Source organism: Lycium barbarum, chromosome 4 (genome assembly GCF_019175385.1).
Source record: "Lycium barbarum isolate Lr01 chromosome 4, ASM1917538v2, whole genome shotgun sequence".
Classification (NCBI taxonomy): domain Eukaryota; kingdom Viridiplantae; phylum Streptophyta; class Magnoliopsida; order Solanales; family Solanaceae; genus Lycium; species Lycium barbarum.
This window is the reverse complement of record NC_083340.1, coordinates 37,462,683-37,534,771: the sequence shown is the minus strand read 5'-3', so window position 1 is coordinate 37,534,771 and position 72,089 is coordinate 37,462,683. Positions and strand designations below refer to the sequence as shown.

The window sequence follows — 72,089 nt, the reverse complement described above, 5'->3', positions numbered from 1 at the left end:
GAACAGTGGTCGTAAACTGCAGTTTACGGACCGTATTTTGATTTACGGGTCGTCCACTGTGGTCGTATTTAAGCATTCCAAAAACAGAGAGTTTGGCTGGTGGACATGGCAGTTTACGACCTGGTTTACGGTCCGTAAACCAGTTTACGGGCCGTAAACTGGGTCGTATTTAACCATATTCAACATTTACAGAAAGTCTAGGCTGAGGGACCTGGTGGTTTACGACCTGGTTTACGGTCCGTAAACCAGTTTACGGGCTGTATTCAGGGTCGTCTTTAACCATTTCAACACTTAACAGAATCTTGAGATTTTTGACGCAATGAAAGACGATTGCACTATACGGTCCGTAAATCACTTTACGGGCCGTATAGTGCCATATACGACCACTGGGTGAAAAATTTTCTGCAACTTTATTATTTCCAAAAATGCAAAATTAGTCATTCTCGACTTAGTAAAACACCATACACTCAAGTCCTTCATTGTTCTACTCATCACACAAGTACGGAAAAATTTCCGAGGTGTAACAAGAAGCTCTTGCAGATGTTGTCACAGGTACACTCACGGTCTTCACTTTTGACGTATATGCCCTTATTGACCCAGGATCCACCTTATTATATGTAACCCCTTTTGTTGCTAACAAATTTGGGTTTGAACCAGAAAAGTTGCATGAGCCCTTTGAGATATCCACCCCAGTGGGTGAGTCAGTCATAGCTAGGCGTATTTATAGGGGTTGCACAGTGTTAGTCCATCACCGTATGACCATAGCTGACTTAGCAGAGTTAGAGATGGTAGATTTTGATGTGATCTTGGGTATGGACTGGTTAGCTTCATGTTATGCCACAATATGTTGTAGAACCAAGGTTGTAAGATTTGAGTTTCCTAATGAGCCAGTCATAGAATGGGAGGGAAATTCAGTAGAACCCAAGGGTAGATTTATCTCCTATCTTAAAGCCAGAAAAATGATTTCCAAGGGTTATATCTACCACTTAGTTCGAGTTAGGGGTTCAGATACCCAAACTCCAACTCTTCAATCCGTCCCAGTTGTAAATGAATTTCCCAAGGTCTTTCCCGAAGATCTTCCAGGAATCCCTCATGATAGGGAGATTGAATTTGGAATTGACCTACTTCCGACACTCAACCGATATCTATTCTGCCGTACAGAATGGCTCCAGCAGAGTTAAAAGAGTTAAAAGCCCAGTTGAAAGACCTTCTTGATAAGGGATTTATTAGGCCTAGTGTTTCACCTTGGAGTGCACCAGCCTTGTTTTTCCGAAAGAAGGATGGTACCTTAAGCATGTGTATTGACAACCGCCAGTTGAACAAAGTCACCATCAAGAACAGGTATCCTCTTCCCATAATAGATATCACGACCCAGCCCCGTGGGCCATGACTAGTGCCCGAACTGTACACTCGTGTACGTACCTGTTAGACATAGTCAGACTGACACTATAGACAATATGGGAATTGACAAAGACCCAGAGGTTCACAACGTCACATATCATGATAATCTGTCTCCTAAGGAGTCACAACTAATCACAACGTAATAAAATACGCAAGCCGACAAGGCTGCCACTATATATCATTATGATACGCAAGCCGACAAGGCTGCCACTACATGTCAATATACTACGCAAGCCGACAAGGCTGCCACTACATATCGAAACCATATGCAAGCTGGCAAGGCTGCCACAACAAACAGAAATATCCATAACAAACCGTATAGACACAGCTGATCAAAATCTATATACAACCCATACACATGTATACAGACCTCTAAGAGTATCAACGGTGAAATATGACGGGACAGGGCCCCGCCATACCCCTGGACCAACATATATATATACATCAAAAGATATGTACCAAAAGTCTAGGCTCCGGAACAATGGAGCTCTCCAAGACAGCTGACTGGAAATCCTAAGCTGGGGGGTCACCGAATCGAGTGTCTGTACCTGCGGGCATGAAACGCAGCCCCCCGAAGAAAGGGGGGTCAGTACCAGATATGTACTGAGTATGCAAAGCATGAAATACAATAAAGAGGATCATGACTGAAATAGGGATTAGAGGAGACAAGTATAATATCCAGAATACCAAAACACTTGCCTTATGAAACATAAATCATGCATGTTAATATCATATATCATACCCGGCCCATTACGGGACTCGGTAAATCAAGTCATCATATGTCATTCTTGGCGCCATAATCACATCATCATATCATCATATCATCCTATCATATATATATATATATACCGTACCCGGCACTCTAGTGAGGGACTCGGTGAACAATGCAGTGAAACTATGCACGATAACATACCCGGACTCGGTGAAAGACATATTGAGGCATGCACGAGCAAAGTAGTGAGCAACCATATACAAACTAAATCATATCTGAGACTCAATAGAGTAATCAAAATGAACTACCATTTGGAAATCAAGACAATAGTCACATCAAGTACCTTTCGAATGTCACTATGGATTATATCAAAATAGAACTTCTGGAATCATATACACGTATCAAGACATAATGAAATAGCTTCTGGAAATCAAGAACATTAGCTATCCTAGTGGCTCTAAGAATAGGAACTTCTTTGGAATCATATACACATCATCTGTTTGTTTCATAAAGATCATGCCAAAAGAAAGAAAGGATAACTTTACATACCTGTTATAGGTTAACCGTAACCAAGTTCGCTTCGTCGCCCCTTTAGCCTATTTAATATGACAGTAACGCTATCGTTAGTAAACTATACTTTCTAGTTTATAAATCTACAACCAATCACTTATAGGAATCATTCTTTAGTTCATACTTTCTTGATTAGGATTTTGTTAGTTAAGAACTTAACGGAAATCGGGCAGCATTTCCCCTATATAACTCGCCTAACCCGAACTTCCAATTAATCTCCTGTTATCACAGCAATACCAACAATGACAGTAATAGAAATATTCATATCAAATCCTTACAATCCAGCCCATATACAACTCAAACAACCCAATAACCTTTCTTAATCCTTCTCCAATCCAAATCATTAACATTTAAGATTATACACCAAACAGACCAACATACGCTTTGTATACGATACGTTATACACTTATTTCTTCCAAACTTAGAAGCCATATCAACGACAACATGACAGCAACACCAACAACAACATATGAACATAAACCACACTTTTAATCTTTCAACTCAACAATTCCATATAACAACCACAACTCCTACTATCAACGAATTCATGCAATTTCTTACTTCCAATTTCATCTAATACAATTTTAATATTTCCATTACAACACCATTAATCCAATTATACCATAAAATGAGAAAATCTTGCCTTAATTTAATCGGAGCAAATTCTACACCCACTTGCACCAATTGCACTATTTCTTATCCCTCAATTCAATACCCAATGTTGCTATCACCTCCTTGGACTTGCAAATTACCTTAGAATTAATCTAAATAAGAACAAAAAGTTTTTTTTTAAAGACCATGGCTGGCCGAGAGCATGGCAGCCATGGCTATGCTTCTTTTCCTTTCTTTTAGCTAAAACTTACAAAATGAAAATGAATTGCTCAAATTGGTCTTTGACATACATATATATATATATATATATATATATATATATATATATATATATATATATATAGTGTCCCTCCATTGGACACGTGCCACCCCTAATGACTCATCAATTTTGTTGTTTCGATTTATATTATTTTTTTTAATTAAAGAATCGGGTGGGGCCCACCTTAATTATATAATTAGCTAACTTAATTAATCTTAATTAATCACTAATCTCCACTTGATAATCTAATCATATTTAATTAATCCCTAATCTCCATTAATATTTCTATACTAATTGAAATTTATAAACAAATCGTGTACTAATTAAAATCGAGAATTAAAGGCACTTATTTCATATTCCAAAAATAATCTCGTCCTTAACTTATATCGATTAGCTTACGAATAATTCGACGTACAAAAATATGGGATATAACAATAGATTATTTATTTGATCAACTTCAGGTGCCCAATGTTATTCCAAGATTGACCTCAGAGCAGGGTACTATCAGTTAAAGGTTAAGGAAGTCGATATTCGAAAGACCGTTTTCAGAAACCATTATGGTCACTTTGAATATCTTGTTATGTTATTTGGGTTGACAAATGCGCCAGCTGCTTTCATGGATCTTATGAACACAGTCTTCAAGCCTTATCACGATCTATTCGTCATTGTCTTCATTAATGACATTTTGGTGTATTCCCGTAGTGAGACTGAATATGCAGAGCATCTCAGAATAGTGTTGAAGACTCTTCAGGATCGCGAACTTTTTGCAAAATTCTCAAAGTGTGAATTTTGGCTTAAGTCAGTGGCATTCTTAGGCCATGTGATCGAACGTGAAGGCGTTAAGGTTGATTCTCAGAAGATTAATGTCGTAAGGAGTTGGCCCAGACCCACTTCAGTTTTTGATATAAGAAGTTTCTTGGATCTAGCAGGCTATTATAGGTGTTTCGTAGAAGGATTTTCTTCTATTTCTGCTCCGTTGACTAAGTTGACTCAGAAAAAGGTTAAGTTTCAATGGTCGGATGCTTGAGAGCGAAGCTTTGAAGAGTTGAAAAAGAGACTAACTTCTGCTCAAGTTTTGACGCTACCCGAAGGAACCGAAGGGTTCATGGTTTATTGTGATGCTTCAGGAGTTAGTCTCGGATGTGTCTTAATGCAGCATGGTAAGGTTGTAGCTTATGCATCTCGTCAGCTCAAGGTTCACGAAAAGAATTACCCGACTCATGATTTAGAGTTGGCAGCCGTGATTTTTGCCCTTAAGATATGGCGTCATTATTTGTATGGAATGAACATTGAGATTTTCACAGACCATAAAATCCTGCACTATATCTTCAAGCAAAGGGAGTTGAATCTTAGGCAGGGGAGATGGCTCGAGTTGCTTAAGGATTATGATGTGGATATCCTTTACCATTCGGGGAAAGCAAATGTCGTGGCTGATGGCCTTAGTCGGCGTTCCATGGGGAGTTTGGCCCACGTTGACGAAGATAAGAAAGTTATGACCAAGGAAGTTCACTGTTTGGCCAGTCTTAGAGATCGACTTTTGAACTCCAAGGATGGTGGTGTGGTTGTTCATAATAGAGATCTTTCCTCTTTAGTCGTTAAAGTCAAGGAGAAACAGTTTAGTGATCCCTATTTGTTGCAGCTAAAAGAGGGGATTCATAAGCATAAGGCGACGACTTTTGAACAAGGTAGAGATGATGGTACCTTGAGGTACCGAGGCAAGTTATGTTTTCCAATGTGGATGGACTCAGAGAGCGAATCATGTCAGAAGCTCATAACTCCAAGTATTCCATTCACCCAGGTTCCACTAAGATGTACCATGATCTTAAGGAGATTTATTGGTGGAATGATATGAAGAAGAATGTGGCAGATTTTATAGCTAAGTGTCCAAATTGTCGGCGAGTGAAAGCCGAACACCAGAGGCCTAGTGGCTTGGCTCAGAATATTGATGTTCCTGTATGGAAATGGGAAATGATCTGTTATAGCCCGTATTTTGTACGTTCGGATATCTCGAGATAGTCGTGGTAAGTTAAGGGCTAGACCATTTTCCAAAATTATTTTAATGTACAAGTTGTTTGTTAGTATGGAAATATTGAGAAAGGCTAAGGGTAAAAAGGGAAATTCACAAAATAGTTCATGGTAATATTGAGGAAGGCTAGGGGCAAGAAGGACATTTCACAAAAATTCAAGAAAGATCAAGAATAATCTACCATGGTCGTGTGGTGTATATGGTTCCCACCCATGGCCATGTGTTCATATTTTAATTGTAGGGCTTAATTATATATATAGACAAGTGGTGGAAAAAAATAATAAATTCATCTTAAAGTTAAGAAGCTTGGAGAAGAAGAGAAAGAAAGAAAAAGAAAGAGGAGTTATTCGGCCATGGCTCCCAAAATTGAGCCATGGAAAATTGATCAAGAAAAATTATTTCTTCTAGCAATTCAACCAATTGGAACGTCCTCTTTAACGTGGAGTGATTGTTGGAGTAAGTAAAGCATTTGTTGTGCAAGTGGTGAACCTAGCCGAGCAAGAAGAGATAAGTGAAGAAAGGTATGTGTTCAATCTTCTTTTACATGTGTTATGGATAATTTATGTATGTTGTAGAGAGAAGAAATGAATGAAATTCATGAAAGTATGTGTGTGGAAGTTGTGGCCGAATATAGAGGTGGTGTTGATAAGATGCGATGAAGTGATTTTATTTAGTATTTTGATTGTTGTCGTTGTGAATTCCATGATGAAAATGAAGGTTGGATGAATTGAAATGAAGTTGTAATTGTTGAGAAATTATTGGAGGAATTAATGTGATTCTAATATGGTTTCTTGTAATTATAAGAATAATGTTGTTAGTGTGTGAATTATTGGTATAGTTCATAAATTGAAGGAAGGAAATGTGTTGTCCTTGTTCTTGTTAAATTTGGAAGGTTTCGGGTGAAGTAATATGTTGATTGGGTTGTTTGGAATATTATGTGAATTATTTGAAGTATTCTTGAACCATGTTAGAATGATTTCGGATTAATACTTGAATGTGGGATCATTGGTGTTAACTTGACTATATGTGATTGAATTGGATATAAGTGAAAGGTCGTTGAATTGTGTGACGAAGGTTGTTAGTGTTAGAATATATCTTGGATTGATTGTTGAAGTTGTGAGTATGATTGTCGGTATTGTTGATGATAATTTGGCCGAGTTGAATTCTCGGATTGTTGTTGATAAATTGGCCGAGTTAGATTCTCGGGGATGGTGTATTTACAGGGGAAATGCTGCCGAAATTTCGGCAGATTATAAATGACTTTATTTGAAAGACTAAGGCAAGTGTATGACGACAAATCTAATGATTATGTGAATTCTTTTGAATGTAGACTAGCAAGCTAGGATAAATAAGCGTAGCTAATAGAACGTGAAACAGGTATGTAAGGCTTACCCTTTCTTTCTTTTGGCATGATCTTTATGAAACGAACAAATGACGTGTATGTATGATTTCAAAGAAACTCCTATTCTTAGAGCCACTAGGATGGCTAATATCCTTGATTTCCATGAGCCGTTTCATATGGTTTTGATGCGTATCTATGATGGCCGAAGTTCTGTTTGATACGTTTCCGAATGGCATTCGAAAGATAATTGATATGACTAAAGTTTTGATCTTCAAATGCTAACACGTTCGATTATTCCATTGAGTCTTTGATATATTTTGATACGTATATATGGTTCCAAAAGCTCTATTTGATTTGATCCATAACGATATCCGAAAGGTACTTGATATGATTGTTGCTTTGATTTTCTAAAAATGGCTTCTGAAACGTTCGTAGAAGGTTCTGTACTTCAAACGCTCATAACTTTCTTATACTAAGTCGGATTGACCCGAAACTTGTTTCTGAGCCTTCAAGTGTCGATAAGTATACTTGTCTATCGAATCTTGATTTATATACATATAGTTTCTCACTACTCTGCTCGTGCATGCCTCAATGCATCGTTCACCGAGTCCCGGGCCGGGTATGTTATCGTGCGCACTTCACTGCATTGTTCATCGAGTCCCTCATTAGAGGGCCGGGTACGGTACATGTATATGATGATATGATGATATGTTATGGTGACCAGGAGGGCATATGATGATTTGATTCATTGAGTCCCTCACTAGAGGGTCGGGTACGGTATGTATATGATATATGATGTTCACATGCATGATTCTATCCACCGAGTCCCTTAATGGGCCGGGTACGGTATGTATATGATATATGATGTTCACATGCATGATTCTATCCACCGAGTCCCTTAATGGGCCGGGTACGGTATGACTTCATTCACCGAGTCCCTCACTAGAGGGCCGGGTACGGTATATATATATATATATATATATATATATATATATATATATATATATATATATATGTATGTATGTATGTATGTATGTATATATATATATGTATATGTAAGTGTATGCATGATGATATGAAAGTATGATGACATGATCTTATCCACCGAGTCCCATAACGGGCCGAGTACGTTATATGATAATGATATGCATGATCAATGCTTTAAAGGCAAGAGTTTTGGTATTCTGGACATTGTATATGTTTCTGCACCCCTTATGTCAATTATGATTCTTTTACTGTGATTCTTGCCTTACATGCTCAGTACATTTTCCGTACTGACCCTTTCTTCGGGGGCTGCGTTTCATGCCACGCAGGTATACCCAGATGAGTGGAAAGTGTTACTAGAATATGTTCCAGCGGGATTGGCGAGCTCCACCTCCTCCTGGAGTGTTGCCAAGTCAGAGTATATGTGCTATGATTCTGATTGACGTTAGAGACTTTGCAGACAGAGTCGTGGGTATAGAATGCCAGTTCTGTAAGCGGCTCCATCAGCCGATGTGTCATTTTATGTTATGATATGAAGTCCATATGATTATAGATTTTGTTTGATTTGAGAACAGTGAAAAAGAATATTTCTAAAAGTTGTACTATGTATTTCATCTTTACTTGATTTAAAAGTCCAAAAAGATTATGTGTGCACTAAGGGTCAGTGGGTTCGCTCGGCCCTAAGTAAGGGTCGGGTGCCCATCACACCCTACGGAGATTAGGGTGTGACATGATCAGCATGGACTTTGTATCAGGTCTACCTCGTTCAGCTAGAAGGCATGACTCTATATGGGTAATCATTGACCGGCTTACTAAGTCGGCACACTTTCTACCAGTCAAGACCACAGATTCAGAAGAGGATTACGCCAAGTTATATGTTAAGGAAATTGTCAGATTGCATGGGACCCCAGTGTCTATTATTTCGGATCGTGGTGCTCAGTTCACATTGAACTTCTGGAAATCCTTTCAGAAAGGATTGGGTACCAAGGTGAATCTCAGCACAACTTTTCATCCGCAGGCAGATGGCCAGGCAGAGCGTACTATTCAGACTCTTGAGGACATATTGAGAGCATGTGTCCTAGATTTCAAAGGTAATTGGGACGATCACTTACCTCTCATTGAGTTCTCCTATAATAACAGTTATCATGCTAGCATCGGGACGGCACCATTCGAAGCTCTGTATGGGCGAAGGTGTAGGTCACTAATTGGTTGGTTTGAAGTTGGTGAAGCAGAATTGTTAGGACCAGATTTGGTTTATCAGTCCATGGAAAAAGTCAAGTTGATTCAAGAGCGTTTGAAAAAGGCTCAGAGTCACCAGAAGTCTTCCATAGATGTGAGGCAAAGCTATTTAGAATTTTAAGTTAATGATTGGGTGTTTCTTACGAAGGGTATCATGAGATTTGGTAAGAAAGGAAAGCTCAACCCCAGATATATTGGACCTTATAGAATCCTACGAAAGTTGTCCTGGTAGCTTATGAACTTGGGTTACCACAAGAGTTGGCAACCTAAGTTGAGGAAGTATGTAGGAGACCCGTCGTTGGTTGTTCCTCTTGACATTGTAACAGTTAAGGATGGTCTGACCTACGAGGAGATCCCCGTAGCCATTCTAGATCTTCAGGTTTGCAAGTTAAAAACAAAGGGGGTAGCCTCAGTAAAAGTCATGTGGAGGAGCCAGAAAGTTGAAGAGGCTACATGGGAAGCAGAAGAGGATATGAAATCCAGATACCCTCATTTGTTCGAAAAGCGAGCAGAGAACGCTCAAGGTAAACTTCCATAGTCCTTGTCACGTCATGGCTCATGTTTCACGCTCATGTCACGCATCACAGCACTCATGTATCATATCTCAAGCTTCGGTATTCATGTTTCCATGTAATCACATCATTTCATGTCCCATGTTTCATGTCATGTTTCCTTCACGTTCATATATTCAAGCCATGTCCAGTCCCAATCTTAACCACGACCCATCATTCGAGGACGAATGATCCCAAGGGGGAGATATTGTAACACCTCGTAAAATCCGTACTAAACCATATCCATGACTCAGGAGGTTAGAAACCCAAGAAGGAGAGTGTTGGAATCGAAAATATGTTTAAGTTCAGAAAATCATGTGTTACGCTCCAAGGGACGGCCCGTAACATGTGTTACGGCCCGTCTCTCATACCGTAACAGGCACGCTTGGAAAATCACCGTCTTGTAACTTTTGGACCAAAGGAAGGTTCATCGTTACGAACCGTAACACACGTTATAGCCCGTAACGTGGCAGCGTATCATAACCTCAGAAAATCAGACATCACTGGAATTTTCACTTATGTTACGGTCCAGTGTTACGGACCGTAACACGTGTTACGACCCGTAACAGGTGACCGTAACCTGACCTCCAAGCTAAGTTGTTCACTGGAATTTTGGCCCATGTTAGGTTCCAGTAACACGGTCCATAACGGTGCCGCGACTGAAACGTTAAAAGAATGGGAATTCAGTTTTATTTCATTATTTCCATTCCTCTCAAGCCCTAACATGAAAACCCTCTCCTATCTACTTCTCCAAGCATCAAGGTAAGCCTCTTAACACTATCCTAAGTGAATTCCATTAATTTCCCTTGAACCCTAAGTAGAATCTCATCCTCTTAACATAGGGTTTTCAAGAAAACCCAATTGTAGGAATTCAAGACCAAGGGTTACGATTCTCCTTCCAAGGTCAGATTTTTGTTGCAAATTGAAACATTACCAGGTATGTAGACGCTATCCACGTCTGCGAACATCCTTGTTCTTCCCCATGTTTAACTATTCCATGATTACACACTAGGTTTTAGGATTCTAGGTATATTCACGATAAACCCTAGACACTTGAACCATGATATATATTATATTGTCAGTTTCAATTCCGTTTAATTATTCTTAATTTACAGTTTTGGTGATTGAGACTCAGTCCATAATCTATGAAAACCCATAATTTGCATCCCATGGGTTCTATAATACAGGATATGAGATATTATGCTTATTTCCATGAAAAGCTTGCATATATGTATCTATTTTCATGTATCCATGTTCATGTTAAAAATCAAAAATCATGTTTTCAGTCATTTTCATGTCCGGGAGTTGTATTAATACCGAGAAGGCTCAAGTAGTCTGAAACTACGTATGCCAACGTAGGATAAGAATCGCTCCGCCCAGTTAGGACGATTCCTTTATATTTTCCCTATTGAGGGATTTTTGATCTATTCATGTCATGTTCATGTCTTGTACCCTGGCAAGGTACAAGATGGCTTAGCTGATCGGGCCGAAATCAGACTCCACGTTTCTCCCCGTGGTGGTTCATGTCGGTATTATAGTTATTATCATGTTTTCATCTCAGTTACAGATTATTTCATGTTTTCAGTATTCATGTTCATGTTCAGTTTCAGTTTCATGTCTATATATTATGTGCCTGCTTATTTCTCTCATTTGTTTACATACCAGTACATTCAAAGTACTGACGTCCCCTTTTATTGCCTTGCGGGCCTGCATTTCACGATGTAGGTACTAATTTACAAGACGACGCCTCTGCTCATTAGGATCTACGCATACCAGCTTATTGGTGAGCCCCATCTCATTCGGGGTTTAGATATTGTCCTTCTTTATTTGATTTTGCATCTAAAGGTATGCTGGGGGCCTTGTCTCAGCAAGTATGTTCTCATGTTCAGACTCATGTTAGAGGTTTCATAGACTAGACAAGCCAGTATGTCATGTCAGGCTTTCAGAGTCGGTTAGCCATTTTGACTCAGTTATGATATTATCCGCCTTTATGTTTTAAACAAGTACTTTACAGATCATTATGACTTAATCTATTTTCGTCAAGCCCATCATGTTTCATGTTATATTTCCGCTCATGTATACCTCATGATGATTCAGCAAGCCATGTGGTTCGCTCGGTCATATGATGTCAGGCACCGAGTGTCATGTTACGCCCAAGCCATGGTTCGGGGCGTGATATTACCATCGAGAGTTCAGGATAAGCCACCATGGGATTCGTTTCACCGAATTCTCTTCTATCCAGTTTATCTGTCTACTCGTTTCTAGATATTTCAACTACATTTCAGACTTGTATTATTCTATCTTAGTGATTTCCTGTACTGTGACACTACATTTGGGAGTTTGATGTACTTTTAATTAGACACTTATGATTTATAAATATTTCAAGACTTAAAAATGACTTGTATGCTTATATCGCTTTATTGTTATTCCCTAAACTTTTAAAATGAATTATCAGCTGACTTACTAACTTGAGGGAGTTAGTGCCTTCACGACTATTCAAATTGGGTTGTGTCATAAGATGAGTTCAAGACGTGGAAACATTATCTTAGTTGAACATATGAAATTAGATTGGAAGAAGGAGAAGTTGGCAGTATAAGTGTGAAGTACAAATCTTAGTCTTATAAGTATTGGTTTGGAGTAATTAATTGAAACAAGTCTTGATTGGATTAGAAGAACTACAAGCGGATATTCTACTCCTGTATAAAACATTGCGTTGATGTTTTGGAGATTCATCATAAAGAGAGAGACTTGAGAGGTAGAGTAAGATTTGTACGAGAGTCTATCAGAGAATACAACAACATCAGAGAACTTGTTCCTATCAAGATTTATCAATATTGTTCTTGAGCTGTAATAGTTCTATTCACAACAACAACATACCTAGTGTTAGCTCACAAAGTAGGGTCTGAGGAGGGTGGAGTGTACGCAGACCTTACCCCTACCATAAGAGGTCGAGAGGATGTTTCTAATAGACCCTCTGTTTGTTGTAATAATTGGATTCCTGCAATCTAAAACGAGTCTTGATTACATTCATAGTGAATTGCAGTAGGAGTTGTTTTGTATGGTAAAGGGAATTCATTGACTGGTCAGAGTCACCGAACAAGTTGAAGAGAGCACCAACAATTAAGAAAATTATCGACGAATGTAATAGGGGCTGTAGAGTCAATTCCTATGTGGTAGGGGCTGTAGAGTCAGTTCCTATGTGTACAAGTCATTATAACCTTAAAAGTTGCTTGTGTTTCAGTGGAGCGTTTGGGAAAATCCTACAAGAGGTAGGTCATGGTTTTTCCTCCCTGATCAAGGAGTTTTTCAGGTGAAAATACTTGTATTAGTTTACAGTTTCGCACTTTATCTTCCTGGTTAGTTGTTGAAAGAACCTAGTTCTTTTAATACATAGGTCGCATCAAAACTAACAAGTAATAATTATTCTACAAAAATAAAAAAGATTTGCAAATATTTCCAAGAAATACTGATATAGAAATAATATCATTTAAACTCTAAGAGTGTGGAACTTCTCTTTTAAAAGTGGTTTTGTAAATATGTCTGCTAATTGAAAATTAGTGCCAATAAATTCAAGTGAAACATTACCACTTTGAACATGATCATTGATGAGATAATGTCTCACTTCAATATACTTTGCCCTTAAAAGGTGAACTGGTCTTTTAGTGAAGCTAATTGCACTGGTATTATCACAATAAATTGGAACATATTTGAAATCAAAAGTCATAATCTTCTAATTTATGCGACATCCATAGAAGTTGCATGCAACAACTTCCCATAGATATATACTTTACTTTAGTGGTTGATAATAACACTAAACTTTGCCTTTTGCTGCGCCAGGAGATGATGGACTTCCCAAGAACTAATACATGTGCTTTTCTTTCAGACTTATGACCTGCAAAGTCTGCATTTGAGTAACCTGTTAGAGTAAACTTACCATTTTTGTCATACCTTAACCCAAATTTAGTGGTTCAGATGAGTTATTTGATGATTCTTTTGATAACTATTAAATGAAATTTCTTGGGATCCGATTAAAATCCTACACACTTTCACACACTAACATTATATATAGTCGACTAGCAGGGAGATATAAAAATAAACCAATTATTCCGTGGTAAAATTCTGGTTGTCCGTGTTTCCTTCTCTGTAACAGTCAAGTGACATAGCAAGACTCATATGAGATCTTACAGCTTTAGTGTCACGACCCGCCTAGGTGCCATGACGGGTACCCGAGTCTAACCACCGAGCACCACTCATTCTATTACTTATCGCACCCATCCTGCTTTCATTTGTTAATCTCATGCGCATGATCATAGGAAAACCATTTTCACTTTGAACATAATTACCTTTATATACATAAGCCCTTCGGCTATCAAAACATTACATATATACACGTAGGAAAAATCATGAGACCATACTACCCACACATGCGTATCTACGAGCCTCTACTAAAGTACTAGACATATGGATGGGACAGGACCCCGTCATGCCCAAAACATATACATAAAAGAATAAGTCAATGGCACCTCCGGAACAACGGAGTGCTCTCAAGCCCTGCTAATAGCTCCTATGAGTCTGGATCACCTCCCTGTCTACCTGTGGGCATGAACACAGCGTCCAAAGAAAAAGGACGTCAGTACGAACATTGTACTGAGTATGTAAGACATGAATGAAATGAACATAATATAGAAATCATAAGATGAAGATATAACCTGCTTAATCTTTAAGAGTGGACGCATTTCATACATATATCATATATAATTGTATTACATGTATCATCATAGCACATACATCCTCATATCATATATACCATCATCGTTAACCCACGTCCGGGTAATCATCATACACCGCCCACTAGTGGTGTCATGCCCGGCCCTCTAGGCTCAGTGTAAACATATCAGCCCGTCTTAGCGGTGACATGCCCGGCCATCTAGGCACGATGGAATCGTATGTAGCCCGCCTTCGCGGTGACATGCCCGACCATCTACGCAAGGTGGAATCGTATTGTCATATACTCATCATAAACTTAGCATCGTCATACATTTATCTTTAAAACATACATTAGAACTTGGAGGCAACAATGGCTATGTCGGGGTGACATGAGGTCGTGAACCCCCGACTACATTATGGAGTGATCATAATCGTCATAACTCACCTTGAATGAGCTAACATTTTAAGGAGAGTACACACAAAGAAAAGCATCAATGGAATCATACTTAGGATCATTAACCTCATGGACATCGTACCTCACTTTAAGATTTCTTTGTACTTAACTCATCATCATCATTATCATGCTCGTATCGTATCTCTTTTCTTTATCTTATACATATATAGCTCGTTACAGTCATGGACTCATAGTTTTCTTTATTTAGGAAGATCATGGGAAAATAGGAGGATTCATGTCATAGGAGTCATGCCACAGAAGGAAAGGATTAGCCTTACATACCTCTTTCGTTTAGCTATTTTATCGTTTGATCGTTCTTCTTCGATGCTCGCATTTCTACCTAAAAAAGAGTTCGTATTAACATTAGCTAATCGATTACATCAACATGCCCAACTAAAGCTAGAGAAAATTGGGCAGCATTTCCTTTGTTTATACAACTTTCCCCATATTCCCTATCAACTCCCAAACGTCTATAACAACATTCACAATATTATTAGCCACAATCATCATTCATCTACATTATCCACATTTCACAATTTCACTTCAATTCCTCCATAATCATGGTCATAGTTCACTATTACGTTTTCTCACAAATAATTCTTATCCCATGTTCTTAATGTCATTTATAACATACTTACAATCACAACATATCAATATTTATGACTTATTCCAAACTACTACTCAAAATCTCATTATTCTCATCTTTGTGACCCATTTTCTATCTCCTTTCATAATCTAAGTCTTTCGACCTCTCATTACCTTAAAAAATATGGAAAGATCATAAAACTTACCTTAGCAAATGTACGAATAAGCCTTGAGTGGAAATACTCCTTTTGCACCAAAACCCTAGTTCACTTCCATTAGAATTCCTTGGATTGGATGAACTTCAATGAATTTCTGACACTTGATTTTGTCGGTTTGATGAAGTTGATCACAAATCTCTCTTGAGTTCTTATGGATGAAGAGTGGAGAGCTCTCTAGAATGTTCTTGAAGTATGGAGAGGAGAAATGAAATGAATTAAATGGGATAGGGTCCTTTTATTAATTTTAGAAGTTGTCCCGACCAGATTCTACGGACCAACATACGATCCGTATAAATTATACTGGCCGTATGCATGGCCGTAGATCTAGTCCAGTGAAAGACCCATTCTGGTCACAACATACGGCCAGTATGTTTTATACGGCCAGTATGTTGGGCCGTATAATGCCCAGTCTTTCCGAACTCTTTCTCGTCGACTCGTTTGATCTCCAATCCTTATGGAACCTTCTTAACACTTGTTTAACACTTCATTAACAATATAAGGGATATTATAACCCTCCTCCAAGGCATCATTAAGCCATCATTAACTCATTACTCGTAAATCGTCTTCCGATACATAGCATATACCTTGCCTTTCTTGGCAACTTCTGTCTCCTACCTCGAATGTCTTTGAAATCTCATTTAGAATCATCAAATGTTATTTCTTACTTACCAACACATCATATACTTCGTGCCCTTCGTTAGCCTAATCATTGTACATTAACGGAAAATTTTCCAAGGTGTAACATTCTTCCCCCTTTTGGAACATTCGTCCTCGAATGTTAAGCACTCGGGAATTCTACGAAAATTTCGCCAGTGTTTCCCCTATAATATTGCACTACTATCCTGTCACAACAGCCCATAATAATAATGCCTCACAGGGCCACAACATAATAGCAATATAGTTTGGCCACACATGACCCATATGTATAAAAAGAAAACATTCATACCTCATAATCTTGATGTTTCGTCTTGGATCTCTTCCGGGGGCTGAAATAAGTGCGGGTACTTGGATTTCATATTTTTTTCCGCTTCCCAAGTCACTTCTCCTCGGTTTTTATTTCTCCATAAGACCTTAACTGAGGCGACTTCTTTATTTCTAAGTCTCCGTACTTGCCTATCTAGTATGGCAATGGGTACTTCTTCATAAGACATCCTTTCTATCATTTGAACATCATCCATCGGAACAATCCTCATAGGATCTCCAACGCACTTGCGGAGCATTGAGACATGAAAAACCGAATGGACTGATTCTAGCTCTGAGGGTAAGTCCAATTCATAAGCTACTTGACCCACGTTGCGGATAATTTTGTAAGGTCCAATGTATCGAGGACTTAAATTTTCTTTCTTACCAAATCTCATCACTCCCTTCATTGGCGACACCTTCAAGAATACCCAATCATGAACTTGAAATTCTAAGTCTTGCCGGCGGTTGTCCGCATAAGATTTTTGGCGACTTTAGGCTATCAACAATCGATCTCGGATCACCTTGACTTTCTCCACTGCTTGTTGAATCAACTCAGGACCTATTAGCTGTGCTTCCCCTACTTCAAACCATCCAATTAGGGATCTACACTTCCTTCCATATAAAGCTTCATACGGAGCCATTTGAATATTGGAATAGTAGTTGTTGTTGTATGCAAACTCAATGAGGGATAAATGGTCATCCCAACTACCACTGAAATCTAGAACACATTCTCTTAGCATATCTTCCAAGGTTTGAATGGTACGTTCGGCTTGCCATCAGTCTGCAGATGAAATGTCGTGCTAAGCTTTACTTGAGTACCTAAACCTTCTTGGAAAGATTTCCAGAACTTGGCTGTAAATTGCGCTCCTCTATCTGTGATAATAGACATCGAGATACCATGAAGTCGCACAATCTCTTTGAGATATAACCTGGCATAATCTTCTGTTGAGTACGCAGTTTTGACTAGAAGAAAATGAGCTGCTTTCGTGAGTCTGTCCACGATCACCCATATGGAGTCATACTTGCCTCGGGAATGGGGCAACCCTACAATAAAATCTATGTTGATCACTTCCCATTTCCAAGTTAGGATCTCTATGGCGTGCAGTAGTCCCCCTGGCTTTTGATGCTCGATTTTCACTTGTTGACGATTTGGACATTGAGCTACAAATTCTGCTATGTCTTTCTTCATTCCATCCCACCAATACATTAACTTGAGATCATGATACATCTTTGTTGCACCTGGATGAATAGAATACCGAGAATAATTGGCTTCTTCTAGAATTCGACGATGCAATTCTACAACATTCGGAACACATAACCTACCTCGGTATATGAGAACTCCCTCTATAGAAGTTTCAAATTGAGACTTCTCTTTTTCGTGAAATGTGTCTCTATAGTGGCTCCATTGGGTATCTTCATATTGACGCTATTTACCCCCCCCCCCCCCCTGTCCAAGGATGAAATAGTGGGATTATTGACATCAATTCCTGTACTACCTGAATCAATTAAACGAATTCCCAGATTAGCTAGTTAGTGGAGCTCATGAATTAATTCTTTCTTCTCCGGAGGAGCTTCACATAGGTTGCCTATTGATCTAGGGCTAAGCGCATCAGCTACTACATTTGCCTTTCCGAGGTGGTATAAAATACTCACATCATAGTCTTTCAATAATTCTAACCACCGCCTCTGCCGCAGATTTAACTCCTTCTGTTTGAAAATGTATTAAAGACTCTTGTGATCTGTATAGATATCAACATGAACACCATACCAGTAATGTTTTCACATTTTCAATGCATGAATAATCGCAGCCAATTCAAGGTCATGAGTCGGGTAGTTCTTTTCATGTTTCCACAGCTGTCTTGAAGCATAAGCAATGACTTTACCGTGCTGCATCAATACACATCCTAGCCCAAACGCCAGAAGCATCACAATATACAATATAACCATCTGGCCCTTCTGGGAGTGTCAAGACTAGAGCTGAGATTAATCTGTCCTTCAACTCTTGGAAGTTGCGTTCACAAGCATCATTCCATTGAAATTTAGCTGATTTCTGGGTTAGCTTTGTCAATGGGGCTGAAATGGAGGAAAACCCTTCCACAAACCTTCTATAATAACCTGCCAAGCCCAGAAAACTACGGACTTCTGTAGGCGTTGTAGGCCTTGGCCAGGTCTTCACAGCTTCTATTTTCTGAGTATCAACTCGAATGTCATCATCTGAAATAACATGGCCCAAAACTGTCACGGAATTCAGCCAAAACTCGCACTTTAAAATTTTTGCATACAATTCTCGAGTTCGAAGAATTCTAAGAACAATACGTAAATGATCTGCATGTTCTGATTCTGTGCGAGAGTATACCAGAATATCATCAATGAACACTATTACGAATAGATCCAAGAGAGGCCTGAATACATTATTCATCAAATTCATGAACACTGCCAGGGCATTAGTTAACCCAAATGACATCACTCGAAACTCATAATGGCCGTATCTCGTTCGGAAAGCTATTTTGGGAATATCTTCTTCTTTGACTCTCACTTGGTGATAACCTGACCTTAGGTCTATTTTAGAAAACCACTTGGCACCTTGTAATTGATCAAACAAATCATCAATCCTCGGAAGAGGATATTTATTCTTTATCGTCACTTTATTCAACTGCCTATAATCGATACACATCCGTAAGGAACCATCTTTATTCCTCACAAATAGGACTGGTGCTCCCCACGGTGATGAACTAGGTCTAATAAACCCCTTATCAAGCAAATCTTTCAGTTGTGCCTTTAGTTCTTTCAATTCTGTAGGAGTCATTCGGTAAGAAGGAATAGAAATAGGCTTAGTATCCGGAAACACATCAATGGAAAAATCAATCTCTCTTTCCGGTGGAAGACCTGGAAGGTCATCTGGAAATATATCCAGAAATTCATTCACTATCGGAACGGATTGAAAAGTTGGCGACTTTGCTTCGGTATCATGAATTCGAACTAAGTGATAAATATAGCCCTTAGCTATCATCTTTCTTGCCTTAAGGTAGGAAATAAACCTACCCTTGGAGATGCTGCATTTCCCTTCCATTCAAGTACGGGCTCTCCCGGAAATTGAAATAGAACTACTTTCATTCGGCAATCAACATTAGCATAGCATGAGGCCAACCAATCCATGCCCATAATTACATCTAAATCTAGCATTTCCAACTCAACTAAATCGACTTTAGTCTGGCGGTCACATATACACTTGTCTAGCTATCACGGGATCACCAACCGGAGTAGACACCTCAAAAGGTTTAATTGGCTCGGGTTTCACCCCAATACGACCAGCAACATACGGAGTAATATAAGATAGTGTGGAGCCCGGATCTATCAATGCATATACATCATGAGAAAATACGGATAATGTACCTGTAACCACATCCGGGAAGGACTCAAGATCCTGTCGTCCGGCTAAAGCATAGATACGGAGCTGAGTGGCACCTGAAGTAGATGCTCCCCCTCTGCCTCTACCTCGGCTAGCTAGAATCTAGAGAGTCTGCCCTACCGGGCACTCTGAAGAGGAACCAGCTGTTGATCATGTGGGTTAAACCCCAACTCTACCATACCTTGAAGGACAATCACGCATCACGTGCCCAGTCTGTCCACAAACATAGCAAGCATTTGTGCCTTGGCGATATAGCCCCGAATGTAATTTTCTGCCCTGACTACATCGTGGGGCTGGTGGTCTCCGCTGGCTATAATCACCCCCAAACTGGGAACCCGAAGCTCTCGAGCTCTGACCCTGCCCTGAATGAATAGAGTGGTCAAATCCCCTACCTGCGAATCGTAGAGGCGCACTAGTCACCGACTGGCCTGAGTGTCTAGAATATGACAGCCTCGATCCCCCTCTATAGTCACTACCGGCACCCATAGATCTGGCCCTCTTACTTTGCCCCCTATCAATATCACGCTCGCCCCTTTGTGGGTGTTGTTGCTCTTCCAAGTTCTGGGCATGGGCCTGAATGCGGGAAATATCAATCCCGTCTTGCAATGAAGCCATTAAATAATCTTTGAACAAATGTGGCCCTAGGCCACTCACAAATCGGTGCACTCTATCTCCCATGTCGACCACAGTAGTCGGAGCATATCTAGCCAATGAATTAAACTGAAGGCTATACTCCTGAGCACTCATATTTCCTTGCTTCAAATTTAGGCACCTATCCGCTCTAGCTCGGCGGACCTCGAGTGGCAAATAGTGGCGGATGAAAGCGTCTCCAAATTCTTGCTAAACGAGAGGAGGCGCATTCTATTTTCTTGAGGATATCCAATTATTGTACCATAAGAGCGCCACATCCCGGAGTCTATAAGATGCTAACTCCACAGACTCAGTTTTGGAGGCATGCATAATTTTTAATCTTCTCAACATTTCATCAATAAAGCCTTGCGGGTCTTCATCTGGCTTTGACCCGAAGAACTTCAGAGGATTCAAACTCATAAAATCACGGGCTCTAGTACTAACTGCCCTGTCACTTGAACTCGAACTCTGCCGCTGTGCTTGGGTGGCAACTAACTGTGTCAATAAGTGGAAAACCTCGGTCACTTGTTGACCCGAAGTAACCGGTGGAGGAACTGGAGGCATAAGAGCTGGAGCTGAAGCCCCTTCTTGTTCTTTTATAATAGGCGGGGTAGAAGAGGTATTAGATGGAGCCTCATTATGTGATTCACCCTCTTCTACATTCATTGGCGGCTCCCTTTCTACCCGTCTTTTCATCGTAGTCTTTCCCTTCTGGGTGGCTATAGCTTTTCCCTTTGGCGGCATCTCTGAAATCATAACACACTATTAGGGAGGAGAAAACCTTATACACGGTTCTATCGCACGATCTCATAAGAAGAAGAATGGTCATTTTTCCTAAATGCCCTGTAGCGTCCTATTTATTAGTGTGGTGCGTGATACACCATAAAAAAGACTCTAATAGACACGGCTCGTAGACACTTCCAAGGACTAAACTGCTCTGATACCACTTTTGTCACGACCCGCCTAAGGGCCATGACGGGTACCCGGGGCTAACCACCGAGCACCACTCATTCTATTACTTATCGCACTCATCCTGCTTTCATTTGTTAACCTCATGCGCATGATCATAGGAAAACCATTTCCACTTTGAACATAATTACCTTTATATACATAAGCCCTTCGGCTATCAAAACATTACATATATACACGTGGGAAAAATCGTGAGACCATACTACCAACACATGCGTATCTACGAGCCTCTACTAGAGTACTAGACATATGGACAGGACGGGACCCCGTCATGCCCAAAACATATACATATACACAAAAGAATAAGTCAATGGCACCTCCGGAACAATAGAGTGCTCTCAAGGCCTGCTAATAGCTCCTACGAGTCTGGATCACCTCCCTGTCTACCTGTGGGCATGAACACAGCGTTCAAAGAAAAAGGACGTCAGTACGAACATTGTACTGAGTATGTAAGACATGAATGAAATGAACATAATAGAGAAATCATAAGACAAAAGATGAAGATATAACTTGCTTAACCTTTAAGAGTGGATGCATTTCATACATATATCATATATAATTGTAGTACATATATCATCATAGCACATACATCATCATATCATATATACCATCATCGTTAACCCGCGTCCGGGTAATCATCATACGCCGCCCACTAGTGGTGTCATGCCCGGCCCTCTAGGCTCGGTGTAAACATAGCAGCCCGCCTTAGCAGTGACATGCTCGGCCATGTAGGCACGGTGGAATCGTATGCAGCCCGCCTTCGCGGTGACATACCCGGCCATCTAGGCAAGGTGGAATCGTATCGTCATATACTCATCATAAACTTAGCATCGTCATACATTTATCTTTAAAACATACATTAGAACTTGGAGGCAACTATGCTATGTCGGGGTGACATGAGGTCATGAACCCCCGACTACGTTATGGAGTGATCATAATCGTCATATCTCACCTTGAAGGAGCTAACATTTTAAGGTGAGTACACACAAGGAAAAGCATCAATGGAATCATACTTAGGATCATTAACCTCATGGAAATCGTACCTCACTTTAAGATTTCTTTGTACTTAACTCATCATCATCATATTATCATGCTCGTATCGTATCTCTTTTCTTTATCTTATACATATATAGCTCGTTACAGTCATGGACTCATAGTTTCCTTTATTTAGGAAGATCATGGGAAAATAGGAGGATTCATGCCACAGGAGTCATGCCGTAGAAGGAAAGGATTAGCCTTACATACCTCTTTCGTTTAGCTATTCTATCGTTTGATCGTTCTCCTTCGATGCTCGCGTTTCTAACTTCAAAAGAGTTCGTATTAACATTAGCTAATTGATTACATCAACATGCCCAACTAAAGCTAGAGAAAATTGGGCAGCATTTCCTTTGTTTATACAACTTTCCCCATATTCCCTATCAACTCCCAAACGTCTATAACAACACTCACAATATTATAAGCCACAATCATCATTCATCTACATTATCCACATTACACAATTTCACTTCAATTTCTCCATAATCATGGTCATAGTTCACTATTACGTTTTCTGACATATAATGCTTATCCCATGTTCTTTATGTCATTTATAACATACTTACAATCACAACATATCAATATTCATGACTCATTCCAAACTACTACTCAAAATCTCATTATTCTCATCTTTGTGACCCATTTTCTATCTCCTTTCATAATCTAAGTCTTTCAACCTCTCATTACCTTAACCAACATGGAAAGACCATAAAACTTACCTTAGATAGTGTAAGAATAAGCCTTGAGTGGAAATACTCCTTTTGCACCAAAACCTTAGTTCACTTCCATTAGAATTCCTTGGATTGGATGAACTTCAATAAGTTTTTTACACTTGATTTTGTTGGTTTGATGAAGTTGATCACAAATCTCTCATGAGTTCTTATGGATGAAGAGTGTAGAGCTCTCTAGAATGTTCTTGAAGTATGGAGAGGAGAAATGAAATGAATTAAATGGGATGGGGTCCTTTTATTAATTTTAGAAGTTGTCCCGACCAGATTCTACGGACCAACATACGGTCCGTATAAATTATACTGGCCGTATGTATGGTCGTAGATCTGGTCCAGTGAAAGACCCATTCTGGTCACAACATACGGCCAATATGTTGGGTCGTATAATGCCCAGTCTTTCCGAACTCTTTCTCATCGACTCGTTTGATCTCCAATCCTTATAGAACTTTCTTAACACTTGTTTAACATTTCATTAACAATCTAAGGGACATTATAACCCTTCTCTAAGGCATCATTAAGCCATCATTAAATCATTACTCGTAAATCGTCTTCCGATACATAGCATATACCTTGCCTTTCTTGGCAACTTCCGTCTCCTACCTCGAATGTCTTTGAAATCTCATTTAGAATCATCAAATGTTATTTCTTACTTACCAAGACATCGTATACTTCGTGCCCTTCGTTGGTCTATTCAATGTACGTTAACGGGAAATTTTCTGAGGTGTAACATTTAGCACATTGCAGTCCCAACTTCTTTATCGACTCTTTAATGAACTTGGATTTACAAATGAAAATTTCATTCATGAGTTGTCTTATTCATAAATCCATGAAGAAATTTTCTTCTCCTATCATACTCATCTCAAAATCTCTTTTCATAAGAGATTCAAATTTCTTGTACCAAGAATTGTTAGTATTACCAGATATAATATCATCAATGACATATATTTGAACAACAAGATTGTTAAACATCCTTTTGATGAATAAGGTGGAATCTATTTTTCTCTAGAAAAAATCATTCTTGATTAGAAATGAACTAAGACGTTCATACAAAGTCCTAGATGCTTGTATCAGTCTGTATAGGGCTTTAATCAACATGAAAATATAATTTGAAAATTCCTTGTTTTAAAAACTGGGATTTTGTATAACAATAAATTTCTTCGTTGATAAAATCATTTAGAAACGTACTTTTAATATCCATTTGAAATAGTTCAAAATGTTTAAAAGTGACAAGAGCTAAAAGGATACCAACAGATTCTAACATCGCTATGAGAGAAAAAGTTTCCTCCTAGTCAATATGTCACGACCCAAAGTCTCCTAAGATGTAACGACCTGTTTTTGGTCGTTATAGTCCTTTTGGCACTTTCGCCATTTTCGAGCGTTTATTGACTCATTTTTACCTGAGATTAACTTTTGGGCAAACGGACCTTTTCCGGAGTTTCGTCAACTCCGAGAGGTCCGGATGATTGTTTAGAACTTTTATGTATGATTGGTTCGGTTCCCAATGCATTTTAGTGCATCTTGGGACTTTGGATGAGAAATGAGAAGTAAGCATTGGTGGTTGACTCAGTCAACGGGACCTCCGTTGCAAATTCCGAGACCACGAGTGCGTTCATAGCATATTTTTGTATGCGTTTAGGTGGTTGGGGTATGAGCAGATGGCCTCGGGAATAACCCAGAAATTCGATGGAACACTTAGAAAAATTGGGCATTTCTGGTGTCTGGTGCCCGCAACGGCGACACCAGAGCCGCCCCAGCGGTACTTCTATGGCGGTGTAGTGGCCGTTGGGGCAGTCATGAGTAAATTGGCTTCACCGCTGCAGTGGTGTCCCCGACGTCGTAGTAGCGGCAATACCCTCGCCTTGGCGGTCACGGGCAGGGGAATTTCATTAAATGTGTCTTAAAATAAGACCTAGTCCCTCATTATGTCATAACTCGATATTGGAACTTGGGGAGGCTGTTCTTGAGGATAAATTGAGGAATTTCTTAAAGGTAAAGCTTTGTCTAATCACTTACTTCTCTTTAATCATTATCATCCTAGAATCATCCCTTCCCTTTTCAATCCCTTAGAAGTAGAATTTGAAGAAGGGTTTTGGGAGACTTCTCCCTAGGGTTATAATTGATGAAATTGATGATGCTAATACTAAAATGTGACGAATCTAAGCTTAGTAACCCTATATCTTCCACTTTAATGTTGAATTTTAGATTTGGAGAATTAGGGTTCATAACCAATTTGGGGGTTTTACTAGAAATTAGATGTGGGGATAGTTCTTGAGCTAAATTAATAATAAATGATTGGGTTATGATTACCTAGGATTCAATTTGGTATTTTACCCCTGAATTTCTCGTTTCGCCCTTGTGGGCCCGTTTCCCTAATTTCTAGGGTTAAATTGGACCTAATTGATATCATAGCAATATTAGTATCATGATTTATGATTTCTAATTTAGAATTCGATTATGCTTAGACTACTTTGATTCTGAGCTTCAGAGGAAGGGCAAGGCGATAGAGTGACTTGTTGGTGTTGCAGTTCGGCAGTCCAGGTAGGTTATGGTTTACCTTTGGTGAGACTTAGTATAGTGAATCACATATTTAGATTATGATGTCAGAGACAGCATATGAACATTCGGGTGTGATGTTGGGATGGATATTGCCTTAGGTTGGGCCCTGCTGTGTGCTGGGAGTAGCCACCCCATTATATGTGTTTGATTGTTTAATGGTGTTGGCTTGATGCCATGTGTAGTTGGTAGATAGCGAATGTCGCTTGTTGTCCTGATTGGGGATAGGATTGGCATACCCTTGTTGGTATTTTTACCATGATACATTATTGGCGTACCCACTATTAGTACTTGAGTATTGATATATATTGTCTGTCACGCCCCGAACCTGGGCCTGGACGTAACGGCACCCGGTGCCTAACTACATGTGACCGAGCGAACCAACTGGCTGGCTGAATCAACATGTGATACCAAAACATAACTAATTTATAAAATAAAACTAACACATGCTGATTAACTAAAAGTCTGACTGAAATATCATAATGTGGAAAATACTTAGACAATCTGAACATATCTGAAAGTAGCCAACATGGCTAAACCAAAACAACTGAACGACTGAGTATAACCGTCTACTAGGCTAACATAACAAATATCTGACTGTCTGGACTGTGTCTATGGAGCATCTAATGAATACAAAAAGGTAATTGTCTAAAAAGCTGTAAGAACTGCATGACTGATATCGCCCCGAAGGAAACTGGGGCTCACCAAAGTAGCTGATACGAACACTCCTAAGTAGCTGGATCGTCAACCTGTATGTTGTTTCCTGCATCGCGAGATGCAAGCCTCCAAGCAATAAAAAGGGACATCAGCATATTTGAATTGTACTAGTATGTAAAGCAACTGAAGCAATAAAGTACTGAAACTAAAACTGATAACTGTAACTGTAATAGCAAGAAAGTAGAGATATGAATACTCCTTGCTCTGTATCTGAATCATCTGTATTATCTGTGTTTGTATATGTGGGGTCTCGGCCCAATAATAAATGCACGCTATGGCCTCAGCCTAGTAGTGCGTCAGTCAATGGCCTCAGCCATGTATACTTATACACAAGACTGTGTTGTGCCCTTGGGAAAAATCACATATGTTTAATTATGGTTAATTAATAAGGACTGAGACCATAATAACAATGAACAATGCTAAACTGAAATATACATGTTGGACTGAATTGAAAACACTGACTGTTTCTGAGCATACTGAATTTCTAGACTGAGACTCATATGGTAACAATACATAAGTCTATAAAGATTATGTGCTGAGTTCATGATATTCAAATTGACAACCATGAACAAATTCTGTAACTTCAACCCTAGAAGATAACAGTTCTACAACATATCATGAAACTAGGGCTAAACTGTATTTTGAGTCAAATTACTGACAAGTATGAAGAATGAGGCGTAGGGAGAATCATGAACATTCCCTAACGTAGATAGTTAGCCTCACATACTTTAATTCCAGCCTTTGAGCGTAATACAACGTTCGTCAACCCTTTCAACTTTGATCTATACCAATACAAGTCAAAGGGATTCTATATTAGCAATAATATCCATGCTTTGGTCATCTAAGCATTTTATCAAACACTTGGTGGGCAAGCTCCGCAATCTCCATTAATGGTGTTTCTTCACCCAATTCCCATTCTATTACTTCTAGGTGATTCTACAATCTCAATTTGATGAAAGTAACATCATTCTTCATCACTCATATGACTACAACAATCCTAAGTTAATAATCCAAAACCCTAGCATAGCTCATATGATACTCTTTATCAAACCCATTTACGATTCTCCCAAGAACTCATCAATTCACAACTATAAGTGAGTAGAGAGTAGAAGTATTACCTTTTGAAGTTCACTCCTCTTGAATTCGGATTCTAGGGTTCCTTTTTCCAAGACGAAGATTCAATCGATAATCTATAGAATAGATTAGGATTCTAGCGTCAATCTTTGTTAGATTGATGTAATAATCAATGGGGTTTGAGTAAGAAATCACCTTGTATGCTTTGTGGAAGCCCTAGAGTGTTTTCTCTCCAAAAAGACGGTTTAGAAAGAAGTGGGAAAAGTTTTTCGGAGTTGGATACATATAAAATTCAAAAAAGGACGTTTCAGGCATAATTTGGCATGGTGCGTCACCCTGGGCGTCACCCAAGGCGGGGCACTAGGCCTATATTACGCCCTGATAAAAAAATATGCTTTCTGCAAATTTGGCTTGGGGCGGCGCCCTAGGCCGTTCTGACAACGTTTGGTAGAATGGGCACAACTCCTATCACAAAACTCTGTTTTGGCTCCATAATATACCGTTGGAAATATATTTCAAAGGGTTACAACTTTCATGTTTTACGTTTTTCCAAATTCCCCACAGATTTTCACGAAATTGGGCCGGAAGGCAGACGTATCAAAACTTAGCCTATTCTATCGAAATCTGAGCACCCCTCTATTAGCCATTTTGAGACGGTCCTATCTCCTTGATCCGGAACCCGATTGGCCTAGTCCTTATATGCCTGGAAAGGTATTTCTAAGTACTACAACTTTCATTAGGATACTTCCCCAAATTCCCAACTAATAAAGGGTTTATATTTTCCCAAAGTAGGCCTGTCAACCATTTTCGGAAAACGTTCAAACGTTCAAATTTCCTTTGAAACTCTAACGATACGAGTCTAACCTTTATTTTAAGATACAGGGTGTTACATTGTCATACCCACTGTTGGTATTGTGATGTGATATATTGTTGGTGTACCCCGTTGAGGTACTTGTGATATTGAGCTTACTTGTTGATGATTGACATCTGCACTGCACACATTCTCTCATATTATCATGCATGGCCAATATTCGGTGATGATCCGGTATGGTTGATTGAGCGAAACTAATATTTGATAAACTCTTTTACTTGAGGGATTGTGAAAAAGGCCGATGTCCGAAGATCCATTTCGGAATCGTTGTTTATATGAAACTGATACTTGCTAAACTCTTTTACTTGAGTGATTGTGAGGAGGCTGATGTCCGAGGTTCAATTCCGGAATCGTTGATTTGTGAAACTGATATTTGACAACTCTTTTGAGTGATTGTGAGGAGGCCGATGTCCGATGGTTATATTCGGGCATCGTTGTGCATGGTCGTTTCCGATGTTATCCCGAATTTGATTGTAGTGCATGGGCTCCGCGGGTCCCCCAGAGTGGTGCCGGTGAGACTCCCCCTGTGAGCAATTAGCTAGGGTCCCGTCTGTCTGTTTGGCAAAGATCCGGGACGAGTGGCACTCAGACTTCACGAGTTACACTGGGTTGTGCTGCTGAGACGTCGATATTTCCGTCCGGAGTACATGTGTACATCTCATTTGCATAGCATGGCATGACATCACATTCATACCATTATTGCATTGCATCATGACTTGAGTGAGATGTCGTGATGACTGTATTGTGGTGGATTGTGTTGTTGATTCTATAGTGTTGATTGTTCCAGGAATTGATATACTCAGACTTATTATATTGGGGTTAGATACTTACATAGGTATTGATGGATACTCAGTTACGATTATATTGCTTCATGCTTGATTGTTCTGCTTGTTTATCTGCGTTATTCTTTGAATTGTGTTAACTATGCTTAGTCGGCCTATGATGCCTACCAGTACTATTGTTTATACTGACCTGAACTTGCTGCATTCTTTTATGAATGCAGAGTATCAGATCGGATCTACTTCTCTGACTTGTGGTTGATCGACTCCTCACCTTCTACTTGAGTTTTCCAAGGTCAGCATGGCGTCCGCTGACCTCGAAGACTCTTCTATTGTTTATGTCTTACTTTCCTTTCAAGACATGATTTGAGACACTTTATGTATTATTATTCAAACCAGAGTTATTCGGATTTAGATGCTCTTGTATGACCAGACCAGATACTGGGGTGGATTCATTTACTTCCACACTTTTCTATATTATACTATATTGTGAGACTTACGTTATTTACTTCTGCCACTTTTTATTATATTTATTGATTGTGAATGTTAAGTTAAGGGTTCGCCTACCGAGGGGGGAATGGTAGGTGCCCACATGACCTAGACTAAAATGGGTCGTGACATAAACCGTTATGACACTTACGCCCAACCCGATAGGTGAACCATTTTCATATTTTAATCTCTTTTTGTTATTAACATGTCTCAAGTAAGCATGATAAGTGATTAGTCGTAGAAGATGTCTCTAAATAACGTAAGTGCAGAATTATACAATCGAAATACCCCAAAGACCTGGTGATATGAGTTAAGAGCACCTAAACTGAAAGTAAATAAAAAAGTTTGGCACACATTGTCTAGGAATGAAAGTTAGGTAAATAAAAGAAGCGGAGTCAGAGTCCGGTGCTGCGAATCGGCCGGTAGCTCACCCGTAACTCCAGATAGCAGTACTCGAATCATCTCTGCATGTTTCGCTAGTACACACATCCAATCTAGCACATAAGAGTGAGTATAGGATCAACGTGTACTCAACAAGTATCATGACTGACCGCAAGGAAGTAGTGGCGAGGGTTAGTCTCAGAAAGCACTTAGATCTACACTTTAACAGATATAATTCTCAACAGTTAAATCATCGAAGAATAAGAGGGGATTAACTCAACAAAACCAAGTAGAATCTCAAAATCAACAGATAGAGCAAATAAGAACATTCCACCTCTAGAATTTGATAATAAGCTTAAACAATTTCAAACACGATCAGATAAAGATGAAATGCAATTCAGTGACCCTATCTACTCAGAATCTGGTACACACACTAACTCCCACGGGGGCGTGAGCTATGAGAGACAACTACGTTGTCTATAAACTAGCACGAGACCAGATCCCGTCATGCTATCAATCTCAATAACCATCCGTCGGGGCAAAAATACCATCACTGCTTAGATCTCATCTGACCTATATCAAAATGAATCCACAATGAATAAACATGAACATTTTCTTAATTATTTATGAATTTCATATGCCCACACTAAGTATAATGGCAGTGTACGAAAGGAATCCATGCAATATTATTATTATCAAGTGTACAAGACATTTGAAATGATTTAAAACATGCAAGTCAATTAACATAATAATCATCTTAACTCAGTCAAGGTGCTTTAGAATTCACAAACAATGTCAAATAACTACATAAGTCATCACATAATCGATTAAGCATCTAATCATGGAACCTAGTACCCGCATAGGTGCTTGTAACCTCACTTATGCGGTACCCCTTAACCCTTATTAATCATTTACTTACGAAAATATTCCTTCAATTAGAGTTCAATGTCAACTTACCTTGATCCAAGCAAAACTTCAAGCCTTCCAAAAGCTCTACCGCCTCCGAAATGTTTAGAAGAGTCCATTCTATTCAAAAGATTACACTACGGGATTAAATGTGTCTAAGATACCCATATTGTAATCTTCGTCTTAGGGTTAAAATCTCTACTTTCCTATTCAATCCATGAATCTAAGCATGAAAAGATGGGTATTCTCTAAGAATGAACAAAACCAGGGTAGAATCATGTACCCAACATTTATACGAGAAAATCACTTCAAAAATTGCCTAAATTCGAGCTTTCTAGCTCTCAAAATGTTGAAATATCAAAATTCCGAAATCTTCCAACTTTTATACCCCAGGGGTTTTCGCACTAGCGACCCACCCTCGTATTTACAGTATTTTTTAGCACTCATGAAGCATTTTTCGCATTTGCGGACTAAACTTAGCACTTGCGGCCACACCAAATCAGCCAAACTCAGTAACAGATTTTCAAGCTAAAATAACCATAACTCTCTCATACGATCTCAAAATTCGATGATTCTTGTTGCTATGGTTTTGAAATCACGATGTTGATCTATTGGTTCAACTTAGAGCTCATTTTCTCATAATGGTATTGTTTATGCTCAAAACCACGTCTAAAATCAAGTATGAACAGAACACAATGAAAATCCGTCCGAAACTCATCAAAATCTAACCAAAACTTGCGGACAAGTCCAAAAGTATCATACAAACATGTTGGGCTTTGAATCCAAACTCCTTTAGTCAACTATTTCACCGTGGTCAACTCTTCTAAAGAAGGTAAAATTATAAACAAAGAGAGACTCAAATGATATATGTTTAGATTAATTATTGCCTTGTAATATAAGGTCAATTTTTTTATTGTTGGGAATATTATTGAAAGAACCTATGTCATTCTAATTCGACCTAAGGAAAAAAATCAAAGAACTTAAACCTATGATATCACAAAAATAAACCTGTTTAACTTCATTAATTAAAAATGTAACTTGAATTTTATAGTAATAGATTCAAAATTTTAGTTTTATTTTAACCATTTCTTAGATTCAACCAGATAAATAAACTCCCCTTTGTCCTCATCCAGACACTTTCCCTTCACCTTCACAACCTCCAAAACCCCAACCGGTGTATTGACTTCAATTTTAACATGAACTTCGTAACTCTTACTGGAGGGAAGAGGAAAAGAAAATAATAGTATGGAGCAGTTAATTTAATTCCACCACCATCCCCCTTTAATTTCCCCTCCCTCTCTCTCCATAGCTTAAAGAACAAGAGTTAAAAAGAGTTAGTAGTACTAGCAAACGAAGAAACTGTACAAATTTAACCGAATCTTCCATCTCCCCCTTTTATATCCCCAAATTCTGCCACAAAAAAATAGAGTCATCATTTATAATTCTCTTTCATGATACTTGTTCACCATGTCCAAAATGAAGCATTTACTCCGGAAACTTCATATCGGTAGTGGTGTTGCCGATCATCCACCTCATCACCCCCACCCCCCTCCTCATAACACCTCTCCTCCACCACCCCCACCCGTTCTTGATCCGACCCGGTTTGAACAACAATCCGGGTCAACTTCATCTTTGTCTCCTCAAACAACGCCATCTAATTCATCAGCATTATTGCCGAGAGGAAATGATTCGGGTCCGGGTTCGGGTTCGGGTCCGGGTTCGGCTGATTTTAATTACTTTGAAGAGGAGTTTCAAGTCCAATTGGCTTTAGCGATCAGTGTTTCTGACCCGGATTCACGTGAAGATCCGGAAACGGCTCAGATCAAAGCTGCACAAGAGATAAGTTTGGGATGTTCACCTTTGGAAAATCCTGTTGAGTTCCTTTCACTTCGTTATTGGGTATGAATTGAATCTCCCCCCCCCCCCCCCCCCCCCCCCCCCCCCTTTTTTTTTTTGCAAATTCTCAATTTAGGTTTAATTTTTTTTTTTTTTTTTTTGCTTATGGATGTTAAATTGTGTGCATTTGAGGAATTTGCTTGTTCTGATACTTTACATGGAAAATACCGAAAATATGTTTCAAATGATCCTAATTCGCCAACTTAAATTATCTAAAGTTCGCCTCCTTGAACTTTTGCTTCTATGTGATTACGGTTTTAGTCTTGTAGATAGCCTCTGAATAAGTGTACTTCCATATTTAAATCATAGGCCTCTGGTACTCCTTATTGGTAGTAGTATTTAGTAACCGCGTAGTTTCTTCGTTCTTCAGTGTTTATTGTTATCTGTTGCTTCATTTGGTTTGTATTCTGTTATTTTGCCATCTTATTTTCTTGCAACCCTACTTCGAATTCTTCTTTTCTTTTGAGTTGAGGGTCTATCGGGAACAACCTCTCCACCCCATAAAGGAAGGGGTAAGGTCTAAGGTCTACGTACATCCTACCCTCCCCAGACCTCACCTGTGGGACATTGGGTATGTTGTTGTTGTTGTTGTTTGGTGCCTCTGGTACGGGATCAAGCTATAAGCTCAAGAAATTTGAACTTGAGATTCAATTAAATTTACTTAAAAATAGGAAATTAGGCATCTATTCTGTTCATTGTGGATTGTAGATTTGTAAGTATACATAGTCCTCATCTCCACCTTACACATGTTCTATGTGATTACTTAGATGTATGATGTAAGCATCAATGCCACCGATCCCTGGGAAATGCATCTTGAACGGGTTTTGACCTTATTGTAGCGACATCTAATTTTTGGTTTGTATACGTGTCTTTACCTAAAAACTTTTTAATTCATTCTACTATCCTCTAATAATCGCCTATATGTATAAAATCATTTAATATCCTTTATATGACGACAATGAGTACAAGTTCCAACTGTGAATTATGGGGTCGTAGTAGTTGCTATTAATCGCTTTCTCCAATGCCTTTAGGCAAAACTAGCTGTTTCAAGTGACTCCACTCTCCAAAAGTCAGATATCTTTTAATGCGTCAAACAATTGGGATCTTGTTACGTTTAAGTTTTAGATTACCTCATTATAAATGCTCTATCTTTAGCGGTTGTCGTGTTAATCGAACCGTTATCCAGCCACCTACATTTGTATTTTATTAAGCCATTAATGAGAACCCCCATCCGTGCACGTCTCTTACTCTTTTTGGCTGGACTTAGATACTACATCGATAAAGTATAAACTTCCTTAATAAAGCAACAAAATCTAATTTGTAGCTATTTGATAATCACAGGTGGTGTTTTTTAACCCTATTCGAAACTCAAAGTTGGATGTATTGCATTCCCACTTAAAATGCTTTATAATTTGAAGTGAAAACGATTTGATTCATAATTAAAAAAACCAATCTAACAATATAACATGTCTTTACCAAGTAAAATGATAGATTGTTAATACAAAAATATTGTTTGAATACATACAACAAAATCAACAAAATTTAACATTTGGGTTTCAAGTGTCCTTCTGTACATAGAAGGAGACACTTAAGCTTTACATTCAAAAGTGACATTCAGACAATGCATCTTCATGTTTCAGCTGAATAATTCAGTTAAATAAATATCAACCTTTTCTTGAAAAATTAAATAGATATCACCTTTCAGAGGTTAGATTTCAAATTTTAATTTTATCAAATAGCTCCTTATAACAATTATAACAATATAAGCTTGAGGTCATTTTAAATTACACTCTTCTTCATCTGTAGTAAGAACACCATCAGTGCGTGGAACAAAATAGCGGCTCTCTCTCTGCGGTGTTTATTAGATAATAGAATTTTTAGTAGGTATTTATATTTAGCTAGTACTAGTTACTTAAAGTGGTTTTGACTTAGTTATCTTAAGAAATTGGTGTTTTCTACCTTCGTCGTTTTGGCTTGTACTATCAGGACCAATGAATTTTGTAATGTAGGTTTATACGGTTCAATTTGATTGAAACTCAGATTTGTGAATGTTAAAAGATATTGCCCAACCCTAAGACTGGTTTACTACTCAGTATTTGGGATCGGTTTAGGCAGTAATAATCTAAAATAATCTCAAAGATCTTCAATCAAATCATTAGGACACTAACTTGTAATATCTACATAGATGCGAGTGTCCGGTTTGGTGCATGTTGACGTACTTGATCCTCCTATTCACTTAAGTTTACGATAAATGGATATAGTAAACGTTGGTGCTTTCAGGTAAAAGAGTGGGTTATCACATGTGAGCACTAGAAATTAAAATAAATATGTCTATGTATGACCTTTTGCATAGTGGGTCTTGTGCTTCTAGGAGTTTTGTAAGGGTACTATTTTGAGCTTTCGAAATTAATAAGTGCAATTCCATGGAGACAGAGGTCAAGAATCCAGTGGTTAGAAAGTGGGGACAAAAATACTAAATTCTTCCATAGAATTGCTACAGCTCACAAGAGGTTCAACTCTATTGAGTCTCTAGAAATAGAAGGAGCTACATTCACTGACCCTGAACAGATTAAAGGCCCCATTAAGAGTTTTCATCAAAAGCTGTATAGTGAAACAGAAGACTGGAGACCAGCTTTCAATCTTCCTGGAGATGCTGTCATTGACAATGAGGAACAGGAATGGCTGCAAAGACAATTTGAAGAGGAAGAGGTTCTCAGTTGTATTAAATTATGTGCTAGTGACAAGGCTCCTGGATCTGATGGATTCCCAATGAGCTTCTACCAAAATTTCTGGAAATGCTTAATGTTGACATCATAGGTACTTTTCAACATTTCCATCAACATCAGGTGCTTTTAAAGAGTTTCAATGCTACCTGTGTGGCTCTAATTCCCAAGAAGAATGGTGCTGCTGAACTCAGAGACTTCAGACCAATAAGTCTCATAAGTGGTGTGTACAAAATTATTGCCAAGGCGTTAGCAGAAAGGCCGAAAGGGTGGTGCATAAACTGGTCAACATACACCAAATGGCATTTATTAAATGGAGGCAAACCATGGATGCAACACTCATAGCTAGTGAATCTGTGGATTTAAGAATGAGAAGTGAAGAACCTGGCATCATGTGTAAACTAGACATTGAAAAGGCATATGATCATGTAAATTGGGAAGATCTTCTGGATATACTGAAGCAGATGGGGTTTGGAGCAAGATGGCTGAATTGGACGAGATTCTGTGTCAAAACTGTCAGGTTCTCTATACTAGTGAATGCAGAACCTGGGGTGTTTTTCCTTCTGAAAGAGGACTCAGACAAGGTGACCCTCTTTCACCTTTCCTATTCATCATTGCCACGAAAGGACTCAACAGTATGGTAAGACTAGCTATGTAAAAAAGATGGTTTAAGGGGTTTCAGTTAAGTAACAAACAGGGCCAAATGTGGAAATTTGTCATCTACTTTATGCAAATGACACAATCATCTTCTGTGATCCAGAAACAGGCCAAGTCAGTTTTATAATAATGATTGTTATAATCTTTGGGGCTATTTCTGGGCTAAGTGTCAATTGGAGGAAGAGTGGAATTTTTCCTATTCAAGAAGTGGTTCAAATAGAAGGACTAGCTGGGATTTTGGGATGCAGGATTGACCAGTGTCACTCCCCAAATCTGGAGAGGTGTGGCCGGCACGCGGTGCCACACTAGGCCTGAGCGAACCACTCTGAACCTGTAACTCTGGAGAGGCAACCCTCAACTTAGGCCGACGAGGCCTACTTGCAAATAGACAATACCAATAAGGTTGCATTCTGAAACATCTGTAAATACTAGCTATCATATCTAAAAGGGCTCACACACCCAAAACACAACAACAACAACAACATACCCAGTTGAATCCCACAATGTGGCGTCTGGGGAGGGTAAAGTGTACGCAGACCTTACCCCCAGCTTGGAAGGTAGGGAGGCTGTTTCCGAAAGACCCTCGGCCCAAAAGAAAACAAGCAAAAAGAGTCAGATACGGACAAGCAAATCAAAACAACGCGAAAATGAGAAATAGCAAGAGCAAGGAAGTCATGATAAAACAACAAAGATAGAGAAGACCCAACACATAGAAGCAAGGTAAAAATACTCCTAATACGAGAAAGGAAACCTCGCGGCCCCCCACTAGCCCTCCACCCTGATACTCGACCTCCACCCTGATACTCGACCTCCACCCCCTCCTATCACCGGTCATGTCCTCGGTAAGCTGAAGTAGCGCCATGTCCTGCCGAATCACCTCTCCCCAGGCCTTCTTTGGCCTACACCCAAAACACTATATATATATATTCTTTGGGAAATACAGTTTACAACAGACGAAATATTTAGAGGAGAAGAATATATTAGATGTATAAAAAGGAAAGTATGTTTTATTCCATTAGGATAATACATGCAAGATCATTATCTAGAAGTAAAAGACTAATTAAATAGGATATACCCAGAATATATTAGATTAAGTAACTCTGAACATAATCAGCAAAGGCTACAAGAATTAAATCATATCAGGTTTAGAATATAGACTACTAGAATGTATAAAATCTAGAAAATCCTCTCGAAAGCAAGTACCAAAACACTTTAAGCCATATTAAATAATCATTGTATGAAGAGACACCCTTTAACAAAACAAATAGCTATTAATTATTGGTATTTATACAGATATATAGAACGTAGACGAGAGCTAAAGAAAATACAAAAAGCTTTGAGTGCATTTCTAGAAGTAATAAATACAGAAAAATTAGTATCACTAATAGTTATATATATAAGTCAAACCTCTCTATAGTGGCAGCGTTTGTCCGAAAATTTCATAGCTGCTATAGTGAGGTGATGTTATGTAGGTATACTGACATTTGATGTTTGAATCTCATTTAGCTGTTATAAACAAAAGTACACATAAATTTATTTTTGTGTACTTTTTTTATATATGTTATAAACGAAAACAAAATACTTGTTAATTTTAAAATCTCGATTGATTTTTATGTTTCATTAATAAAAATTGAAGCAACTAATAAATTCATAATTAGTCGTACCGTACTAAGGAGCATATGCATTTTAAATTAATTGAAAATTTAAATATTTCAAGTTTGACGTAAGAATTCTACAATTGTAGGTTGTTTCGTAAATTCCAGTCTCGTAGTGATAATATAACGCTTGAATTAACGAAGATTTTTTGTCCAAACTTTCAGCAAAAAGGAATTCAATAGCTTTCTCTTGATGATTATCATAAATATTTTAATATATTATTTTTATACATAATATATTTCTTAGAAAATATTACTTCCCCCAGTTCAAACAGATTGTCCACTTAGCCATTTGCACACCTCTTAAGAAAATACTAACTCCCAAGCAAAAATAGGTAGTTTGACTAAACTATCCCAAATTAAATAAGTATTGGGATTTGGTCATTTAATACCTAATAAGCGCAAATCTGAAAAAATAATGTTATTCTTTCTTGACACTCTTTTTGAACCAAAAAACAAAGGCTAAGTGGACATTCTTTTTGAATCGGAGGGAGTATTACACAATATTTGAGTATAGTTGTTATAGAGAGGTAATTTTACAAAGAGTGTACCGCTATAATGAACGTCGCTGCTTTTATAGGTAGAATGCTGTTATAGAGAAGTAAAATATAACATGAAAAATTAGTTCCGGAGAAAATCAGGCCGTTATAGTGAAATGCCGTTATAACGAATGACAATTATAGAGAGGTTTGACTATATATATACGTACGTACATACGTACGTAAACGTACATACCTACGCACGTACGTACATATATACATACCTACATACGTACATACGTATGTATAGATATACATACATAAAATATCCAATCAATCTATACATCTTGGTCATAGATGTAAGTCAAAGAAAAAAATAAACATAGGGAATATTGATTTTGTGACTTCAAACTCTCCTAGGCACATTCCCCAAGAATATGAACCTAGTCCCTTTCTTGATACTTGCTCCCCTTCCGGTGATCCTTCTGATCTCCGGATTCAACCTCTCTTCTTATCTTTCCTTTGCTCTCTCTTCCCTTCTCTTCTCTTTCTCTCTCTCTCTCTCTCTCCCCTCTTTCTTTTGACACCCACTTCCTCCAGTTTTGATGGCAGACGATACCATTTATTTTGCTGTGGGTTTCAAATCTTTTGATGTTTCACGAGATTCAGATGCAAGGAGTAGGAACTCCAGCACAAGAACTCAGTTTACTAGAAGGACGATGATATGGTTGATCCAAAGATTGAAAGAAGCTTCTTTATCAAAAGGAAGATCGGTGAGAAGGTGGAAGAGGAGAGAGAGTTTCTCTGAAACTTATTGTGCTAGGAATTTCAACAAGTTTGGCAGATACATTAGCATCATTAATCTGAAAGGCAGAAGGAGATCGGTGTTGATAATTCCTGAGTTATCTTTCAACTCAGGTTGGAGCTTCATTGCAGAAAAATTGGAAAGGTTTGTTAACTCCCACAAGAATGAAAAAGATAAAATGGAACCAAGGTTGGCTGACAAGAACATTCCCTATTCTGAAGCCCTTCGAAGTATTAAATGGTCCAACAGAGGGGAAACCTCATTTAATGCAGATGTTTCAGTGAAGGGAGGAGTAATTTGCATTAAAGACGACCCCAACAACCAAAATGAAGTTATTAATAGGAGTCTGGTCGACAACTTCAAGGTTGTTGAAACTCCAACTCTCTCAGAGATTAGAAGATGGTCTTCTAACCTTTGGAGGAAAATCTTTGGGCTGAATATATATGAAATGGGAAATAGCCTCTTCCTTTTTGAGTTTGCCTCTAAAGCTGCGGCTGAATAAGTGATGAATGGAGAATGGTTATGGAAGCACCTACACATCAGGTTCCAGTGGTGGAGCCCTACAGTTGGAGCCGTCAAAGAAAAAGCAAATCTTAACTCAACATAGGCTAGAATTGTTGGTCTTCCTCTGCATCTTTGGTCACAAAAGAATTTCAAGGCCATCGGAGATTTTTGCGGTGGATGGTTAGAAACAGAAGAAGAAACGCAACTTAGAAATGGGCCAGAATCAAAATTCATGGAGACGGATCATATATCCCGAAGGAAGAAACTATCGAGAATGGAGGGCTTTTCTTCAAAGTCCAGATATGGTCAGAATCGCTGGTAAGATTTCGTATCGGAGAAGAAGAAAGGGACCAAGTGTTTGTCCAGCAGATATCAATGAAATCCACAAAGGGTAAAGAACCAGATCATAACAGTCTGGCTTTTAAAGATTGTGTGGTCCCAGCACGTGAGTCTCCACGTGATCCACAATCTGAACAAAGCTTGGGCCGGTTCAAAAGCAATATGGGCTTAGACAAGTTATTTGAAGGGGACGGAAGTGGTTTGGGCCAAACTAATATAGGCCAATTCTCAATTGAAACAGTTGAGCTTTTAGCCTCTTCATTAAATGAGGCACGTGAGAAGCATATGAGGCCAGAAGTGGACGAATCACTTAAAGCTCTAAAAGACATGGCAATCAAATTTCTTGAGTCTTTTAAACAGTGGGAGGAAAGATCAGAAACCTCACAAGATACAGTCAACACGACTAGGGTGAAACCAAGTAGGAATTCCATACAATCAAGTGGGGCAATGAGAGCGAATGAGGATGCTAATAATATTTGTCATGTACTGATGAAAAATCTTTGCAACAGAGAAAGCCAATCAACACCTATCGACCAAGACATGCAGATACAACAAATTCATGAGTGGAACCTATAGCTGTTCAGAGCCGTTCAGAGCCAGAGTGGTCAGGCGATTGAGACTGCAGCTTCTAACGGGGTTAACTCTAATATTTTGGAATTGGGCAACATATATGGAGCTGCGTTTGAAGGCCACGAGGAGGAAGCTATGGCACTTCTAACCAAATTAGATGCCAGAAGAAAATTCTTGGAGAAACAAAACCAGTTGGATAAGGTGAAGACCCCAAAAAGCAGAGGTATCGGGAAGAATGAATTGAAAAATTTGGCTTCAGATTTAAATGAAGAAGTTAAAGGGGTCAGAAGCACGGGGAAAACTCAAAATTTGACTTATCAATGAAAGTCAATTTGATATCATGGAATGTGAGGGGCTTAACAAATTCTCTAAAAGGAAGCCTGTTAAGAGTCTTATGCTAAAGTAGAGGGCTGAAGTTGTTTGTTTGCAAGAGACAAAACTGGAAAAAGGAGTGGAAGCACATGCTAAACAATTATGGTCTTGTAAAGGGATGATGAGTGGTTTTCTTCCGGCTGAAGGAACCAAAGGTGGTATTCTGATTATGTGGGACAGTCCCCAGGTGGATATAGGGAAATATTCCATTACCTATAGATTTGATTCTGTTCATCATACCTTCAGTTGGTATCTTACAGGTGTGTATGCTCCCCACACAAGAATTGAAAAATTAGATTGCTGGGAGGAAATTGCTGCAATGAGAAGTTTATGTGGGGGCCCTTGGATCACTTGTGGAGATTTTAACACTAACAGAACTATGGTGGAAAGAAGGGGATGCAATAGGATCACAAACATAATGTCTGATTTTTCCAGGTGGATTGAAGAGATGGAATTACATGATCCACATCTTAATGGAGGCAATTTCACTTGGTTCAGAGGCTTAAATCATGTTAGTGCTGCTAGATTGGATAGATTTTTATACTCTATGGAATGGGAAGAAGCTTTCAAGAATATTAGGCAGAAAATCCTTCCAATCCTTCCAAGGACAAGATTTGACCATAGTCCAATAATTCTGGAGTGGCAATTGGGAGAGGAAACATTCTTACTTCAAATTTGAGAACTGGTGGTTTGAGGAAGAAGGTTTTCTTGATCTGATAAACAAATGGTGGAATGAATTTGAAGTTGAAGGATGGCCAGATTACAAGTTAAGCATCAAGCTCAAAATGTTGAAAAACAAAATCAAAGTCTGGAGCAAAGAGAAGTTTGGAGAGCTAGCCAACAAAAAGAGTAGTCTGTTAATTGAACTGGCAGATCTGGATTTACAAGAAAATAAAGTCCTAGATGAGGAAGAATTGATGGTAAGGGCTACTATATTGGTGGAATTAGAGGAGCTAGCAAAAAAAGAGGAATCCAGCTGGAGGCAAAAATCCAGAGCTCTAAGGTTACAACAAGGGGACAGAAACACTAGATTTTTTCAAAGGATAACAACTGCCCATAAGAGGTATAACACAATTGACAGGTTGATGATTAGAGGGGAAGAAATAAAAGAACTTGAAGGGATCAAAGAGGCTACGATTGATTTTTATGAGAAGCTATACTCAGAGTCTGAAGCATGGAGGCCATCTTTTGAATATCTTGACTGTCCAAAGATAACACATGAAGAACAAGAATGGATCCAAAGATCATTTAGAGAAACTGAAGTGTTGCAAGCAGTGAATCAGTGTGCAGTTGACAAAGATAACAACTAGATTTTTCCAAAGGATAACAACTGCCCATAAGAGGTATAACACAATTGATAGGTTGATGATTAGAGGGGAAGAAATAAAAGAACCTGAAGGGATCAAAGAGGCTATGGTTGATTTTTATGAGAAGCTATACTCAGAGTCTGAAGCATGGAGGCCAGCTTTTGAATATCTTGACTGTCCAAAGATAACACATGAAGAACAAGAATGGATCCAAAGATCATTTAGAGAAACTAAAGTGTTGCAAGCAGTGAATCAGTGTGCAGTTGACAAAGCACCAGGTCCTGATGATTTTTCCATGGGTTTTTGTAAGAGTTACTGGGAAATACTAAAAAGGTGACATTATGCAAACCATCAACAATTTTCACCAAAATGAGATATTTGAGAAATCCTTCAATGCTACTTTCATAGCTTTAATCCCTAAGAAGTTTAGAGGTGAAGAATTAAAGGATTTCAGACCTATAAGTTTGATAGGGGGCATTTACAAGATCATATCCAAGTTACTCACAGAAAGAATGAAGACTGTCATGGAAAAGTTAGTGGATGTTCATTAAATGGCTTTTTTAAGGGGAAGACAAATTATGGATGCAACTTTACTTGCAAATGAGCTGGTGGATTCTAGAGTAAAACAGAAGAAACCCGGAATTTTGTGCAAGCTTGATATTGAAAAGGCCTATGATCATGTCAACTGGGCTTATCTGCTGAACATTCTAAAGAATATGGGTTTTGGAGTCAAATGGATTAATTGGATCAAATGCTGCATGTCCAATGTGAAGTTTTCTGTCCTAATCAATGGAAGTCCAGAGGGTTTTTTTCATTCTAGCAGGGGTTTAAGACAGGGGGATCCACTTTCTCCTTACTTATTCCTACTGGCTATGGAGGGGTTAAATTACATGATCAGAAAAGCTAAAACAAATGGATGGATAAGGGGCTTTGGGGCTCAAAACAACAGGGGAGACGACATGGAAATAACACATTTATTGTACGCTGACATGGAAATAACACATTTATTGTACGCTGATGATTCTTTGGTGTTCTGTGAGGCAGAGGTTGACCAAATTCGACATTTAAGGGCTATTTTGACCATCTTTGCAGCTATTTCTGGGCTTCATGTTGACTGGAATAAAAGCTGTTTACATCCGGTGAATTAGGTGAATGATTTACAAGTGTTGGCAGGTAATCTGGGGTGTCAAACTGAGTCACTACCCACAAAATATTGCTAATCATAAGGCACAGGAGATATGGAATGATGTGCTCGAAAGATGTGAAACGAAATTATCAAGATGGAAAAGTTAATACCTTTCACTTGGTGGTAGACTGACATTGATAAATTCAATCTTGGATGCTTTGCCTACTTACATGATGTTTGTATTCCCTATCCCTAAGGGTATAGAGAAGAAGCTGAACAGAATTAGAAGGGAATTTTTGTGGCAAGGTAACAAAGAAAAAAAAGGTTACAACTTGGTGGAATGGGAGACTGTGACCCTTAATAAGCAACATGGGGGCTTGGGGATTAAGAACCTCAGTTTACACACCTAGAGTTTGTTACAGAAGTGGTTGTGGAGGTTTTGCAAGGAAGATAGGTCTCTTTGGAAGAATTACATAGCTCGTAAATATGGGTTGATGAACCAATGGGCAACAAATGAAGTGAATGCTACCTATGGATGTAGTGTTTGGAAGACTATAAGAAGAATGTGGAATGAATGTAGGGAGAAATTGAGCATAAAGGTGGGGGATGGGACAAGAACTTCTTCCTGGGAAGATTAATGGATTGGTCATTGTAATCTCAGAACTTTGTTCCAAGATTTGCACATCATCAGTCTCCAAAAGAATGAAAAAATCTCTCAAATGTGGACAGAACAGGGATGGAATCTGGTGTTTAGAAGGGCATTGATTGACTGGGAAATAGGGAGAGTGTCAGATTTGCCTTTTTTGCTTAATTCCTTCACTGGTACCCTAAATACCCCAGACATCCCGGTCTGAAAACTATGCAGCAAAGGGAGTTTCACTGTCAAGTCACTATACTGGGAGAAAAACAAGGTTGTGAACCCATCATTGATTTGGCCCTGGAAATTTATCTGGAAAGTCAAAATTCCATATAAGGTTTCTGCTTTTGTTTGGTTAGTTTTGAAGAGGGTTACAAAGAAGAGGTCTACATATATGCTCAAGATGTTTATTTTGTGGGAAAAATGCAGAAACAAATGAGCATTTATTTCTTCATTGTGAGACAACTGCACATCTATGACATATGTTCTTTTGTATACTTGGGGTGGATTGGGTATTACCAAGATCAACTTTAGAACTCTTGTGCAATTGGAAAGCAATTGGAAGAAGAAACACACCAAGAAGACTGGTGGCAAGCCATTCCAGCTTGTATTTGGTGGGCAATATAGAAGGAGAGGAACTCAAGACAATTTGAAGACAAATAAAATTCTATTCAGATAGTTAAAACAAAATGTCTTAGTCTCTTGTATTTTTGGTGTAAACAAGATATAGTGGGGGAGATAGGAGATTTGGTAGGTTTTCTAGGCAATATGTAAATTGCAATTTGACTTTTACCCCCAGGCCACTGGTTGTGGTTTTACTTGTAAAGTACCTTGAGCAGCAGTTGATATGCTGATACTTTTGGATGAAATACAAATGTTACCTTATTAAAATAAATAAATATATATATATATATATATATATACATACACATACATACATATATACATACTGTGCAGGCCGATGAGGCCGCCATAATCCAACAGTACCAAAATGATATATCCAAAGGGCCGGCAAGGCCACAACACTGACATGCTATATACATGACTCGTCTACAAGCCTCTAAAGAGTAAGCAACTGAATCATGGCTGGGATAGGGCCCCGACCTACCCATCATATCTATATAGACAAAAGAGACTCCAAAACTAGACCTGACAACTCCGGATAAGTGGAGCTCACCAATCAGATGATGTCTTGTCCCGCCTACTGGGAGGTCTATTTGTCTGTCTGTCAACACCTGCAGGCATGAATGCAGCGCTCTCGGCAAAAGGGACGTCAGTACGAAACAATGTAACGAGTATGTAAAGCAATAGGATAACTGCAACTGAACTGAAAAGTATAACAATCTGGAGGCCAAAGAATGCCCTGAATACTCACCTGATCTGTCTCATATCAAATGCAATATAATAATATCGTATATCTCACTGACCAAGTGGTGAGGCAACTGTAAAATCTCACTGACCAAGTGTTCAGGCAACTGTAAAATCTCACTGACCAAGTGGTCAGGCAACTGTAAAATCTCACTGACCATTAGGCTAGGCAATACTGTCTCATTGACCGTCGGCCAGACAATAATGTCTCACTGACCAAGCGGCCAGGCTAAAGAAAATATATGTATATACTGAACGGTATAAGACTCTGACATGTCTCTCTAACTCTACTCTCTTCAAGAACATAAGGAGGGGATAAGAATCCCTCGGAAAGTACAACACAACACTCGGAAGCTGTATATCACTAAGACAAGCTCTAATCAACAAGTTTCTAGTCACAAAACTCGCTAAGCCTTTGCTATATATGGAATCATGCCAAGGAAAGAAAGGACAACCATTACATACCTCAAGTCGTCAATATGATCCAACAATGAACTCGTCGTAACTAGTACGCCAATCCTATAACAAAGGAATACATATATGAACTTAGACGACACTAGTATATCACGTATATCAAATGATAATTCGGTTCGAAAATGAAACGAAAAACATTTCCCCTATTCTTCAACAACCACAACTCAATGAACAAAGCCAACAATAACTACAACCTCTTTTAATCCCTTTTCAACTCAAAACATCAACACCTAAGAATATACACCAAACAACCCAATATACGCTTCGTATACGATACCTTATACACTTCTTTCTTCCAAATTCATGAAGTATATCAACAACAACACAATAACATCAACTACTGTCCATATACAAGAAAGCTAACTTAATATCACAACAACATGCTCCAAAACAGTTCACAAATCCAGCATAAGTCTTGGCACAATTTGAGTCTTCCTTCCACAATTTCCACCTTCAACAAGTTTTTTAAAGGCTAAATAAATTTTTGAACATGGAAATAATATGAAACCTTACCTCAAGAGTTCAAGAATACTCCAACATAGAGGTTACTTCACCATGAAGCATCTTCTAAATCCACCACAAGAAAGGAGACTAGCATCCAACAAGCAATCCGGAAACTTTAGCACTTGAATCTCACTTTTAATCCTTGATTTCACTTTAGAAGAGCTTGAATATGATGGAGAGGGTTTTTGGGAGTATATTGGGTCTGAAAATACGGAGAAATGAAGTGAAAAAGAAGACGGCCGAATTTTTACAAAATTAAACATTTCCATCGACTCCATTATACGGTCCGTATAATGGTCACAGAATACTCCCCCTACTATTATCATTATACGGTGGGGGTACAACACTTTTACGGGCTGTATAATATTATAAGGTCCGTAATCACCCTCCAAGTTCATTTTTCGTCGAAACGTATTCTCGTCGATTCGTTTAGCCTTTAATCCTCCTTCCAATACTTACTAATCATGAACTTAAACTCTCATATAATCAAGATGGACATGTCTAATCTCGTATAACCCCGAAGATAGTCCTGCTCTCCAAGTCTACGATGACTAACTCACGGCGAAACTGAACGTACGAAAGTACGAGGTGTAACAACTAGCTTCCAACAGCCTACTTAGGCATGCCTTTGGGCAACAAGAATAAGGAGTTGGTCATTTGGGATGGGATTATACAGTAGACAGAAATGAAGCTTTCAAAATGGAATTCAGAATACCTATCCTTAGGTGGTAGACCGATCCTGATAAATGCAGTGTTAGATTCCTTACCTACTAATATGATGTGTATGTTTCCTATTCCAATTGGGGTGGTGGATAAACTTGACAAGCTCAGAAGGGGTTTTCTTTAGAATGGGAATAAGGAGGGCAAGGGTATTCATTTGGTGAAATGGGATGATGTTCAACTTGATAAGAGAGCACCTTTACTGAGGCTATATCCTTGGTCCGCAACCTAAGAACCTGGCGGTCTAGAATAGCAATAGGGACTTCCTCATATGATAATTGTTCTGTGACCTGGACATCATCAACTGACACGAATCGGGAAGGATCTCCAATACACTTACGAAGCATGGATACATGGAAGACCGGATGCACTGACTCCAAGTCTGAAGGCAAGTCTAACTCGTAGGCAACCTGACCTACTCTATGAACAATCCTATAAGGTCCTATGTATCTAGGGCTAAGCTTGTTCTTTTTATCGAACCTCATAATGCCTTGCATCTGCGATACCTTCAACGATACCTGGTCATCAACCTGGAACTCCAAGTCTTGCCGTCGATTATCTACATTAGACTTTTGGCGACTTTGAGCTGCTAACAAACTCTCCTAAATAAGCTTAACTTTCTCTACCGCCTGCTGGACCAAGTCAAGTCCTAATAATCTGGATTCTCCGACCTCGAACCATCCCATAGGAGATCTATACTTCCGCCCATATTGGGCCTCATACGGGGCCATCTGAATGCTAAAATGGTAGTTGTTATTATACGTGAAATCAATAAGCGGCAAGTGATCATCCCAGCTACCTATGAAGTCCAACACACAAGCCCGCAACATATCCTCGAGCATCTGGATAGTGCGCTCGGCTTGTCTGTCCGTCTGGGATAGAAAGCTGTACTGAGATTCACCTGTGTCCCCAATCCCTTCTGGAAAGACTTCCAGAAGTTAGCTGTGAACTGCACGCCTCTGTTTGAAATAATAGACACTGGAATACCATGAAGTCATACTATCTCCTTGATATATAATCTCGCGTAATCCTCAGCTGAATAAGTAGTCTTGACTGGTACAAATGTGCCGACTTTGTAAGCCTATCAACAATTACCCAAATAGAACTTACGCTGATATTTGGGTAAACCCGTAATGAAATCCATATTGATGACTTCCCACTTCTAAGTTGGAATGTCTATATCCTGCAACAACCCACAAGGCTTCTGGTGCTCAACTTTCACTTGCTAACAATTGCGACATTGGGCTACGAACTCGGCTATATCCTTCTTCATGCCATTCCACCAGTAAACCTCTCTGATGTCATGGTACATCCTCGTCGACCCGCGATGAATAGAATAACAGGAATAGTGAGCCTTCGCCATAATCTACTGGTGTAATCCTGCAACATTAGGAACACACAATCTGCCTCGGTACCTGAGGACTTCGTCTCCAGTGACCTCAAATGGTGACTTCTTTATCTGTGGGGCTGTATCCCTATATTGTGTCAATAAAGGATCTTCATACTAGCGCTCTTTCACCTCGACTATCAAGGATGATGTCGCTGTGTCCTGAATAGTAACTCCTGTATCACCTGAGTCTAGCAATCGGGACTCCTAAGCCAGCTAATTGATGAAGCTCATGAGCTAACTCTCTCTTCTCGGCCTTCAAATATGGCAAGTTACCTATAGATCTGCGGCTAAGGGCATCAGCTACTACATTCGCCTTCCCTGGATAGTACAGAATATCAACATCATAATCTTTCAGCAACTCTAACCCCCGTCTCTGCCGTAAGTTCAACTCTTCTGGCTTGAAGATATACTGGAGACTCTTATGATCTGTACAGACATCAACGTAAACGTCATATAGGTAATGTCTCCAGATCTTAAAGTGCATAAATCACAGCTGCTAACTCCAAGTCGTGGGTCGGATAATTATTCTCATGTCCCCTCAGCTACCACGAAGCATAGCAATTACTTTACCGTGCTGCATCAACACACAACCCTACCCGACGCCCGAAGCTTCACAATAGATAGCATAGCCCTTGGATCCATCCAAAAGTGTCAAAACGGGTGTTGAAGTCAATCTGTCCTTCAGCTCCTGGAAACTCCGCTCACAAGCGTCCGTCCACCGAAACTTAGGTGCTTTCTTAGTCAGCTTCGTCAGTGGTACTGAAAGGGAAGAAAATCCCTCTACAAATCTCCGGTAATATCCTGCCAAACCCAGAAAACTACGAACCTCTATCGGTGTCGTGGGTCTAGGCCAAGTCTTCACGGCCTCAATCTTCTGCGTATCAACCCTGATGCCCTCGTCTGATACAATGTGCCCCAGGAATGCCACGGAGTTTAACCAAAACTCATATTTAGAGAACTTCGCGTATAGCTTCTGATCCTGGAGAACTCTAAGTACTGCACAAAAATGATCCGCATGCTCAGCTCCTGATCGAGAATAGACTAGAATGTCATCGATAAACATAATCACGACCAGGTCTAGAAAGGTCTATGAAGGGTCTGAATATGTTGTTCATCAAATTCATAAATACCGCTAGCGCATTAGTCAACCGGAAAGACATTATGAGGAAAATGACTGTGTCTAGTCCTAAAAGCTGTCTTCGGAATATCCTTCTCATTGATCCTAACCTGATGATAACTCTATCTCAAATTAGTCTTCGAGAAACATCTGACATCCTGCAACTGATCAAATAAGTCATCGATCCTTGGGAGTGGGTACTTGTTCCATATCGTTACCTTATCAGCTACCTGTAAACCACACACATCCGCAGCGAGCCATCTCTCTTTCCTACGAACAATACCGGTGCTCCTTACGGCGAAGTACTAGGCCGGATGTTGCCTTTCTCGAGCAATTCTTGCAGCTGCCCTTTCAGTTCCTTTAACTCAGCAGGAGCTATCCTATAAGGAGGAATAGTTATCGGCTGACTGTCTGGTAACACATCTATAGCAAAGTCAATCTCCTGCTCCGGTGGAATGCCTGGCAGCTCATCTGGAAATATATCTGGGAATTCATTAACCACTGTGACAGACTAATGAGTCAGTGGTTCCACCTCGGCATTCTGAACTCGAAAATATGATAGATACAACCCTTTGAAGTCATCTTCCTCGCCTTAAGATAGGAAATAAACCTACCTCTCGATGAAGTTGTGTTGCTTTTCCATTCCAGAACTGGTTCTCCTAGAAAGTGGAATGTGACAACCTTTGTCCAGCACCCAACGTTAGCATAAACAAACGCTAACACATCCATACCCATAATGATGCCGAAATCGATCATCTGTAATTCAATAAGATCTGCTACAGTCTGATGATCACAAACAACTACTGAACAACCTCAATAAATCTTCCTAGCAATAACAGGCTCACCAACTGGTGTAGATATAGAAAATGGCTCACTCAATTATCTCGGTACTATACCAAGCTTTCCCGCAATAAACGAAGTAACACCCGACAAATTGGACCCCGGATCTACCAATGCATAAACAGTATATGAACAAAGTATCAATGTACCCGACACAACATCTGGCGAGGACTCCAAGCCCTAACGATCTGCTAAGGTATAAATGCGGTTCTGAACACCGCCTAATCCAGAAGCTCTATCTCCACTTTGGTTTCCTCGATCAAGTCTCAGACATCTCCGAATCTAGTGCCACTGACTCCTACACCAGAAACAACCTCCAGTATTCATATGACATAGTATGGCATGTGCCCGACCACATTGGCTGCAACGAGGTCTCATCGGAACTGAATTACTCTTGCTCTGGGATTCTGATGCTCGCAATCCCTGCCATGGCCCTACCTGAGAGCCCTGATCCAGCACCAACTGTGGGGTAACCTGTCTTGTTGCCTATAACTTGTAATTGACCACTGCTCTGGTCCTCTTGGCCGGTTTACCTTCCTCATCTAGGTCATGTTCTGTAAAAATCGGCGAGCCCTGGTTAAAGGACTCCCAAGACTGCGGACTCCTCGATCCCTCAGAAGATCTATTGCTATCTGGTGTCCTGATAAGGTGTTTGAGTCTGGGAGGTCCCAACTGTGTCAATACATGTACTGCTCTCTTCGTCACCTGGCTAATAGGGGCCAGTGGTGGTCCTGGTGATACCGGAGCTCCTTTCAGCTCTCCTAATGTCACTGGAGTCGGGGACACTCGAAAGGATAACTCATCCTGGGTCTCGGGTGGATCTTCCTAGATAGAAGGCATAACACTCGAAAGGATAACTCATCTTGGGTCTCGGATGGATCTTCCTCGACAGAGGGCATTTTCCCCACAAAATAGACATCTTGAGCATATCTGTAGACCTTATCTTTGTAAGACCTCTTGTGTAAGACATGCCCTCTTCAAAACTAACCAAACAAAAGCAGAAACCTAATATGGAATTTTGACTTTCCAGATAATTTCCAGGGCCAAATCAGTGATGGGTTCACAACCTTGTTTTTGTCCGAGTAAAGTGACTTGACAATGAAGCTCCCTTTGCTACATAGTTTCCAGAATGGGTTGTCGGGTATTTGTGGTACCAGTGAAGGAATTAAGCATCAAAAGTAGATCTGACACTCCCTATTTCCCAGTCATTCAATGCCCTTCTAAACACCAGATTCCATCCCTGTTCAGTCCACATTTGAGATATTTTTTCATTCTTTGGAGATTGATGATGTGTAAATCTTGGAACAAAGTTCTGAGATTACAATGAACAATCCATTGATCTTCCTAGAAAGAAGTTTTTGTCCCATCCCTAGCCTTTATGCTCAAATTCTCTCTACATTCATTCCACATTCTTCTAATATCTTCCAAACACTGCATCCATAGGTAGCATTCACTTTATTTGTTGCCCATTGGTTCATCAATCCATATTTATGAGCTATGTAATTCTTCCAAAGAGACCCGTCTTCCTTGCAAAACCTCCACAACCACTTCTATAGCAAACTCTGGTTGTGTAAACTGAGATTCTTAATCCCCAAGCCCCCATGTTACTTTTTAAGGGTCGCAGTCTCCCATTCCACCAAGTTGTAACCCTGTTTTTCTTTGTTGCCTTGCCACAAAAATTCCTTTCTAATTCTGTTCAACTTCTTCTCTATACCCCTAGGGATAGGGAATAAGACATCATGTAAGTAGGCAAAGTATCCAAGACTAAATTTATCAATGTCAGTCTGGCCCCAAGTGAAGGTATTGGCTTTTCCATCTTGATAATTTCTTTTCACATCTTTCAAGCACATCATTCCATATCTCATGTGCCTTATGATTAGTACCCAATGGCATTCTCAAATAAGTTGTGTGTAGTGACTCAGTTTGACACCCCAGATTACCTGCCAACAGTAGTAAATCATTCACCCGATTCACTGGATGTAAACAACTTTTATTCCAGTTGACATGAGCCCAAGAATGGCATCAAAGATGGGGTCAAAATAGCCCTAAATGTCTAAACTTGTCAACCTCTGTCTCATAGAACACCAAGGAATCATCAGCATACAGTAAATGTGTTATTTCCATGTCTTCTCCCCTGTTGTTTTGTGCCCCAATGCCCCTTGTCTATCCATTTGTTTTGGCTTTTCTGATCATGTAATTTAACCCCTCCATAGGCAGTAGGAATAAGAAAGGAGAAAGTGGATTCCCCTGTCTCAAACCCCTGCTAGAATGAAAAAAAACCCCTGGACTTCCATTGATTAGGACAGAAAAATTCACATTGGATATGCAGCATTTGATTCCGTTAATCCATTTGTCTCCAAAACCCATAGTCTTTAGAATGTTTAGCAGATAAGCCCAGTTGACATGATCATAGGCCTTTTCAATATCAAGCTTGCACAAAATCCCAGGTCTGTTATAACTGTTCCAAAAAAAATAAATCCAGGTCTGTTCTGTTTTACTCTAGAATCCACCAGCTCATTTGCAAGTAAAGCTGCATCCATGATTTGTCTTCCTTTAAAAAAGCCATTTGATGAACATCCACTAGCTTTTCCATGACAGTCTTCATTCTCTCTGTGAGCAACTTGGATATGATCTTGTAAATGCCCCCCATCTAACTTATAGGTCTGAAATCCTTTAATTCTTCAGCTCCAAACTTCTTAGGAATTAAACCTATGAAGGTAGCATTAAAGGATTTCTCATAATATCTCATTTTGACGAAAGTTGTTGATGGTTTGCATAATGTCACCTTTTAGTATTTCCCATCAACTCTTATAAAAACCCATGGATAAACCATCAGGACCTGGTGCTTTGTCAACACTCAGTCAGTATATTCAAAAGATGGCCTCCATGCTTCAGACTCTGAGTGTAGCTTCTCATAAAAATCAACCATAGCCTCTTTGATATCTTCAGATTCTTTTATTTCTTCTCCTCTAATCATCAACCTGTCAATTGTGTTATACCTCTTATGAGCAGTTGCTATCCTTTGAAAAAATCTTGTGTTTCTGTCCCCTTGTTGTAACAATAGAGTTCTTTGGATTTTTGCCTTCAACTGAATTCGTCTTTTTTTTGCTAGCTCCTCTAATTCCACCAATACAGTAGCCCTTACAATTAATTCTTCCTCATCCAAGACCCTACTTTCTCGGTGACAAAAAAAAAAACTATTCACTTAAGAAGATGAAGACTTCAAAAAGAGTTCAAATGTAATGTTGGGAAACTCAGGAGACATGTATTAAAGCACTTCCCATTGTTTTCAATTCGGCTTTTGTCGTTTTTCTAGTGGGAATGCATATCTTTGTTGTATAAAGTTTAGATCTTTTACCACAATCAGAAATAGAGTCTTCATGGAGTTGGTTCTGACGGAGAAAAAGGAAGGAATATTAAAAACATCAGGGACATAACCAACTGCGGATCTATGTAGGAGGGTGGGAGTGCACCAACACCCAGGTGGTAGGCTAAAATTTCATATATGTATAGGTAGTTCACCGGGAAATAATTTATGTTAAATGAGTATCACCCAAAGTCGATATAGGACTATGGGTGCAGTGGTTAAGCGAGAGTTTCCCTGGTGCAAGCTGAGAGTTCAAGACTCGGTGAAAGCAAAGTTGTCTTACCTTTTAACTTCTCAATTTTACAACCCATTCGGCCCCCGCCCTTCCGTACTTCCTGTTTCCCATTTTCCCTTTTCTTTTTTCTTCTTTTCTTAGTTTCTTTTACTTTCTTTATCTTTGTATCCCTCTATCTTCGTCCGATACAACCCCATCTTTTGTTATTTATTTAAGCTATACCTTTGCTCTTTTTCTTTTTTCAGAAGAATTCTTAATTGCATATGATTTTAATCATTTTACCTTTTCATCCCTCTGATGTTATTTTTCCCCTTAATTTTCAATATTTTTAGAGCGATGACGTCGGTAGAAATAGTATTTTAGCTATATGTAAATTCGTTAGCATTTAATACTCTCTCTGTCCCAATTTATGTGGCACACTTTCCTTTTTAGTCTGTCCCAAAAATAATATCATCTTTGTATATTTAGAATTTAACTTTATGAGATGATTTACGGTCATACAAATATCTATGGTTTGTTTTGAACCACAAATTTCGAAAGTCCTCCTTTCTTTCCTAAACTTCGTGCCTAGTCAAATGGTGCCAAATAAATTGAGACGGTGGGAGTAATTATTAATGAGTCAATTTCGCTTGAAACTTTGGCTAATCTCATCGACAATCACTGTAAGTTCAAAGAAGATAAATAAGGTTCCTTGGCTTCAGGCCAGGAATTTTAGGTTCTATTTCGTTAAAATGGATTTGACCTCAAGTTAGACGTGTATCGTCATGTATTTTATGTATTTATTTTAAAATGTAATCTGTTAGCATACCAAATCACCTAAAAATTAGAATCATCATATAATGCTTATATTAATTAAGCCAAAAGATAAAATTGGAAGTTTCTAGATCAACTCCTCGCAGGTAGCCAAGTAAAAAAGTACCCTGTCACTATTCTCCGTCCTCCATCTCCACGCATCATGATTAGCTTGTGTAATACTTTCTTTGTGAAGTAATATGATCCAACTTTGAAATTCTGCTACCTCCCAATCTTGCAAGTTCCTCATATACCTCAAATCCAATGAACTTATCGATCTTGTAGCCTTTGTATCTGTTGTATTCTCACATTTGGAAATATGATGCTAAATTGTTGTTCCCCCACAACTTTTGACCTCAAATTTTACCCTACTCCTATCACCTACCCTAGGTGATACATTCCCACTAAACTCTTCTCCCCCTTCAAGATATTTCTCTAAAGCCGACACTAAGTGTTGCATTTTTAGGATAAATAAGTAAGTGTTGCATTTGTAGTCTTCCACCGCCCTTCCAGTACTCTATATTTCTCCTCAATCACCTCCCTCTATAAAGTATTCTCCTCTACTCCAAATCTCCATAACCGCTCCCCCGGTAGCGCCTTGTTAAAGACCTTTAAATCTTTAATGGCATAAACATAAATAGGCCCTCAAACTTAGCCTCAACTGGCAAGTATGCCCTCCAACTTTTGATATGCACAAGTAGGCATCTCAACTTGTATATAGTTGAACACGTAAATACAGATGCTGACGTGGCACATCTAGACACCTCCAAAATTTATGTGCCACGTTAGCATTTATGTTTACGTGTTCAACTTTGTACAAGTTGAGGTGCCTACTTGTGCACACCCAAAGTTGGAGGGCATACTTGCCAGCTGAGGCCAAGTTTGAGGGCCTGTCTATGTATTATGCCATCTTTAATCCCAAGTTTGCCCCGACATTTTGATGTCGTGACAGTCTCCTAGTTTATCAGGTGAAACTTTCTATCCCCACTTGAAACATCCCATAGCAAAAGTGTTTCTCCACCTTCTTAGAATGGAAAGTTTTCTCATGCACTATGCTATAAAGTGTTCTATTATGTTAGTGGCATTATTATGAATTAAAATGCTCCAAGAAATTAAAATTCTTTACTATTGGATCCATGTGCACTTAAAAATGTAGTTCTTACCTTGATCCTAAGTCCTACTGAAAATTGACAAAGGCTGTAGTATACAAATAATAATATACATTATCGCAGTGTGTGTTAAGCAGTTACTGTTACTAGTTTGAATTAAGGTTAGGTTTGTAGCACCAGAGAAATATATTTTCACCTATCATTGCCAACTTGCCATGTTGTGTCCTGCATACTGTCACAAAGGGTAGTTTCTACATGATTATGTCCTTGTATTCTAGGTAGAGTTTATTTTTGGACAGAGACACACTTAGATCCTTATAATTATTAGTAACAATTTTCTGCCGCCTATTCAATGCTGAAAACAATGCCAAGATATCATGCTGTTCTTGCAGGTTTAACTTTTAGCATTCTGCAGATTTAGGCTCGTCTCTATTTAGTGCTTTGTTTCCTGTATTCTTTGCTTAAGTTTTTTCATCTGAAGTTTGAATTGGTTCTAAACCTTCTACCTGGTGTTAATGCAGAACTATAATGTCGTAAATTACGATGAGAAAGTGATGGATGGATTCTATGATGTTTATGGAATTAATTCCAGTGTGGCGGTTCAGGGGAAGATGCCGTTATTAGGGGATCTAAAAGCAGTTTCGGTTTTGGATAATGTTGATTATGAAGTTATCTTAGTAAACCGTGCAGCTGATATGGAACTGAGGCAGCTTGAGGAGAGAGTGTACTTCATGTCCCGGGAATGCCGAGCATTAAAGAAGGTCCCGGTTACAAGCTTTTTAGTTGAGAAAATCGCTGACCTTGTTGTTAATAGGATGGGAGGTCCTGTTAATGATGCAGAAGAAGTGTCGAAGAGGTGGACTGCAAGGAGTTCTGAGCTAAGAATTTCATTAAACTCTATTATTCTTCCCCTTGGCTGTCTTGATATTGGACATTCACGACATAGGGCCTTACTCTTTAAGGTGACAAGAGCCTCAATCTCTCCTTACATTTCTTTACTATATTGATATGGATAATTAACTTGCTTTAGGATAAAACATACTATTCTTTTCTTGGGTTCTAGTATCAAATGATTGGTACTCATTATCATTTAAGTATTCAGTAGTGATGTATTTCTGGGTTAACTACGGCATTTTTATCATCTGTATCCAACAAGTAACACCCACTATTTACTTCAAGATAGATTTTTGCTGTCTTTCTAGGTTCAGTGGTGAAATTCATGCTTTAGTGTAAGGGCATCTGGCATCTTAATCAAAATGAAATGGAAGTGCTAATTCTATCATTTTCAATATATTTACTCCTTTTCTGATCAACTGGAAAATATGGAAAATCTCTGACTTCGAAGAGTGAATGATTGACTTTTTCTTCTGCACTTGTTTATTGTTGAGTTGATTTCTTTTCTAAAACTACAACATTTTCTCTGATTTCTGCTAAGAGTCTTTCCCAGACTCATGTTTCTAACCATATGTGGACCATTTCTGTATAGGTACTTGCTGATAGAATCAACCTGCCATGCAAGCTAGTTAAGGGAAGTTACTATACTGGCACTGATGAGGGAGCAGTTAATTTGATCAAATTTGACAATGGAAGGTAAAGAATCTTTTGGTGGCACGTTTTCCTGGATGTTTATAGTGTTTGCTGAAAATATCGGTTTGTGTATTAAATCTTTTCAAGAGGTGAATTTCAATTGCAAGTCTATCAGAAACAGCCTCTCTACCTTCTCGAGGTAGGGGTAAGGTAGGTCTGTGTACATTCTACCTTCCCCAGACCCTATTTGTGGGATCACACTGGGTTGTTGTTGTAATTTCAATTGCAAAAAAAAAATTTAAAAAAATAAAAAGATAGGTGAATCTCGTTCTGCTTTCTCAAAATTAGTATCTCTAAATTCTAATAAAATCTTTGATAGTGGCTGTCTAGTTTTTGATGGTGCTTCTCTCTCTCTCTCTCTTTTAAATTTTTCCACCCGATTTGTCAAAAATCATGCACAGCTGGGGTGAGATTTGAGGGTTTTGGATGGGTAAATGCCAGCACTCCTTTGTCCGTTCTCATTCTAGTTATAGAGCTGCTTGAGCATCTTAGCAGATATGCTTTTGATTTTAATACAAATTTGTTGAGCTTTCTGCACAGAGAATGCCGCTATATTTACTACTTACAGATTTTTATTATTTTGTGAGAATAACCATTATATTTTTTTCTTTTTTTGTGCTTCGGTTATCACTCTACCCACCCCAGACCCCACTTTATGGGATTTCACTGGGTATGTTGTTGTTGTTGTTGTTGTGCTTCGGTTATAAAGTAAATTGAAGTTAAGGCATGGTTATTCGTCTTTGTAAAATATAGTACTGTTTATACTTGATAACAAAAGTACTGTTTATTTCCCTCTGTACTCTCTGTTTTCTCTTGCCAAGTAGTCAAAAGTTTGTGTCTGAATCTTGATGTTTCATGTAGGATATTTGATGTTTATAAGTTCTTTTGCCTTTATCTTCAATTTTAGTCCTTTAACCTTCTTTCTGTAGAATTACAACCATGAAAATTTTAGGAAATTTTCGACTAGTGACCTAACTCATTATTATTTTAATGTGCAGTGAATATATTATTGATTTAATGGGTGCACCAGGTGCCCTGATTCCTACCGAGGCACCAAGTGGTCAATTACAAAGTTATGCAGTAGACAGTGTTAAACCACTTCCTTCTGGTGGTACTATCATTTCATTTCCTGTATTTGACACACAAACTGGGACAGGATCAGGTTCAGTTACTGCTGCCCATAGAACTGCCAATACATGGATTTCAAGGGAAGAACCAGCTTTCTACCGCATTGAAGCAAAGGGGGATTGTGGAAATAGTTCAGTTAGAACTGGAAGCACGCAGTTTGAGCATGACTGTGCAAATCTCCTTCCATTATCGGCTGGATTATGTGATGCTTCAGCAGTTTCCCATGATAACGTATCCATTGCACAAATAACACAAGCTAGAGAAGCTTACGAGAATGTGAACAGTCTTGCGGACAACTCAGAAGTTAAACTTGAAGGTGTTTTTCCGGAGAGTCAAATATATTTGCAATCAGATCTGGTTTTAGGGGTTGTTGCTGGAAAAAATCAATTACCAGAGAACAGGGTTGTTGATACTAGACAAAGTTCAGAAAATAATGAGCAGTCTCTTATAGCCTTCACCGGGATGCAGTTCCCTTACAGTATCTCCTATAAAAGCGACATTTTGCAGCACAAACAGGAGTATACTGTTGCTGCACCGGGAGACAATACATTAAATGATACTTCAGGTGAGAATTCTACTCATGTTAGATGTAGAACGGATGAAACAATCCAAACGGGTCATGGAACATTTGTGGGTTTCTAATTTATCCATTTTCTTGAATGTTAAAACAGAACAATCTGAAAGTTGTTTTGCTTGATGAAGGTGATAAATTCTATAGGAAGAAGTTTGGAAATATTTCAGATAACAATTGTACTTACAAAGACAAAGAATCAGCTACAAAAGCAAGGGAAATGATTACTTGCATACAGTCCAAGTCTTACGCGGTGCAGAAAGAACAGCTTCCGATGCTACGTGGAGTGGCAGAGTGGGAAATTCCATGGGAAGATCTCCATGTTGGTGAACGTATTGGTATTGGTAAGATTTGGTGCCTTAAGTTCATTTTTTGCGATTAGACATGGATAGTGATGCAACCTCGGAGAAAAGTTTGTGTTGCTTTATCTGAAATCAAATTTAAGCTTTCACTTGTTGCCTTTCTGTAGTGAACATATGGTATTTGTGTTGCTATATTGTTTTAAAATGATTGAAGAAATGGCAGACTGAATCGTCCTGTATGTTATTCATAACCTATGTAGTTCACAGTTCATATGCAGTTATTACCAAATGATGCAAGGTATACAATTATTCTTCATTGACTTTCAATAAAAATAAAGGTGTTCACATATAAATATGTGCACGGTTATATAGAGCACAATCATACTTTTATGCTCTGTAAAAAGGCCACTTCTGTTTATGTTGTTACATTTGGTCATAAGCCCCCCCCCCCCCCCCCCCCCCCCCACCCCAAAAAAAAAATAAATCAATCATTTGTTATTCCTAATTTTTGTGTTTTCAGGCTTATTCATTTTAGATTCTCCAAGTTGAGAATATTCCTGTTAATAGGTCATGCGTGAATTCATATGAATAAGGTCTTACTTATAATTTTTCTGATGATTTTCTCTGAATCTTTCCTTGTCAAAACTAGGTCATTTGTGTTAGTTTAACTGCTATTATTCATTTGGCAAACTGTAGCGTGTACATTGGGTTAAGTGGATTGGCAGATGATATGACCCTTTATTTTATTTTATTTTATGGATGTACTATTAATTACTGTGCCAACTGTTGGAGCTCCTCCATCTTATTGGAAAGGGCTGAATGTGTTACCTTTCTTCACATGAACAATACCGTACTCCTGCCATCCCAAATGCAGTTGTTTGACCATTTTCCGGAAACAGAATCGTTATTTTTTTGGTGTAATGAACAGATTGTTGGAGAGGTCTGACAGCTTGTTGAATTTTCATAAAAACTATGAGCTGCATGCTATTTTGTTGAAGATGCAATATCCCTTTAGGTACTTTGCAGTACCTCCCCGGTGCTGGCTTTATTAACATACCATTATCTTATTAAAAAATGTCAATGCCATTTCAATATCAAATTACCAAATGTTATCATGGTACCCGCTATTTTGAAAAATATTATAAATACTCCAATTCTAGAGGAGGTATACTTTGTCTTCACTGGACACTAACTACCACAAGACTTCATTAATTCACAGGGGCAAAATTTTGTGTGAGTGGCACCCATAGTATTGTTTGAGTAGGGACTCTCTGCACTTTGCTACACCTTTCCCCTGGGGTCCTTTTTTCTTACTTTTTGGAAGCATATTATTTGTTTCTTATGAATACAATTTAACATGTAAATTAGTCATTTCTTTCTGGCTTAAGTGAACATAAAAAGCAGAATATCATTAAAGATTGGATGCTCAACATAATAACACTGATTTGATTTTGCAGGGTCATATGGCGAGGTATACCGTGCAGAATGGAATGGCACAGTAAGTCTCATTTCTGATTTGAATATTTATTCGTCTACCCTGAGTAGAAATAAGAACCATAGCACATTAGCTCTAAAGTCTGATAAGTCCCCAATTTTCTCTATATTCCATTTTCCTGAGAAAGCAGAATGCCTTTTTCTTTTTCATTGATCATTTTTCTAATTTTCTGAAGGTTCTTTCGAATTGGAGAGTATTGTAAAATTCTTATATGTGTCAATCTTTTCCATGAATTCTGAAATAATAGGAGCTACTAACACTACTGGATGCATGCACACTTTCTTATCATAAGAGGCGTGTGTGCACACTGTATATTAAATGACGTGACCAAATATTTAGGCACCTTATACTTTTCATCAAAGTTGTTTCAAACGATGTCATTTGTAAAGGACAATGACAAAAAGAAAAGAGACAAAAATTAACACATCATAGGATCATATGTGGTTCTCATGATTTTAAGTGGAAGGATAGTAAGAGTTTCCACTCTACTTTACTTTTAGCGGCACCTTTGTATATAAATTTCTCCCTCGATTCCAAAATATGTGACGTAGTTTGATGCGTCATGAAGTTTGAAAGAAAAGGTCTTCAACATACCATAACATTTGTGTAGCTATAAGACTTTTGAAATTTGTGGTTTACACATGCCATCACAATTATGTGCCTATAAGAGAGTTTTGGAAAAAGGTTGCTTTCTCCTTGACGGAGTAAGAAAGAGCTCATTTCTTATTAAGAGTAAAATGTGAAGTTTAAAGACTAATAAGTGAATGATTTCACATAAATTGGAATAGAGGGAGCATTTGTTTTCCTAGTAATTTGTTTGGAGTAAAGATGACAAGGGTAATTCAGAAGCGATTGGACTTCAAGTAGACTGAAAGCAACTTATTTCATATAATAGTATGGAGAGTATCGACAAGATTTTCCTCTTTGATCTCTATATGTAGCTTAATAGATAAGATGATATTTCCTTCACGAGTTCCTTTCTTCTCATAGTCACTATAGTTGCAAATGAATTCTCACCCATGAACTTCATTACTTCCTCTTTCCTACTTCCCTCCTTACTAAAGTACCTCACAAAATCTAAAATTGGTAATGCCAGATTCTAGTTGATCCTTTTGCTCCTGATCGAATACATATAGGCCTGGCGAAATATATTGACAACCGGTTAAACTCGCCAGTAAATTTCATTTAGACACTCGAACTACAACATGTTTCAATTGAGCACCTGAACACATGATAAAATATTTCTATTAGACACTTGCGGCTCAAATTTTGTAAAAGCTTCGGCGCGTGTAATGTTGATAAGTTAACCATATAAAATATGTAACCTCCTTTAGTTATACACATCAGCCTTAGTTGGAACATGCGTAAGGTTTTACGATCTATTGGGATAATGCGAATAATTAGAGGTGACATATTTCAACTGGTTAACTTATCTACGTGATGGGCGGTTGAGAACACGTGCAGAAGCTTTTACAAAATTTGAGCCGCAAGTGTCTAATAGAAATATTTTATCATGTGTTCAGATGCTCAGTTGGAACATGCTGTAGTTTGAGTGTCTAAATGAAATTTACTGGCGAGTTTTAACGAGGTGTCATGTATTTCGTCAATATATATACACACACACACACAGAGACACACATGATGAGAAATATTAATACATGTTGTGATGGTTTGTCCCTACCAAATCAATCAATCCCTAGCTTGATGTTTTAGCCATCTTCTTCATTCTCTATTGATCTTAGAATCACAAACCACAGATTCCAATTCACCGTTAATTTTATGAGCTATTTTGATTCTCCTTAAATTGAAGAGATTGTAAAGTAGTTTATAACAAAAAAAAGGAAATAACGAGGAAATTAGTTAAAAGGGGTCTTTACAAAAATGAATAGAGGTGAATGACCCTCATATGACCTTTTGTGTAGATGGGCGATTCTGACATAACACAGAGGCGATCTCTTATATTTTATAAAGGGTCATTTAATTAATTCACCCTGGAAATAACATATGAAACGCTATGTTTAGAAACCAATGCAACCCCCCCAACAACCAACAATTAAACTTAATCAAATCAAATTGACTATGCCCTCAAACTAAATTCATTAGAAGATGAATAATCGAAGAGAATAATGCAGAATTAGGGGGAATAGATGAAATACAAATTATGGGAAAAGGCTGGCATATTTATAGCAATCAAATTAAACCTAATCAATGTATATTATTCAAATCGATATGAAATTATGAATCGTGTGATAATCTCAACACTCTCCTCAAGTTGAAGCATTTTTGTTATAGGAATTTTGTAAGAACATCCGGTTGTTTGTCATTTAAGTTATGACGCTAGAAGCAATTCATCCGGATTCAATTTTTCTTTACTAAAAAGCAATCAACCTCTACGTCCTATTCTTTCATGGAAAAACTGGACTTGAGGCAATAAGAAGGACAATGGATAGTGACATATTGGTTTTACTAGATAAATATATGGTCGCATGGATCATACCTCACTATTCTGCTTTTGTACGAAATCTGGTGACATCTTGGTTTTCACTCTTCAAAGAAATTAGATTTTCTCTGATCATGACATAGCATTTAGAAGTAGATTGTCTATCTAATAGAGAACTTGCTTAATACAACTATTCTTCAAATCCTAGGCTAGCTGGGGCCAGTTAAACATATCCTTACCATCCATTTCATTCTGTTTGGACGTGTCTTAGGAGCACGTCCCAACGTATTCAATTTTACGATAAGTGGAAGTATATAAGCACTACAAGTTTTGTCAGAACAAGAAAAGAGAAGTTAAGGTGAGATTAGACGGGATTGTTGTGGCTAAATTGCAAACATTCAGATATCTAGGTTCGTTCCAGGAGAATGGAATGATATATGAAAATGTTAACCATAATCAAATCGGATGGTTGAAATCCAGAAGTGCTACCGGGGTGTTATGTGATAGAAGGATGCCTACCAATCTGAAAAATAAGTTCTATAGAACAGTTATAAGACCAACAATGTACATGGGAGTGAATGTTGTGCCATTGAAGTCCAACACATCCATAAGATAATTGTTGTGGAGATGCGTATGTTCATACAAGAATTAAAATATGCCACATTCGCCAGAAAGTGCAAGTAGCACACGCTCAAGATAAATAAAAGAAGGTCGCTTTGATAGTTTGGTCATGTCAACCTCCAGATGCACCGGTTCGTATATGTAACACCATGGTGAGTGAAGGTGTTAAAAGGGGGTGAGGTAAGACCTAAAATCACGTGAAAGGAAGTTGTCTAAATGACCTACAATTTCGTTGCTATTCATGCATACTTAGTGAAAGATAGGGCACAAAGGAAGAAATAGATTTATATAGGTGATTCAATTAGTTGGGGAGATGCTTTGGTCATGTTAGTACATTTATCTTAGGTTTTGTGCTTTTTAGCATTCTTTTTTCTGACAATGTATTTTTAGCATTCTTTTAGCCCTATCTCAGATTTTTATGTCAATAGAAATATAGATAACTCTGGTACTTTCTATATTTTTATTTATAGCCCGATCTGAGATTTTTATTTCTTTCTAGTCTCTATGTTCGCTGGTATCATGTCAAATCTTTGTTCTGGTTAGTCGTTAGAAGTGTCCTTGAAAGTTGAAATGTGGTGGTCACTCACTGTCCATCCATTACTTTGAACTGATAAAAGTAATGAAAGAAACAGACTAGCATCCCGCACCTCTGTGCATAGCATGAGAGTGGTCTGGAATGTCGACTGTAATGATTGTATAGTTATCTAACACTCTTTTTCCAGTAATTTTAATTGAATGTAATGATCTTACTGCATTGCAGGAAGTTGCTGTGAAGAAATTCATGAATCAGGATATAACAAGTGATGCCCTTGCACAGTTTAAATGTGAAGTAAGTTGTAACTAGACAATGATATGATGTCTGTACTTTAAGTTCTCCTGAAATTTAAGAACTCTTTGTGTGCATTGCATTTTGCAGATTGAAATTATGTTGAGGCTGAGACATCCTAATGTTGTTCTCTTCATGGGAGCTGTAACTCGTCCTCCAAATCTCTCTATACTGACTGAGTTCCTGCCCAGGTTGAGAACTCTTTGCTACACGCACATCTAGTGACAATACTAATATTTGAAGTTTGTGGGTTTCTTAAATGCTTGCTCTTGTCTTTCTAATCTTGGCTCATGGGCTATTTCAAACCATTCGTATGACTGGACACTGTTGTCGGTTTAGTAGTGGCTTGTACCTCTTTACTTTGTCTTCTCTCAAGTCTTTGTAATGTGTTTGTGAAATGATGCACTGGCTTATTTCTTTGCTTTTGGGAAAGCAAACGGTTATACAGTAGTTCAAAATGTGCGAGAAACTCTTATCTCATCTGAAGGACCTCCTAGCTCTATTGCCATTGATGCGAAGATACTTAACAGTATAACACACATTGATGCCTAGATACTTGACAGTATAACATGTTTGTTATTGAGTAATATATCAATATTGTTTCCTCTTCTTAAGTGTATCTGATAGCTGTAGTTTTGGTGCAGGGGAAGTTTATACAGGCTACTGCATCGTGCAAATATTCAAATTGATGAGAAAAAGCGTATGCGGATGGCACTTGATGTGGTATTTTATTGGACGCTGAATCCCTGGGTTGATTATCAGTTTTAGTTTTCTGTTTGCTAATGTCTCAACTTCTTCTAGGCCAAAGGAATGAATTACTTGCACACAAGCAACCCTATGATTGTGCATCGAGATTTGAAGACTCCGAATCTTCTGGTTGATAAAAACTGGGTTGTTAAGGTGCGTCTGACCTGAATCTTGTAAATAATAGACTATAAATTTGTAAGATGTAAGTTTTTGTTTATCACCCAATAATCCATGCTTCTTCCATGCTTGAAGGTTTGTGATTTTGGGATGTCTCGCCTGAAGCACCATACATTTCTCTCTTCAAAGTCAACTGCCGGAACGGTGATTGCATGCTCACTTTAGTGACTCGGTTTATGCCATCTTTCCAGACCCCTTTCCTACTGTCCTCTACCCATTGAGAACAAAAACACAAACTAACAAAGATTATGGTGTAATAGGGTGAGAAAGAGATAAGGTCTTAAACCTTCAAATTTGCTAATGGCATTCCATTAATTGCAGGCTGAATGGATGGCACCAGAAGTTTTAAGGAATGAACCATCCAATGAAAAGTGAGTTTACTCTTTATTCATATCCTTCATGAGGCTGAACTTTGTTATGGTTATTAGTTTTGGATTATCTTAAATGTGTTTGGTTTGTCTGGTTTGCAGATCTGATGTGTACAGTTTTGGTGTAATACTCTGGGAGTTAACAACTCTCAAAGTGCCATGGTCAGGGATGAACTCAATGCAGGTTGTTGGAGCTGTTGGTTTTCAGGGTAGACGCCTTGATATTCCTCGAAGTGTTGATCTCGTAGTTGCAGAGATTATAAGTGACTGTTGGACTCAGTACGTATCTGTTGAGAACTTTGATATAATATCATGTATAAATGATTTTCAAACTTGCTCATGTCCAGAAGAGTGTATTTTCGTTTAAATGACTTATGCCCTTGTTCTCTGCAGAAACCCCCAAGTGCGCCCCTCTTTTGCACAGATCATAACTCGTCTCAAGCGTCTTCAGCACCTTAATGTCCAGGGATTTGAAACTTGTACAGATCAGCAATAAGGTTGACGGGTTAGGCATTGTTGTAATAATAACAGAAGCTTGTTGCTGGGCTTAAAAGGGTCAGAGCAACTGAGAATTGATTCAAAGTCTTGTAGATGCAAAGAAGCACACAAGAAAACCCTGGATTGGAAGCTGTTGGTTCATTCGAAGTGGGGACTCAACGCAACCAATTCAGAAACATGCAGATATCTCCAAGTCAATGGCTGCACGAAGTGCAGTAGTTGAAAAGTAGGTCATAGCTATCATTGTACTGCTGTCTTGAATTTTGTAAAAGGAAAAGGAAAAAAAAAAGAAAAAAAAAAGAAAAAAGAAGAAGAAGAAAATAAGATCCTTTTTAGTTTTAGTTTTAGTTTTTAGGCTGATTAATGTACTCCCATTGAGATATGTAATGAGTTCCAAAAAGGAGCAGCAGAGGAAGAGTCTCCAATTCTGTGAAGGTCGTCGACGGAAGCAATTGTAAACAGTCGGCCTCTGCAGGTTGTACCAACTGAAGAATAAATGGAAATGAGGAAAGTTTCCTGCATTACCATCTTCATTCTCTTTGTTGTGCTTATATGGTGAAGACAGTTTTGTGTATAGTAATACCTGTACAGTACAGTGCTAAACTTATTTGCTAGGCGTATAACCACCAACTTGAGTAAGGAGCATATGTCCCTACGGATTCAACCCATTGCTAAAAAGGTTATTAAAATGCCCGTACTACTTTTGCGGGTGAACTGTTCTATATTGGCTTGTTTGTGACTGTTTAAATGCTTTTGGAACAAGCTTACCTTCTGTTACATATGTGGCCAAGATGACTACTAGCAGTGGCGCTGCAAGCAATTCTAACAAGGAATTAATAAAAAGAAACATGAGCATGCTACACTTGGAACTCAAAACTACAACCTAAAATAATTTTCTTTCTATCCTGCTTTGATTACACTTCTTTTTTAGTCGAGCGTCTATCGAAAACAACCTTTATATTTCACAACAGTAGGGTTAAGTTCTGCATACATTTTACCTTCCTCAGACCCCACTTGTGGGATCACACTTGGTATGTTGTTGTCGTTATTGCTATATTAGAAGTTTTTTTATTCAATAATTTATACTATGTTAAAAGCAATTGTGCTTACCCTTTTTGTATAGCATAATTTTAGATGATAATTGAACCCCCTTTGAACCGTGTAGTTCCGCCCCTAAGAACGAGTAATTGTAAATTCAAAATGGCAAGTGTTAATTCTATTTTACTTGTTGGAATCATCTGTTACGGATGGAATTCTGAAACTGGAATTTTTAACTCTAATATTAGGGAGTGCTCTTTTTTTCTTTTTCTACTAGTCAAGCGGTAGAATGTGTAATACTTACGAACTATTAACTTTTGGAGATTCTTCACAAGTACAAACTATCAGTAAGAACTCCAAACTCATACTCTGATAACTTTCAAAATGAAAACTGTGATCTTAGTTCTTACATCTTAACTCGTTAACCACTAAATCAACACTATGTTAGCAATCTGAAATGATCATATTTTGATCAGAAAATTCAATTGTTACTACTATTCAACTTCTTCTGAATTTTACTCTATGCAAGAGGCAAAGCATCATAGAGTACTATTATACTCATATTTCAAAAAAGAAAATGAAAGGAGTTGGGAGTACGAGGGTTCGATCTTCAACCCTTTTGTATCAATCGGACATTTATAATTTTAGTCTTTTTCGCATAAGAGTTAGATAATCAGAAGTTACATATATAGTAATATCAATTAATTTTTTTTAGAACTAGAAACATTCAAAAATGAAGTTTCAAGAAGAATATTTCCTGATGAATTTACTTCCTATGAACATGACTATTTATACAATAGAAAAGTGTCAAAAATACCCTTAACGTTTAGAAAATGACTCTTTCCACCTTGTGGTCTAAAAATACCCCCAACCTTTGTTTTGACTTAAGAATATCCCTCCTTCCACCTTTTGATATAAAAATACATTCAAACTTTATGTTTAGCTCAAGAATATCCCTCAAACTTGCTATAACTCTATCAATACCAATAATAATCCACCTTGTAAAAAGGGAGAACAAAAGTACAGGGCTTACCAACTACGAAAACCTAATGAATAATAAGAATCAACAGATCTTGTCTCTAATTTGGTTTTTTCTACATTTTTCTTCCGTTTTAATGTGACGACATCCATTAATGAAAAATGAAAAAGAGAAAGAGGATTGAGATGACACTATCCATTTGATTATGAAATTTCCTGGATTGCTCACCTGCTATACTATGAGAAGGGGAGTCGAGAGTGGCAGCCTTGGTCCACTCACCAAACTTTTAGCATCTTTGGTTAGTCATTTTTCGAAAACTGTTCTTTTGAAGAATATTAAAATGATAATAATTCTAGTAAATTGGAATAATTTGTCTTATTTTGAGTACTATTAAAGATTGATAATAATATAAATCGCTTTTGGAATAATGATATGAAGTAAAAAGATAGTTGTGATGAAAAATAACTCCCTATGATAAATGAGGCAAATCATTCTTCACAACAATTTTTATGTGGAAAACTCCTCGGCCAATGGAGTCAAAAGCCACGACCTATCTTCCTATAGAATTTACCCAAATTTCTTCACTAAAACAGGAGCGCTTAGACGGGTTACAATAACCTAAGAACCTGTTCCCCGAACAATCCGTCTAAATAACAATCTAACAAATTTAACCAACAAACATCTTTTACAAAATACTTGCAAAGGTAAATAGATGCAACCACATCAGAACCTAACCTAGACAAACTAAAGAACTAGATGGATAAATCTTGATAAGCTCAGGTTCTTTGTTGTCGTGCAATTGGCTCTTCTAAGACTAAGTGTTGGCTGCGCTCACTTAAGTCTCTCATTGGAATGTTGTGATTTGTAGTTTTGTGGTTAAACTCCAAAGCTTCTTCATGTTGTGTTTATATAGAAGTAGTTATCGCCTTCAATGATTGAATTCAAGTAGGTTTTGATTTCATTAATTGTACCCAAAAATCAAACCTTGTTTGACTTGGATCTTCCTTTCTTTCCTTGTATGCGCGTTGACTTTCTTGTCCAACTTCAATGTTAATTTTCATGCTGATCAACTTATGGTATTTGTGGAATATTAAGATAACTTGAAATCGAACTCTTCGTCGAATAGGAATCAGTTAATATTCCTTTTTCTCTGAAGTCGGCATGAAACAACTTCCAGTCTCCAGTTGCGTAAGGATCAGTTCCTCTGAATGTTGTGACTGCTTCACTGAGTCTTTTGTAGATATTCTTGGATGTCTAGTTCTTCAAAATGTATTCCTACTTATATCTCCTTTGATTGTCATTGGGTACATTGTTTATGAAATAATCAAAGTTTTAAAGCCTATGATCATTCAACCCGCAGCTACTCAACAATTTTCCCTTTTGAGGATAACAAACACATAACAACCTCATATTCTTCATGTGCATTCTATCCAGCTTACTCATTCATCTTCAAATCTAGATAAAAACCTTTCCTTTTGGCATTGCTCTTATGTTGACAATCTTCCCCCTTAGAACCAACTGCATGTTGTTCTAACACTACGAATTCGTGTTGATATAACTATTGCTCACTACAAGAGGTTTATATGCTTGCAGTAGTTCACCCTTGAGTTCAACAAGGTTTGTAAGCTCGCTGAGTCGATAAAACTAAGTAAGAGTGTTTACTTAATCTTCTAGTAGGGACTAACCTTCCACTCATTGCAGCCCTATAAGCAGCTAGGTTATATAGAACCTGTGAAGATGATATGTGTCCCCAAATGTGTTAAGGACCAGGTTCTTCAACTTATAAGGACATATTTTCCAGCCTTATCTATCCATTTCTTTTCCTTCCTTATAACTTCTCATCCAACCTCATCACTCCATCATTTTCCTCCCTTATAACTCTTATAACTGCCCATATAATGCCTTCTAATAGGACAGTTCTTTTGTAAATAAGAAACAATTCCTTTACAAAGACTTCCTAAGTGACAATTGGGTATATGTTTCATCTTGAACCATCTTCAATATTCTACGGTCATGTATTGTCTGTGTCTGATATATTTGATATTGTTGGCATATGAGCTGTATATAAACTGAATCTTCTCCCTTTGAAATCATAAAAAATTATAAGCGTATGCAAGAGCTCTAACAATGTAGTCTGGTTAAAACCTTAAGGGGTCGTTTGGTTCAAGGTATAAGGTGGATTATCCCAGCGCTAATTTTTATACCACGTTTGGTACAAGGTATAAAATAATCTCGGGATAAATTTATACCTTGTACCAAACGTGGTATAAAAATTAGCGATGGGATTACCCACCTTATACCTTCTTAACCCACTTATACTGGGATTATTTTATACCATCTTTTAGATGGTATAAAATAATCCCACTATATGGGATAAATTAGTCCCGGGATTATAATCCCGGGACTATTTCGACTAGCAACCAAACGACCCCTAAGGGAATATTCGTATGCACCACTTTAATTCATAAGACTCAAACCAAAAGATTGTTACATATCATTCTACACTGTCAGGAAAGATATGAATGTCAAGTCAGTATTTGGTAGGATTTGTCCTTGGTATACACTGTAAGGGGACACTTGGAGTGTGTGTATATATATATATATATACACAAGTGCACGCTTTTGGTACTCCTTTATTCAGTTTAGTTCCCCCTCTCAACCATTGTAACACCTCGTGCCTTCCAGATGAGGTTTGATCTATAATATGGGGATAAGATGGAACTAAGATCGAAGGTGTAGGAATTTTTTTGAAACCTATACAAAGTATAAGAAGAGTCCTTGTAAAAATTAAAGTTGGAAGCTACACTACGAACCATGTTTTCAAGCGAGTTTGCACAAGGCCTCACTTCGAGCAAGTATAACCCCCTTATAAGCTGGGAATTTGGGAAAATTTCCTCAATGAAAGTTGTATCCCTTTGAAATAATTTTCCATAAATTTGAATATTATCTCAAACGGATCATTGTACAAAAAGTTATGTACATTTTACTAAGAAGTATTTTGCCGACTTACTGCAGAATTTACTGGCCGTAAAAAGAGCCCCCAAAAATCATAATCCACTGTTAAGACTTACAGTTGATCCCTGGGCCATAAATATGATTTACGAGCCATAAATGGGACCTAAGTGGGCGTAAAACAAGACCGAAAACAACTCTAAAACTTCA

At 38.4% G+C, this 72,089-nt stretch overlaps 1 protein-coding gene across 1 annotated transcript; it reads left to right on the top strand.

Moving 5' to 3' along the window:
- Positions 1 to 32,319: 32,319 nt before the first annotated feature.
- On the top strand, positions 32,320 to 67,634 carry LOC132635897 (serine/threonine-protein kinase EDR1). Its single transcript, XM_060352493.1, has 14 exons — positions 32,320 to 33,063; positions 56,672 to 57,112; positions 57,637 to 57,740; positions 58,736 to 59,430; positions 59,568 to 59,780; positions 61,196 to 61,236; positions 65,055 to 65,123; positions 65,211 to 65,311; positions 65,765 to 65,843; positions 65,922 to 66,020; positions 66,120 to 66,188; positions 66,366 to 66,415; positions 66,515 to 66,691; positions 66,806 to 67,634. Exons 1-14 carry the CDS (start codon positions 32,632 to 32,634, stop codon positions 66,906 to 66,908), a joined length of 2,673 nt encoding a protein of 890 aa, XP_060208476.1. The 5' UTR covers positions 32,320 to 32,631; the 3' UTR covers positions 66,909 to 67,634.
- The last annotated feature ends 4,455 nt before the right edge of the window (positions 67,635 to 72,089 follow it).

Bases quoted from the DNA above. Each gene is read 5' to 3' on its own strand.
- LOC132635897 (XM_060352493.1), top strand. From the start codon at position 32,632: ATGTCCAAAATGAAGCATTTACTCCGGAAACTTCATATCGGTAGTGGT. The intron at 61,237-65,054 runs GTAAGTCTCATT...ACTGCATTGCAG, and splicing joins GTGCAGAATGGAATGGCACA to GAAGTTGCTGTGAAGAAATT. The intron at 65,844-65,921 runs GTATTTTATTGG...AACTTCTTCTAG, and splicing joins TGCGGATGGCACTTGATGTG to GCCAAAGGAATGAATTACTT.